The 72089-nt window shown below is 39.1% G+C and overlaps 1 protein-coding gene and 1 gene segment (V, D, J or C); both read left to right on the top strand.

The window, feature by feature from the left end:
• The first annotated feature begins 20847 nt into the window (after positions 1–20847).
• Positions 20848–38276, top strand: LOC134473363 (uncharacterized). Its single transcript, XM_063237509.1, has 4 exons — positions 20848–21001; positions 21211–21527; positions 25466–25529; positions 37939–38276. The coding sequence occupies exons 1-4, from the start codon at positions 20872–20874 to the stop codon at positions 38274–38276; spliced, it is 849 nt and encodes a 282-aa protein (XP_063093579.1). The 5' UTR covers positions 20848–20871.
• Positions 38277–62561: 24285 nt separating this feature from the next.
• Positions 62562–63389, top strand: LOC100733809 (T cell receptor alpha variable 12-2-like). The segment is given in 2 exon segments: positions 62562–62838; positions 63039–63389. Coding segments are annotated over 2 exon segments (375 nt in total).
• The last annotated feature ends 8700 nt before the right edge of the window (positions 63390–72089 follow it).

The following is a 72089-nucleotide window of genomic DNA, read 5'->3' as shown; positions in this document are numbered from 1 at the left end:
AAGTAGATATCTAATTTGTTCCCATTTGTGATGGTTTTTACTTGTGTTGGATTGGTAAGTGGCAGTCAACTTGTAACACCAGCTGAACTGAATCAGCATGGTGCTGAGCATGGATGGCTACCTGGGGATTGTTGCCAAGATAAAAAGGAGACCTGGAGAGGAAGAGTTCAGTGTTGGTTCTCCAGTTGCTGTGGATTCTTCTCTAGGAGTTTGTCCATCTTTTTCCTTATATGAACCCTGCTGTTCTGATCATCAGAGGAGCTCAGGACCTCATTGTCACTGAGGACAGTTGTGGTACTTTTCAGGGAAGCTCTGCTTCTTACTATGAGTGTTGCTTCATGACTCTGGTGCAGAACCCTCAGCCTACTGGCACAGACTTTCTAGCTTCCACCACTGAACTTTGGGACTTCCGTAGCATAGATCTGTGAAACAGACTTGCATGAGACATTCTCTTGGGCTCTGGGTCTCCAGCTGGACTCGTGGGGGACACTGTCATAATCTCTAAGTCTTCAGATTGACATATGCAGGACATTGCTGTGGGATCCAGACTCCCAGCTGAATTCCTTGGGCTTAGTGGGTGGACGGATTTCCTACACTTCTAGTATTTAACTATTTGGGTGACTATTATAAAATAATATTGTAAATTATGTGTGCCATGTTGTCTTGTTCTCTGTTGGGAGCCCTGGAAACTGAAAATTGACCTAGGGCATGACCCAACTGTGATCCTACCAGAAAACAAGGAGCACCCAGGTGAGCCACATTTGGAAGTTGCTACAGCCCAGAAAAACATCTGGCCCTAGACAATCCAAGCTTTGGTTTCTAGGCAGAGGGCCTGATATTATCATCATCTTTCCCAGTTTGTAAATAAATGTGCTGCATTGATTAAGCAGTTCCTTTCCTCCTATTGGGAGGCTAAGGGCTCCTTCTGACCCCATCTTTGTCTTCTGTATTTTTCTCATCTTCTAGCGAACCTTCACCCTAAAAACCTCGGGAGCTGCACTCGGTCATGGCAGTTCTCCTTGCAATCCCTGACTAATCAACTTGCCACTAGAAGTACAAAAAGTATTTGTGAGAAACAAAGCATACAAGTATACAAATAAGGAAGAGTGGAAAGAACACATCCTGGGAACAAGAAAGGGAAGCTTCTGAAAATCATTTACTTTACCTTCTAAAATAAGAATTGAGACCTTTCTGTCATCAATGAACTGAAATACATGATAGCTGTAAAACGTAAAGTGAAAATCTGAGAATAAATCAGAGACTTAAATAAAAGCTAGTATAGGAAATCAATAAATAGAGATCATTGATAATGCATTGTGATGAAGACTAATATTGAAGTAGACTAAAACCTAAATTGGACACGTCTGAACTAAGAATAAATGATGGACTGTTTAGTGAACAGAATTCAATACACTGTTATAGGTTAAACATGTATATTGGCCTCCAGCTGCCATCATAAGCAAGTAGCAGTTTAGTTAGAGAAGGTGTATGGGTATAAGGATAAGATACAAATCTGTTAGAAGAAAATACAATTTCCTTTACTTTTTATTAGATAATTATTGCTTAAACAGGATACAAAATATCTTAAATGTCAATACTGAAATATATTAAAATTTGACACAAAAACTGAGTTTGTAGATTTACAAAGCTAGTTGGTAAGCCGAAGTTATTTGCAGCCTATACCACTGATAAAGGGCCTGTTTTGATTTTTAAGCAGACCTCCATAAAGGCAGTGAGAAAACAAGTGAACAATTAGGAAGGTAAATGGCTTGAGAAGATATACACCAGGCTGAATACCCCACTTCTGTAAAACAGAGACACAGTTAATCTATATTCCTAAAAGTCAGAACAATGTTGTACATGGTACAGGACACCTAGAAGAGCTCAGAGAGGGGCTCGGAAGTGCTAGCAGTGTCCTACTTCCTGATCTGCATGCTGACTACCAGGCTATGCTCACTTCGTGATCACTTACCAAGCCACACACTTACCTATTTATACTTGTATATGTACATTATACTACAATAAACGCTTTAAAATGATGCAGTGGTTTCATATTAATTAAAAAGTAATCTGTGAGCTAAAAGTAAATTTTCAGGTGCTTTTCCAGTGGTTTTTCCTTCTTATTCTGGAGCTATTCAAGAAAGAATGCATCTCTTAAAAAAATAACCCCAAGTTCAGACTATGGTTAAGTGTTGGTTCTCAATTAAAGCACCATTGATGAGAAATATGATAACCTCTATTTTCCAGTATTTGATACACGAAAAAGGATTTTTATACTTGTTGTATGGTACAACACTTGTTAATGACGGGCATTTTAGATTATTACGAAAGCTGAAAATGTACTGAACAGAAAGTGATAATAGGAGCTCATGATACTTACACTTTATTGTTCAGGACAGGATACATGATAATTGAAATTTGCAGAAATGTGAAGAACATGCATATTTTTATTAAAGACATTACACACTAAAAGAAATATTCTCTTAGTAAAAAAGAAAAAAAATCACCACTTGTAGAAAAACAATGTCTGTTATAATTCTAAATGATAAAGGGCTCGCTAGTATTGAGGCAAATTATATCAATATGAGTAGTAAAAAAGCACTTGGAAATTACTGACATAACCTCACCATCAAGGATATGTTTCTAGGTTGGCATAGCAGTGCGTGGGAATAATACTGAGCTTTCACATTTTTCAAGCTGGAAAAACGTTAAGACAGAAAGAGAAGGATGTGGATTAGTGACATTTAAAAGAACAACTTTGGAGTGACTGACATTGGAGCTCATATTAGAAAAGAAGATGAGAGAGTGGCTGTTCAGGAAAGAGTGGAGGCATCAGCACTAAATTATGAACAGACAGTAAAGAAAGAGAGAAGATCCTGCGCAGCCTGAGTGAACATCCCAAAGCCTCCGCTGCAGGCAGTGCTGTCTCAGGCAGTGAGTGCAGCAGTGTCTCAGAGCCAGAGCGGGTTTTCTCAGCGTGCTCTCTGTCAGGATTTCAGTGTGATGTGCGCATTTCTCCTTCAGTGCTCCTATCTGCAAACAGAAAAGTTTGAAGACCTTTTCAGTGTTTCCTGGAGGAGAGCTCTGCCTTTCTGGAAAGCCTGAAACTTGGCATTTATACAGTCTGCATGGAAAACAGTAGCTTTCCAGCAAACAAGCCTCTCCACACCAGGACCTTGGGAAGCACTTGTCCTACAGGACTGACTTTCCTGAGAATAATCATCCACCAGGGGACCTGATATTTCTTATGATTTCAATACTGACCAGGCTTTCAGATTTCCATTTCACCAAAAGCAAAATATTGGCACATATTTCAGGGGTACGTGGTTCTTTCCTAGCATGGAAGACGATCTACGTTTGATCTCCAGCATAGAAAAAAAAGCCACATTTTAGAGTCTTTGTGAGAATTGTTTCCATGTGATTTTCTTCCCATTGTGTTCCTTGTTCCACCACAGCTAAAACACCCCAGACTGACAGGCAGCATATTTATACACATTGCCAGTAAACCCAGGCATTATCTGTGCAGTTCTGATATTTTGGCCTGATTCCCCTGCTCTGTTGTTATCATCTTCCCAGTGAACACACTTCATACACTGAAGGGTTTAACAAAATTTAGGAATTTCCACTGTAAACTCAAAACCATGCTGCTTAAATGTTGGCCTGGACATTTAGAAAAAAGTCAGAACTCAGCAATTTTGAAAAGTATTAATTTGAACATGCTAGCTATTAACTCCCATTTCTACAATCCAGAAAGATCTTATAATAATTCTCCAATCAGATGCTGCTCCACCTAAATCTTCTACCCAGTCTAAATCCACCCACATTTATGTTCTCACACAGCTCCTTACAGTACATTTTTTGAGTATATCTTATAACTTATATGTCAACACATCTAATCCATTGAAGAAGCCAGTAGTCCTGACCTTTTAAATTCACCCATGATCTATCTGCTGCTACATCCAAGATCCACCATTTTCAGTTATGTTGTTTTCCAAAGGTTTCTTCTATGGTCTTACCAATAACTTCAATCCACAGATTTTACTTAAACTCTTTTGTCATTGACTACATTCCCATTGCAATTCTGCACCATAGGGATGATTGTATTAATTCCCAATCATTCATAAATATCATCTTTATGGCTGCATACTTTGTCTGATGCAGAGGGTTCAAAATAAAGACAGAGGGATGTAGGCTGGTGTTGCTGAGATTTGTTACTGTCAGCATTAACTTGATTTATAGTGGTGCCTGGCAAGCACTTGTTCTCTGTTTAATTGTTTCTCACTGCCCTTCCTTTCAGGGCTATTTCAAAATTTATCACACAGCTCAAAATCATAACCCAGCATGATCTCCATTCAGTTTTTTGGTAAATACTTAATCTTTCTTTATCAGAAATAATAAATTCCACTAGAAAATAATAGGTGAGTCAAACTTTTTCCTTCATATTCAAAGAATTACTGAAACACAAACAGATCCTTTCCTCCTTTATTTCAATAAAACTAGAAATATCTGTTAATCCTGCCAAAACTTGATCTTACGATCTATGATCATAGGTCAATTCTATTTATCGATTCTGAACTCTGATTCATGTTTTTTTCCAAATCATGTAAATATTTCCTAAGTGTTAACAACCTTGTGTAGTTGACATCATATATTTTTCTTTCCTTTTACATAATCTAAATATCCCAAAATATATTGCAAATTTTTATTGTGTCTCATCTTTTTGCATCATTCCAGTGCAGTTTATCTTCTGCTGAAAAGATCAATCTTGATCTTTGTGTTGTTAAAAGATCAACAGATATTGAAAAGCCATCTTTCTCTTCTACTTTCTTTAGCTTTTGCTCTGTGATCATACATTTCTTCTTCAAACTCCTTTTCTCAGAACCTCATCCACTCCAGAATGGCTGCTTCATGCTCTGACTGTGCTCTGGGTCCCTTTAGTAGCTCCTCTGTTGGGAGCCGCAGCCCCGAGCCCGGTCGCCTCACTTGGCGGACGTGAGGCCTGTAGTAAAGAGTAAAGCCTGAGGTAGATTACCCCTCCCATCGAGCACGTTAGTTTCCTGCTTACCGCGTAAGCAACCCGCTCAACAATATAGTCTGCCTGGCAACTGATGATGTTAGCCAATCAGCTTGCCTTGCTCACTTTAACATGATTGGACACTGTATCCGTATATATACTGGTGCCACCCCTGGGGGGAAGAAGAAGCCCGGAAGTAGAAGCCCAGAAGGAGCCGCGGAGAGTGGACCGGTAGAGGCTTCGGAGCGAAGCCCGGAAGGAGCCGCGGGGAGCGGACCAGAGGAGGCTTCGGCTGGGAGCGATCCCAGGGCAGGCTGTACGGAGAAGGAAAATAAAAGAAAAGGTTGTCCACTGCCAGACTTTGTCGTGTGTCCTTCCTGCCGGCCGGGAGCGGACATCGACATTTGGAGGCCCGCACGGGGACTGATCACCCCCGAGACGTGGAAGTGGACAACGCTCCAGTACAGAGCTGCGAGACAGGTGAGTTGGGGATAAGCCTGGGCTCTGGGTGGCGCGCACCTACAGGGCTTTTAGACTCCCCTCAGGCTCACGCGTAAGTGGCGGATTCCTTGGGCCTCACGCGGTGAGTAACATATTAAAAGATGGGAAACATGCTAGGTAGCAACACTAAGAGCGAGGGTGGTTGTGGAGAAAGCTCTCAAGAGCTTACAAAAGTACGCAGGGTATTTGAGCAGGCCCAGTCAGGGAGCTCCCGAGAGGGGCCCGTCAAGGGGAACAAAGATGCTAAGGAGAAGGACGGGGCTCTAGCCTCGGAGTCGTCTGACTCCGAGGACGAGGGAAAGTTGAATGGCAAGGAGGCCAAAGAGACCAGCTGTCAGGAGCCCAAGTCGCTCGATAAGGAGTCACAGGGTTCTTTTCCAGCGTTGCGCCGCGAATTGCGCTCTGCTCAACCTGGTCTGCGGAGGAGTAGAGAGCTCCTGAGCGCTCCCCGGCGCGAGAGGGAGGCGATCCCTTGCCACGGGGCGGCCGCCTGGGAGCTCCCTCCCCTTTCGCCAGAACAGGAAGTGATGCACGGGCCCCCATTTTCCGCCCAATCACGGCCGCCGTCTTATGCTCCGCCGCCGGCGGGTCGGTATTTTTACAGGCGGCTTTGGCAGGGGGGACGCTTGTCTCATGAGGTACATCCACCTGGGATAGATAGTGGCCCCTACGGGATATTTCCTGTACAAGTAGCTATGGGCCAGGGACGCAATGCATGGGAGCCTTTTGAGATAAAGCAGATTAGAGAACTTAAAAATGCAGTTACAACCTTTGGGCCGACTGCGCCTTACACCATTGCCATGCTGGAGAACCTGTCTTCTGGGCCCCTCACCCCCGCGGACTGGATTCAGCTGGCAAAGGCGTGTCTGTCCTCGGGTAATTACCTGGATTGGCGAGCCTGGTACGCAGAGTTCTCTGCAGAGCAGGCTGAGAGAAACGCCAATCGGGGAAACCGGGGGTGGAACAAAGAAATGCTTATGGGAGAAGGTCGGCACGCTGATGATCAGACTCAGTTCCCCGGCGCTGTCTATGAACAAATCAATGCCATAGGGCTCCGCGCCTGGAAGCAAGTAAGTGGTGCCGGAACAGCCTCCTTGTGTCTTTCAAAAATAATTCAGGGTACCACAGAGCCATTTGTTGACTTTGTGGCCCGAATGCAAGATGCTGCCGATAAGATATTCTCTGATCCGGGAGTGGCTCGACCGCTGGTAAGGCAGCTGATTTTCGAGCAATGTACAAAGGAGTGCAAGGCAGCGATAGCTCCTCATAAGAACAAGGACCTCAACGCCTGGATTAGGATATGCAGAGAGATAGGGGGGCCGCTCTCCAACTCGGGAGTGGCTGCTCTCCTGGCTGCGGCTGTACAGCAGAGGGGACCTCGCGGGTTAGAAGGGGAATGTAAGGCTAAAAGGTGTTTTGCCTGCGGGGAGCCAGGACACATTAAACGTCATTGCCCAAACAATACAGATGCTAGGCCTCGCCCTAGGAATGAAGAACCATATGTTTGTGGGCGATGCAAGAAGGGATCACACAAAGCTGAGGAGTGTAGGTCGGTCTTTGATGCTCAGGACAACCGTATTTGTGGACGAGATGCTAGAGGGCCAAAAAACGGCAAGAGGGGGCCCCCTTCACAGGCGGGCCCCCGCCCCAGAGACAGGACAGCTCAGGATGGCAGCCTTCAACAAGGGCCACCCCTGGGTCAGCAGGTGTGGACCTCAGTGTCGCCTCCAGACTTATACAGAAGGTCACCATTAGGACGGATGGCGTTAGGACCCTAAATGACATGCAAAAGCTATTGGGAGACATTAATTGGATTAGGCCATATTTACATATACCAAATTCAGATCTCAAACCCCTGTTCGACCTTCTAAAGGGAGACCCAGATATAGCCTCCCACAGGAGGCTCACTCCTGAGGCAAGAGCTGCCTTACAGAGAGTGGAAAAAGCCTTAGGTGGGGCTACCTTACACAGAATTGAACCAGGGCGACCCTTTGATGTCTGTTTGCTACAGACTAGTCTACAGCCCACAGCGGTGATTTGGCAGAAAGGACCATTACTGTGGATACACCCTAAGGTCTCACCTGCAAAAGTCATAGAGCATTACCCGGAGGCAGTCGCTTCATTGGCCCTTGAAGCGCATGATAGAGCTGTCCAACATTTTGGCTCAGGACCACAAGCCATCCGAGTACCCTATACCGCCAGCCAGATCAAGACCCTGGCTGCCTGCATAGATACCTGGGCCATTCTGAGATGTGTTTTCCGTGGGGATATAAACAATCAATACCCTAAAGACCCTATCTTGTCATTTGTCACTCAGCACCCTATAATTTTTCCAAAGGTTACTGCCTCTGAGCCATTAGTCCCAGCAACTACAATATACACAGATGGCTCCAAGACGGGGATAGGCGCCTATGTGATCCTAGGCAAGCCCCCGGTTACCATACAATTTGAACCTGATCAGCCTCAGGTGGTGGAACTGCAGATCGTTAAAATGATTCTTGAACGGTTCTCAGAAGCCATTAATATTGTCTCCGATTCTAGGTATGTGGTCAATGCTATGCAAGTGCTTGAGACTGCCGGTTTAATTAGATCCACTTCCACAGTGGCTGGGCTGTTCCTGTCTATCCAGACATTGCTTCAGAACAGACACCATAAGGTCTTCACCACCCACATAAGAGCACATACATCCCTGCCAGGGCCCATGGCACAGGGGAATGTGGCTGCTGATACTGCCACTCGCCCGTTATGGATTTTTACCTTACTAACACCAATCGAGCGAGCCCGTGCCTTCCATGATAAGTTTCATGTCAATGCCAGGACACTAGCAAACCATTTCCATGTTTCCAGAGCAGATGCACGAGATATCGTGCGACTATGTAACTCCTGTGCCACATACAAACCTGCCATACCGATGGGAGTAAACCCTCGAGGTTTGATCCCTGGTGATGTTTGGCAGATGGACATCACACATATACAGGAGTTTGGGACTCTTAAATATGTTCATGTTTCCACAGACACCTGTTCTCACGTCATATTTGCAACAGCAGAAACAGGTGAAAAAGTGTCTAATGTGATCAATCATTGCCTGGCGGCTTGGGCCGCATGGGGCAAACCAAAAATATTAAAAACTGATAATGGACCAGCCTATATAGGCAAAGCCTTCAATGAGTTCTGCAAAATGATGGAGGTTCAATTAAAACATGGTATCCCATACAATCCCCAAGGTCAAGGAATCATTGAGAGGGCTCATAGAAGCCTCAAAGAAATTTTACAAAAACAAAAAGGGGGAGTAGGCCAAGGCCTGGCCCCAAAGGCACGATTATCCATGGCACTATTCACACACAATTTTTTAAATTTAAATAATGATAATTGCTCCCCAGCCGTGGAGCACTGCAACCCTTCCCCCAACCATAAAGGGTGGGTGAAGTGGAAAGATGTCCTGACAGGACAATGGATGGGCCCGGATCCAGTGGTCAGCTGGAACCGAGGCGCGGTTTGTGTTTTCCCACAGGAATCGGGACGAGAACCACTGTGGGTACCGGAGAGACTGACACGGGCGACAAAGCCCTCGACTGAAGATCAGACCTGCCCTACCGGAGATCCATCACAGACCAACCAACAAGATGAATAGAAATAGCGGTAGCCCAAAATGGACAAGAAGATCCTCAGGCATATGCATGGCTCGCTCGCCTAGCCTACGACCGAGTCTAGGGACGGTGAGCTTCCCACACTCCTCCTCTAAAAAATTATGACATAGCTGGGTAGGAGAGTCAATGACGGGTAAGAGCGTACTCCCCCGGTGCGACTCAACCTAAGCCAGGCCCTACCCCATCCTGCACGTAAGCTGCTGGACTGTTAGATGCTGCCCAGGTCTAAATTTCTCTCTGAGGGGACTTCTTTACGGAGAGGAAATGAGTGCAAGCTTGTGTGCATCCAGGTTCCGTCCAGTTTGTGCCTGGCCCTAGAAAAAGGACGAGGGCCTCAGGGCCTTGGCAGACCATGGGACGGCCGACCAGGGTCTAAGCCAAGGACCTACGGTGGGCCTACGCATAGGGCATAAGCCTCTGCACCCAGTCCAGAAAGGGCTACGATGCGCACATTCATAAAAAATAAAAAAGGGGGAGATGTTGGGAGCCGCAGCCCCGAGCCCGGTCGCCTCACTTGGCGGACGTGAGGCCTGTAGTAAAGAGTAAAGCCTGAGGTAGATTACCCCTCCCATCGAGCACGTTAGTTTCCTGCTTACCGCGTAAGCAACCCGCTCAACAATATAGTCTGCCTGGCAACTGATGATGTTAGCCAATCAGCTTGCCTTGCTCACTTTAACATGATTGGACACTGTATCCGTATATATACTGGTGCCACCCCTGGGGGGAAGAAGAAGCCCGGAAGTAGAAGCCCAGAAGGAGCCGCGGAGAGTGGACCGGTAGAGGCTTCGGAGCGAAGCCCGGAAGGAGCCGCGGGGAGCGGACCAGAGGAGGCTTCGGCTGGGAGCGATCCCAGGGCAGGCTGTACGGAGAAGGAAAATAAAAGAAAAGGTTGTCCACTGCCAGACTTTGTCGTGTGTCCTTCCTGCCGGCCGGGAGCGGACATCGACACTCCTCCACTTACTATTCCTTCAGTGTTTGGTCTTGTAAAGAGTGTCTTCAGTCCCTACTCTCTTTTGAATTTTCTCTGAGCATCTTTCTTGGACAGCTTTCACCTTCTGTTTTATAAGAGCCCTACGTCCTGAAACTTGTGTGTCCTTCGCACATTAACTCTATAAATATTTGGGTTTCCAGGCATTAAATAAGGAAAATGAGTATTTTAAAAGGCCACAGTGAAAAATTTTCAGTGGTCAGCCTTGGCTAATACCGTGGACTCTCTATTCATCTTAGTGGGACCAAGTCTAGTTTTCTCACGTGATACTGGACAAATTACAATATTTCTTCCATTCTTCAGTTTTCTTACTTTTTAAGTGAGCATGGTAATATTATTTACTTCATATGACTTTATGATGTTATTTTGTTCATGTGATTAAAATACCCTCTCAAAAACAGACCCTTGAAAATATTTTCACCAGACTGAACTAAGAAAATCTAGCACAAAAACCTTGAGGCTCACTTTGTTTCTGTACTCTACCAACAGGGGGCAGTGTTTGCCTGCACGGAAATGTCGGTTTCTTTTTAGGGGCTTCTTTTTGCCTTCTGGCACACCAAGTGCACAGTCTGAGCAGGACAGACAGCAGAGTACTGGTGACAGAGTTCGTGCTGTCATGGTTCAGACAGCATCTCTTAGCGTTAGTCTCTAGGTTGTGCCTGAACAAGGACCTGTGAGATGTGAGATTCCCATTAGAGAGACTCCATTCCTTCTGAGGGACCTCTGCCAGACTAGCACTCTTGGCCTCCTGCTGACCAGTCATGCTCTCAGTGACCCTCCTGCTGCTTGGAATACCTTTCACGTTGAGTAAGTATGCTGTGTTCCCTGTTTCTGCCTCCCCAGAGGAATGAAACCAGAGAGGGACACTGTGTCATTATGGTGGGTCTGTCCTGGTCTCACTGATGCAGACTTGATATTGCAGGAGGAAGCAGAGCCCAGTCAGTGGCCCAGCCTGATCGCCATGTCACTGTCGCTGAAGGACACGCTCTGATGCTGAAGTGCAACTATACCTATGGTGCAACACCTTCTCTCTTCTGGTACATCCAGCGACCTGGCCAAGGCCTCCAGCTCCTCCTCAAATATTTAGGAGGATCATCTGTAGTTACAGACAACAGAGGTTTCAAGGCTGAGTTTAAGAAGAGTGAAACCTCCTTTCACCTGCAGAAATCCTCAGCCCAGGGGAGCGACGTAGCCATGTACTTCTGTGCTCTGAGTGACACAGTGCCTGAAACTGCAGGGGGAGCCGAACACAAACTTCTAGAAACTTTCTGTGGACTTTCTGTGAGGTGAAGACAAGACCTGACCTGTTTTTAGCAAGCTCTCTGTTGTGATGAAAGTGAGCAGGTGGAGGAGCAGCCTCTGCAGCCTTCTGTGCCTGTCGCCCAGGGCTCTATTCTTAGTACAGCAGCCTGGAAGTACCCGTGCGGTCTCTCACTCATAAAACTCCTGCACTGGCTTCCTGTCGCCCTCAGAATAAAACCAAAGCCTGTGCACTGTCCAGGGAGCCACGATCTCCTTCCACTGCACTTTTAAAAAGTTGACAGAAGTAAACATTCATCCACAATGAGTTCTTAAGAAGGGAAAATACTTTTAATAATTATGATAAATTAAGAAATTTTCAAATACAGGGAAATTGAGAAAATTCATTGTGAGCAGACTTGTTCTAAAATTAATCAAAAGAAAATTTGTTTAAGCTGAAGGGAAAAATACAGGAGGAAATACTACCATCTCAAGAGCAAAAGAAGAAGGCCTGGGGTGAAGCTCAGCAGTATAAGTGCTTCCCTGGCAAGCGAAAGGTCCTGGGTTTGATACCTGGTCCCCCCCCCCCCAAAGTATAAGAATAATGGAAGAACAACATAAATAATAAATATAAAATATGAGAGATTACTAATTTTTAAAGAAGCATTATTGAGGTAGAATTGTTGTACAAAAACTATTCATATTTGATAGATTCCACTTCATGATCTTGGAGTTTATATTCACCCTTGTATCCACCAGCACAAATAACAAAATGCACAATATGTACCACCTCTCTGCCTTCCCTGTTTCTTTCCTTCTGTTTCATTTGGATTTATTTTTGGTGCTACTGTTGTAAGACCCTCAACTGCTCTCTTTTTAAACAGCTTCTTAAGTGCTGTACTTGACTTATTTAAAATGCACTCAAGTATTGAAATCAGTGGGGAACAACTGAATGGTTTTCCTCCTGGGCAGTGCCAGGGATGTTTACCAAGAGAGTGAGCAAATTACTTTCTTGTGCAGCCCCTAAGTCCCAGCATGCCTGGTCTTGGGTAACCGCTGGTTCTCCATAAATAATATAAAGAGCAAAATAAAAGATAGATGATAGGACATGGGCAAACAGACTTTGTGGATATGGAAAGGGGGTCTAAATATGGAATACATGAAGAAGCAAAGTGGAGCAAGATGTTATGTGTGTACAAAAACACTCCACAACCGATCCACTTATTACCTGTCACAAATGGAAACAATTCAACATTGAAAATATATGAATACTCCTATTTAATATAGTACTAGAAGTACTAGCCAGAGCAATTAGACAAGAGAGAGAAATAAAAGAAGTAAAGATAGGAAAAGAAGAGGTTAAATTATCACTGTTTGCAGATGACATGATACTCTACATAGAAGACCCCCTAAACTCCATTGAAATACTCTTAGATATAATAAATAAATTCAGTAATGTAGCTGGATACAAAATCAATATTCAGAAATCAATAGCATTCCTATACACTAACAACAAAATCACAGAGAGGGAAATAAGAGAAACCATACTCTTCACACTAGTAAGAAAAAAATTAAATATTTAGGAATTACTCTTATGAAAGAAGTGAGAGACCTATACAGGGAAAATTATAATACACTGAAAAAAGAAATTGAAGATGATTACAGAAAATGGAAAGACATCCCTTGCTCATGGATAGGAAGAACAAACAATGTGAAAAAAGGCCATTCTCCCAAAGCTGTTATACAGATTCAATGCAATCCCGATAAATATAGCACCAACATATCTTATAAATCTAGTGAAATCACTCTTAAAATTCATCCGGAACCAAAAGAAACCTAGAATAGCAAAGGCAATTCTAAGCAGCAAAGGCAAGGCAGGAGGCATTACAATCCCTGACTTGAAGTTATACTACAAAGCAACAGTAGTAAAATCAACATAGTACTGGAATCAAAACAGAGCCGAAGATCAATGGAATAGATTAGAAGATACAACATCAACTACAAACACACTCAACCACCTTATCTTTGATAAAGGAGCCAAGCAGTTTCACTGGAAGAACGATAGTCTCTTTAATACATGGTGCTGGAAAAACTGGCTCTTCATTTGCTGAAAACTAAAGCTAGACCCATGCCTATCACCATGTACTAAATTAAAATCTAAATGGGTCAAAGATCTGAATATTAAAACAGAAACACTAAATCTATTGGAAGACAAATTGGATAGAAACCTTGAAGACATAGGGGTAGGTAGAGAATTCATGAACAGAACTCAAACTGCACGAGAAGTACTTCCCAGAATCAATAACTGGGACCACCTCTTACTAAAAAGTTTCTGCATAAAAGAAATCTCCAGCATAGGGAAAAGAAAACCCACAAACTGGAAAAGATCTTAGTGAACTCCCCCTCAGACAAGGGACTTTTGTCTAAAACATATAAAGAATAAAAAAAAAAACTCAGACCTCCAAAATTCAAAGATCCAATCCAAAAATGGGCATCTGAGATAAATACGCAATTCTCAGATGAAGAAATACAAATGGCAAATAAATACATGAAAAAATGTTCATCATCATTGGTCATTAGAGAAGTACAAATTAAAACCACACTGAGATTCCATTTCACTCCTGAAAGAATGGCCAGGATCAAGAAAACCAACAACAACAAATCCTGGAGAGGCTGTGGGAAAAAGGAACTCTCCTACACTGTTGGTGGGAGTGTAGACTGGTACAACCTTTGTGGAGGTCAGTCTGGAGATTTCTCAAAAAGCTGGGATTGGAAGTCCCATTTGTTCCAGCTATTCCACTTCTAGGCATATTCCCAGAAGAACTGAACGCATCATACCACAGTGATATAATGTGCACCTATGTTAATAGCAGCACAATTTGTAATCGCCAGATCTTGGAAACAACCCAAGTGTCCATCAACTGAAGAATGGATAAAAATAAAAAAAGTTGTGGTATTTCTATACAATGGAGTGTTACTCAGCTATAAAGAAAGATCACATTATGATATTTATCAATAAATGGTCACAGCTTGTGACTATACTCATAAGTGAAATAAATCAATCTCGTATGTGTGAATACCGAATAGTTTCCCTAATGTAAATAATGATTCAAATATATAAAAGTATGTGGTAATCATGATTCCCCATTATGTGGCCTTAAAGCCTTATAAAGTTTCACTTATTAATTGGAAAGGCTTTATTCTGGGCTGCTTGATATTATTGCCTGTGATGAAATGAACAGCTATTTTGAAGAAAATAAGTCATCATAATAGCGAGTGCTGATTTACTATCATCTTGTTTTGAAGCCCCACGAAACTATGGCTCTTCTGTCTCCATTGGTTTTATCATGGTGTATCTTGCTGGATTTTATTATATGTGATAATATAAACAAAAATTGTTATGGGCAAATAGGTAATATAGAAACCATTGTTTATTTTCTGTTAGGTGGTTCTAAAAACCCTACAATTCTTTCATCCACTTGAATGGTTTTACACTGACTTGATATGTTTGAAGCTATAGTATATGAAGTTATATTCAAATATGTCAAGGAAAAAGTCACTCTGCTAACTACTATTAAACCGGACTATTTGGTGGTGAAGCACTAGGTTGTTGAAACTGTCATGCTTTGACCTGTACTGCTATGATGTTATGTCCTCTTTTATCTCAACCTCTTCCTTATTCATTAAAAAATTATTTAGTTATTTTTATAATTTTTTAAATAAGGGGAAAAAATAAAAAAATAGCAGAATATATTATAGTAACTTATTTGATTTCCTATTAACTTGATTTGAAGTCCTGTAATACTCCCACTATCTTGTTTTGACTGATTAGACTGTGTTCCATTCTGTATGATAGTATCAATTTTGTAGGTATAGGCAACTACTTTGAAGGCAATAAGATTCCTATGATGGCCATTCTGGTTTGACTATTATCTTCTTTGGAAGTCCTGTAGTGTTTACAAGTTTTAGGTTTTATTGGTCTTGTTCTCTATTGTTTTGTTCAACTTTATGATACCTAATGAGATAGACAATTCTTTTTAAGGAAGCAAGAAGCATTATGGTAACCATTGTCGATAACCTTGTACTCTGTTTTTACATCATGTGCTATGTCTATTCTTGGTTTTGACTGATAGCTTTGTTTTGTCATATTTGAATTTATTCTCTTCCAAAAAAAGTAATAAGAACTAAGGAGTAATAAAACCCAAAATGTGTAAATTTTGTTCTAAAAAAGAGAGGAGAAAAAAAAGTGCTCTAAAGTATACAACTGCAAGTGTGTTTAGGGGTGTTAAAAAGATGCCCATATTAATGTTTTTGGTTGGATCATTGAACACAACTGTTTGCAGTCTAACTGTTTGAATGTCCACTTTGTATGCTTTGATACTGTGACTTGAGCAACTGTCTCTAGGATGATAATTGTAATGTAATAACTGGTCTATTAACTGGCGATTTCTTACTGTTTTTTTTTTTTTGTAGTCCTGTATTAATTGTACCCTTACACTGCTTTGTTTTTTTTTCTCTTTTTCCTTTTAAATAAAATTTTAAAAAAAGAAAATATGCAATCATACCGTTAATAAAAATGAAGTCACAGGAAATTGCTCACAGGAAGCTGTCATCTCTCTGCACAGCCTCAAGGTGGCAATGCTGACTTAGATCAGAGTGAGGGCTCACACAGCCCAAGACAAGCTATTCAAAAAGTAAAAGAAAATCATTTCCCTCTCCTCTGCTTCAGCTTACTTGTATATCAGATGTCAATTCATGTATGTATCTACCCATCAGTCTAAACAATGGCTGTCAGAATCACAGCCCGTCAGCTTCACACCTTGAAGCTGCTGGAAAATCTCTTGCTGTCACTGCCTTACAGAGGGAGCATTTTCTGCTCTCGAGAAAGGGTCCACATCTGCCCTACATTTTGATGCTATTTGTGGTTTAGACATTTACTTGAGGTCTTGGAACACAATAACCACAGATAAGGGGGACATGCTAAACACAGAAAAACCTTAAGCAATTAAAACACTTTCTACCTGACATGGCCACCGAATGGAACTGGACAGACTGAGGGACCTGCACCACTTTCTCCTCCTGGATTATGATGATGGTTTTCACTCCCCAGGGGCCTGCAGCTGGTGCACACATCCTCAGCTGAGATCAGCCCCTCACTAGCCATAGGCACATCACAGGGCCACCGCGGCAGTGTCTTCACAGGTTCATGTTTTATCTGCCCTGGCAGAGTCTCAAGTACACACAGTTTGACTTCATAGATTTGGTCTTCATTTTGCATTCTTAAATTATGCTTCCTCTGACACAGAAGCCTGACTTAGAACTAGCAAGGTAAGTTCATAGGAGGACTAGGTCAAAATAAATATTAAACTCCAGTGTTCTGGTTCCCGGAGAATAAAAACCAAAAAGAATAAAAAGAAAATAAAGTCACAAAAAGTAAAGATATTCTTGGTGAGGATGCATCTTAGCTGTGCGTCTCAAGATTATTTGGTTCTGTCTTAGCATAAGGTGTTCCTGCAGGCAAGTGCAAACACTTTGCTTACAATCAATAATAGCAGGGCAAAAGAAAAAAGAAAAAAAAATCAGTGAATGCTCATATGTAATAAGTAGATGTCAGGGAAAACATGAAGCTATGGTTTCCATTCATCTAAGTCCCTCCAAGTTCTTGAAGCTTGGAGTGTGGCTTAGGACTCGCTCTACCCTGGAGTGTCCCCAGCAGGTCTGAGAGCACTGTGTGCCTGCTGGAGGATGTCTTCAGGTCAAGCTGTTTTATGGGGTTGCTCAAGTTTTTTATTTCCTTAAAATCATTCTGCCCAGTGTATCTACTATTGAAAGTACTGACGTCTCCCAACTGTTATTATTGAATTTCTGTTTCTCCCTGTAATTCTTTCAGCTTTTTCTACATGTAGTTTGGAGTTTGTTGTTAGGTGTCTGTACATGTTAGCTGTTGTAGTTTTCCTAATTGACTTACTTTTTATCATGGGAAGTGATCCCCTCTTTATCTTTAGTAACTTTGTTGAAGTATGTAGGAACATTAAAACACCTCCGATTCCCATAGGGCTGCTGTTAACATGCTACAACTTTTCCTAAGGTAAACTTACTTATGCCTGCTACAATTTGTATCTGGAATGTTCTCCCAAAGGCCCGTAACTGAGGCTATTTGACACTGCAGTGAGGTGGGACCCAGTGTGTGTGCCTGCCCTGGATGAGTGAGGGACACTGGTTCTTCTTGACTGTGTCCTGGTTGCCAGGAAGTAAGTGGCTTTCTGTGCTGTGCACGTCCACCATGGTCCATGGCCTCACCAAGACCTAAAGGCAAAGAGGCTGTTTACTGTGCATTGAAACCTTCCCAACGGGCGGCTTTAGTCATTTTGTAGGTGACAGAAGCAGACTAACACAAAAATTCTGACAGTAAGATGACCCACATATCACAGCATTCAGGATGTGAAAAAATTAGATTAGATTAAGTTTTATAACCCATATTGTTTCACATTCTAATTTAAAATTCATTAAGCAAGGATATGTTTAAAGAATTAGTTGCTCATAAATGTGAAATATGAAAAAATACAAAAATTTCTTTTCTCTAAACTCTTTTCTTGTCACTCCCAAATCTTAGGAGAATGGAAGGGATGTGAGTATTAAGGAAATTAAAACCACTTGGCATTGTCAGGAAACAGAGCTGGGTGATCAACATGATTTCCTGGAAACACTTTTATATTCTCATTGATTATCTTTATTTTACTTCTCATTAGTGAGCTTGTGACACATAATAAACAGGATGGAAACAGCACGGACACCTCACTTCTGGGTGGTTCTTACTTCCTCTTCCTTTCTCCTTGCTCCATCTCTGCCCATCCTCAGACAGTCTTGATCTTTGCTGAAAATTAATTGGACAAGTGTATGTGAACCTGTTTCTGTGTTACAGCTCATGTATAGACCTTTGGGTGTCTCTTTTACCATTAGTAAACTCTGTAGATTACTGTTCTGTATACTATATCTTGGTAGGATCTCTTCCCAGTGTCCCCTTTGATAACTGTCTTGGTTACTCAAGTAGATTTGCACTTCTGTGTAAATTATGCATTCAGCTCAACAATTTATATATGAATATAATGGAATGTTGAGTAATGTATTACAAAATTTTTAAATGATGAACTTAAAACTATACTGAGTCTTCCAATTCATGAATATATCTCCTGATTTATTAAGCTTTCTTTATGCTCATTGGTCAGAAGTTTTGAATATTTTTCAGAACAAAAAAGCCAGGAACTGGAAAAAAAACTATTTGAACCACATATGTTATTCAAAGAATTTTACATATAATATGTGAAGAGTTCTTGAAAAACAAATAAATTTTAAAATGAACAGGTGAGATTTACTACTTCCCTAAGTGACTTTTAGGATACTTAGCAGAAGCTCGAGATCATTGATGTCACCCTTTTGAGGTTTTCAATTGTCTCATGAGGGGTGGATTGTCCTCTCCCACCCACTAACACTAAGACTAAAACCACTAGAACTAAACTAGGACTGCCAAGACTAAGACTATAGATTACTGACCAAGGTTAATGGTGTCACCCACTTGCCCACACACCAGTGGATTAGTGTCACTTAAGTGACTATACTTGCAATCATATTTTTAAACACAATTTTGATCCCTGTTGTACCTGCCTCGTGGTTTTACTCTATAAACTTCATTTGAGAAGTGGTCTCATTGGCAATCCAGTTAAGACCTATCCTATTGATATAGGGAAAGAAACTCCAGCCTGCTAGACATCCACTACAAGTTCATATTCTCTATAAATAATAAATTATAGGAGCAATGGAAATTAAGAGCAGAATATATTCATTGAGAGAAACAAAGCTTCTATCCAAGACAGTGACGGAAGGAGTCCTAAGTGTGTTTCTCAAGATCCCACCTTTTCTAGGGATTTTTAGACACATTTTTAGACCACAGAGTGAAGTGGGTTCAAGCTGGGGGAAAATGGGAAATCACAAGGTGGGCATGAGTTGGGACAGAGCTATGGAGAACCAATAATATTATGAGTATAATTGTGGAAAAAATTGATTAAGTCAGAATCAAATGGGGAAGAAAGTCACATAGCAAGCAAGTATGAATATATAACAGGGACTTTTCCCATAAGGGGTTGGACAGTGGCTCCTTATGGCTTCTTCAAAGTGATCAGACAGACTCCCCAACTCAGCGCTCATGGTACATTCAATATTCCACCCCCCAAACCACATCTCTAAGGCAGCTGCTTCCCTGCTGCTGATGGATTCTGCGCCTGGACTGTGACGGGCACAGCAGCCAACTCAACAGGAGAAAAACCCAGTTACCAGCCTGCTCCCAGGGTGCTTTGTGCACCCACACTCTCCATCTGCTGAGGTGCAAATAATTGCAAACCAGAATATTGGCATCCTGTCACCACTCAGGTGAAGTGGAATGGAGGAGAAACTCAAAATAATTATAAGCACTTCTTTATAACATTCATTGATCTGTTATTACAACCTGTATCAAGAACTGGAACTATCTTAGATAATTCATACGCACTTTTCTTGGTTTCTAGTTGCCTTTTAGTCACTTTAATTTAATTTATCTATTAAAATAATGAAGGAAAAGGAAAAACAGCTAGGTCTCACATGATCACATAGTAGGATGCAAAAACTCAGTCACCATTATCAATAGTGTTCACATGTTCTGTGTACTTTCCAGAACAGATAATAGCATGTATCACAGAAAGACCTGGCATTCTCTTCATGAGATTAGTAGTAAGATAAGAATTTGGATCAATATTGGACTCAATAGTATAGAAAATGTGGTAGAATAAATCTAACATACATGATCTAAGAAGTATAATTAGTTTTGTGCAAGAAATCGGTATGATTATACTTATAGTATTAAAAGATAGTAAGTAAAACTCATTATCCAGGTTTGAAAGAATAGAATTTATTATGCTTATAATTTAAAAACATACAAACCCAAAAGAGTTTCACCTCCAAGGACTGTGGGATGGAATTTTACCACATGATTTAGATACAGTTTTATTATCTGTAAAATTGGAATAGATACTAAAGCTCCATAAGGAAAGAGGAGATAGAATAATTGTGTTGCACATGACTTCCTTTTACAGAAAAGAAAAGACCTATGTGGAGAAGAATAAACATTTGTCAGTTTAATGACAAGTCAGATGATTAATAGGAAAGTCTGGGGCTCCTGATCATTTCACTATAAATGTGTCCCTCAAACTAATCTATGGAGTAGCATCTCCATGCGTTAGCCAGCTCAATCTGCAGTTCCTTTCAGCTCCAGCTCTCAAACTAACTGCTTTTCTCAGCGTCATTTCTAAGAACTTCCTAACTGAGCTCCAGTGGAAACAAGGGTAGACAGAAGATCAGTTGTTTCTCATGTGTGTGCAGACCCTGTGGTGTATGAACCTGAGAACCCCATTTCCTGTTTGGGGGAGTCACCTAGGAGCTCAAGAATTACTTAAATGTGCAGTGACATGCACCGAGGGGCCCTGAAGCCCGAGTGTGAGGCCGAAGAAACACACTGTGCAGAGGGACAAAGACACATGTCACTCTCCATCCTGCTGTGGGTGTCCGTGGCCTTCATCTGCACTGGTATGGATGGTGCAAATATATTCAAGATTGTTAGGGATGAAGGGCATAAACACAGATGAGTGCTTCACACAGTCCAGGGAAGGAAAGGGGGATGGGAGAAAGCAAGGAACCATGACTTCACTTTTGTTTGTGGGTCCTAAATTAGTCTAATTTTCACAATATTTTATTTATTATATCATGGAATCAGCTGTCTCTGATTGTTCCCACAGGATCCAGTGTGGCCCAGAAAGTGACTCAAGTCCAGCCACCCATATCCAGACCAGAAGGGGAAATGGTTACCCTGTACTGCTCCTATGAGACAACCTGGAACTTTTATTATCTTGATTGGTACAAGCAACTTCCCAGTGGAGAGATGGTTTTTATTATTAGTCAGTATTCTTCAGATTCCAATGCAAAGAATGGTCGCTATTCTGTCAGCTTCCAGAGAGCAGCTAAGTCCATCATCCTCACCATTTCAGCCTTACAAATGGAAGATTCGGCTATGTATTTCTGTGCTATCACGGAACCCACAGTGTTTGAAATGAGAGTAAAAGCTGAACAAAAACTCGGGAGCTCCCTAAGAGACAGGCACTGCTGCAGGAGCCCAGCTGAGACTGGCTCCGCAGACCCCAGACAGGAAGGGAGCATGGCAGTTTCTTCACTGTGGTCTGGATCAGAGGATTAAATTCTAAGTAAAACCTGCTACCGTCTCATTTGGAAACAGGTGTCTGGGGCAATTTTTCTGCAGTACTTTCTGTCTTGGATTTCTGAATCAAAAGTAGATCATCAGAACATATCTAAAGATGTTTCATGTTCAATGCTTGCCCCATAATAAATGGAAGTGTCAGTTTTACTTTAAAATATGCACAGTCCAAATATAGGTTTAATGAACTGAAACAGCAACAACATAATTTCCTTAGTATTTTTAAGCTCCCTGTTTGGTACACAGGAGCAGAGTCACCATGAATGATGCTGAATGAGAATAATTATAAGGATGAGACATCACTCACTAACTTTCCCTGGAAAGGAGCCTCAATGAAGCTATTATTTGTATAACAATATTGAGCCTGAGTTGACTGACGGCCAACTAAATTCACACTGAGGAAGAAAATTTGGATGAGCACAAGCACGTGAGTGAAATGTGACTTGTGAGAACGTACTGGGACCTGTGACATCAAGTGGAACCTACAAACTAAAACGAGTCTCTACCCTACTCCTTCAGTGTCAGTGGGTGGCCATCAAGAGAAGCAGTGCCATTTGCAGTGATGCCATATACATACATGGGTCCAGATAGAGGTGCTGGAGGAGGACCTGTGATGGAAAGCCAAGATGTGCCAACGATAAGATAAGCCAGAAAATCATTACCAGCTCAGGAGCACTGACCTAAGTCCTGAGCACACAAGGACTGGCTGCAGCCTCTCACCCACCTTGCACGTGCAGCACCATTTCCTTCATAACCAACCTTAGAGCAGCAAAGCACAGTGAAGCAAACTCTAAGAAATCTGTTTCTAGAGAGTTAAGTGGAGGCAGTGCAAAGCTACCCTAAGTACCCCCTGTCATCTTGGGGTAAGCACCTCTTACAAAAATACTTAAAAGTTCAGACAAACACAGCAGAACAATTACAGTAATAGGATGCAACTATTCCTCTGTCCGCCGTAAACAAACTAACCACTCCTAGTTAGCGTATGAAGTTTGCTTACCCATCTGTGGTGACATTTGTGCCTTTCTACTTGATATTCTATAGCTTACTGTTGATATTCTGTAGCTTAATGGCTGAGACACAGTGAAACATGAGATGAGCCTGCACCAGACATCTTATGCCTCTATCTGCAGTTGAATGAGCAGAGAGTAAATCATAGTTATTATGGGATGTACCTAAATATGTTCACATCAATGTAATATTTCATAACTTTTGCAATCTAGGTCTCTCCAAGTGGACATACAGTTGCAGCTGGCTTTTACAGCCCTCCCTCCCCAGTGCTCTGCTCACTGTGCTCACAGGTGCCCTTGACTTTCCATAAAATAAGCTGCTCAACAAGGGGCAGTGCTGCATGAATGCCATAAAGTCAGCTAAGAAACTCTGTGAATCTGTGACTGGTTTCAGCAGGAATCACAGACAAGTGAGTGAAAGCAAATCACACTTGAGAACAGCAATAAAATCTTTGCAACACCCAGAGGAAGCTCATACAGTGGGTTCTGAGAAACAACATTAAGGATAAGGCCTCAGTTCTCCTTAGGAGTAACACAGTTCAAATAATAAAAAGTGTTTTGAAAGTTCTTAAATTTAAATAAACTTTCAAGGTGTTTCTCTATGAACATAACATATATTTAAAATTTTCCTTGGTGAAAATCATTTTTAAGCCATGTCCATTGGACATACCTGTGATCTCTGCTGCTGGGGAGTGTGAGGCTGAGGAACTGCATTCGAGGCCAGTCAGGGAGAACTTAGCCAGACTCTGCCTCAAAAAAGAAAGAAAACAAAACAAAAAACAAAAAACAAAAAAAAAAAAAAAAAGAAAGAAAAGTCATGGTTAAGTTTGTGGAAGGTCCAGTGAGATAATGAAAAACTGTATTTTCAATGTGTGTTTCCTTTCTTAATTACTATTATTTTAAGAGATGAAGTCACTGTGATATCCAGGCTTCCTTCACATTCTCCTGCTCAAGGCACTGTCCTTCCTCAGTCCCCTTACCAGACTGGCCTATGGGCATGCACTGGAACACCAAGCTCCGCCATGTGTATTTCTGAAAAAGGGCTTACACAGAATATACACAGATATTATAAAATTAGTAGAAAAATAACCATCAGTCAACATTTTGAGAAATACATCCTTCAGATTTAAAATACTTAATAGCAAATGTCTTTAAAGGCACCTAATATTACACAGAACACTGAAGAAAATGAAAACTTTACCAAGAAACTGAAATCTGATGTTTGCTTAGGTTACTGTATGTGAGGCTTAGTATTATACAGTTCAGACACATCTAATTTAAACACGGAGAGCTAGGTTTTGTTGTTTGCATTTACAACGTTCAGAAACGAGATAATGCTTTTCCTAGTGTGGAGGAGCACCTCTGACTTAGCGTTAGCTCGTGTCCAGAACCTGGAGGTTCTAGCGTGCAGAGTTCTGCTTATAAAGAAACAAGGACCTCATAGCAGGGTTGCTGATGTCTCTGTATTTTTTGGTGATATTACTGGGTCTCCCCGAGGCTGGGAAAATAGTTGTCAAACTTAGGTACAAACTGACCAAGGCTCAGTGCATTTAAAAGCCACCCACTAACCAATCAGGAATGCTGAGCGTATTGCAAATCTTTCCTACCACACTGTGTTGGTGAGTGGCAGGAGCTGGAGGGAAGCTAGTCCTGAGACACTGTGGGCACATTCCCCCATCAGGACCTTTTTTTTTTTTTTTGTACAGTTTTTTTTGTTCTTTTTTCTTCTACCGGGGATCGGTACCGGCGAGGGAACACAGGACCGCCTGCTTGCAGGGCAGGTGCTTATGCTGCTGAGCTAAATCCCCAGCCAATCTAGACCTTTGTCCCTTGTCTCGGCCCTGCCTGAGATTCTTTACCCCAGGTGTCTGTATGGCTCGTCTCTGCGCTTTCTGTTTATCCTCATTCAGTCGTCACCTCCCTTTGAAATCTTTGCCTAGCTGTATCTATTTCTCTTCTCAGAGAATCAAGCTCTAGCCCTGTGTGTCCAGAACTGAAGCAGTTCTGGCTAAAACTCTGCCACCTGGTGTCCAGATAAAGTATTTTGAGGCAGTCAAACTAGTCTCCTTGTTACCCTCTAGTGTTCACACGTTAAAGGGAAACCTTTCTCAAAAGGAGCAGCCTTTGTTCAACCAGCCTGTGTAACTGTGAGAGCAGTAATTATATGGGACAGGACCCAAGAAGACGAGCTGGTTGCTGAATTATTATAACGCTAGATGTGAAAGTGATAAATAAAATATATGGGATGACTTGGGGTGGAGAGCAGCAGGATACTCTGACTCCCAAGCTCCCACTGCAATACCAAAGTGCATTAATATTTTACTAACAGTAAGAACCATAATAGGCTATGAAATCTACTTGGTGAATTGTAAAATACACCCCAGAAAGATACTGTGAGCTTCATTTTGTGGGTAAACTCTGGGTATTAGAGGGCAAGAGGGGACACGGGTTTTTAGGGGAGAGAGGAAAAGAAAATCAGTACCACTTTCTTGGTTTGAGTATAAACTGTGCCAGGTCGTGAGGATAATGTGAGTTATCACTTGGATAGTCCTTTGCACCTGCATAGTTTGGGATGTATTCCCAGTCACCCCAAAAGGGGATGATGTCAGGCAGAATGAGCTCATACCCTTCAGTTGGAGGGTGGGGTGGGGAGAGGTGGGGGGAGGGAGGGAGGGACAGAGAGAGAGGTTACACAAGCAGATTAGAAGACTTCATTTTATTTAAAATATTAGGATGAAAATTCTGAATGAAGTGTCATCCTGTTTTCTCTACTAGGTCTCAGGACCAGGCTTCCCACAATTGCTGGAGACACTGAATGTGCCCTCTTTGTGTCTCTCTGGTGAGCAAGTTTTAGTTGCATCTGATCTGGAGTGGGGTACAGCGGCCTGGAGGAAACCTGCTGAGGTCACTGCTCACTGTCCTGTGTACAGCTCCACACTTCCTCCCATTTCTGATTAGAGGGAGCTGGCACCCCTTATCTCCAGGGCTTTCATGTGTAAACACTGATTTTCTAGAACTCTAACAGCTGAAAAGGTAAAGCTAAAAGTTGATATGTTTCAGATTGGGGACTGGGAAAAAGTATGAAAAGATTTTTGATAGGTTTAAAAAGTCAAGGTGCCAGTACATCAGGCTTTGCCAAGGAAAATGTCACTGGAAAGGATCCTAAAAGGTTCACAGTGCAGATATGTGGAACTCAAATCCATCCTAGCTATAGAATCAATATGCAGGTTTATTGACTGCCATCACAGAAAAACAATTTTCCGGAAATATCAAAAAGTGGCATAAACAGATATTTAGGCAGAATTTTGAAATTACATTCTCACATAAATAAAGCATGAGCATTCAAGAGAGAGGGATATTATTTTTGGGACTGGGAACATTTATGTTTCTCTTGAGGTGGAAATGTATGGAAAAGATGGCCAACACCTTAAGAGCTCAATGACTCATTTTACAGTTGAAAGATTTTTTTTAGATAGGTATTTTAAACATTGTTTATATTATCTCAATCTGTTTGTTTATCTTAACATCAGAATTCTAGTCTTTATTTTCTCAGCCTAACTCTTTTAATGGATTTACTGTATTCCTAAGGCGTATTGGGGATCATGGGTCTGGAAGGAATGAGGCATGAATTAACCAAGGAAATGCCAATCTAGGTAACTTTGGGTAATTCTGACCATGTCTTGGAAATGGAAGTCTTCTTAGAAGTACAATTTTTAAAAATTATGATTTTCCTTGTCTCTTTTCCACCTATCTTTATGTCTTCTATCTTATCTCATATCTGATAAATTTACTGCCTTTGACAGGTACTTAGCTCTTCCCCAAGGGTTGTTCTAATCCCTTGAAGGCGTGTTCTGGAGAGAAACCTATTTGATCCACTTGGCTGGGCTTCATGTTAAGTCACCTCTTTAGGGTCACACGACTCTTCTGTCTCCTTCCACTGCCGGTCCTCTCGAGGTGTTTCTGCTCAGGCTGCCCTGCTAGCCTGACACTAGCAGACAGTCACTCTAAGGTAACACAATGCCTGGTCCAGAATCTTCAAAAGTTGCTGTTCCAGAAAAAACATTTAAGTGCAAGAATTTCTTACATGTGCATGTGAACAGTCATTTGCAAAATTTAATTGTAAAGTCCCTTTTTGGGATAGTTACAAAACTTTAAATATAGCTGGAGAATTAGATAAAATAAGTTTATAAGTGAAAGGCAGATTTCCATTGAGAAAGACAGAATATCAATTATTGAAAAGTTCATTTTCAAGGCTCAGTCAGTTGATAGCTCATGAATAAATGAAACTAAGCCTTTGAATGTTCACTGTGATGTATCTGGAGAACACTGAATGCTAATGCTTCAAAATTGCTTTCAATTCTAGAGCTCAGCGCAAATCCACGTATGTCCAGCCACCAGACACTGCTGTCTGTCCTGACTTACATTTCAAGTCTTGTAGACTGAACAAATTAAGAGGATGAACTTCTGTTATAGCAGAACTGCATAAATGACTATTTGTTGAAAATGTAAACTGACATAGGAAAAACAACTTTAAGCAGCTGTGTGTACATTCACACACTAGAGGGAAGAGAAATGCTTTTCTCCAGTACAGTGTAGCTGAAAATTTAATTTCCAGTCCTTCCTGTGCAACTGTGGAGGATGCACCACAATCAAGCTGTCATCTCACTGGCCATAGGTCCATCAGCTTCCCTTGCCAGAGCACCTTCTTCTCCTCAGGCTTGGGAGTCTCTGAGGACAGCACAGCAAGTGTGGACACCTCCTCTGTCAGTCACTCCATACCGGGTCATCAGTGGGGATGTGCTCTGGATGCAGGGCACCAGAGCATCCACAGCAGCTTTGCTGGGAAGAATAATCAGGTGCCCTAGACCATGTCCTCCCACCTCACTCAGCAAGAGGAACTCAGCTCTGGGTGGTGGGATGCATGACTCCAAGAACTCTGGATTTTTGACTCTGGATGCTTTTCGGGTTCAATCAGGTGTCTATCAGGGCTGTGAGAGTCTGTTAGTTGCTTTCTTTGAAGAGCTTAGCAAGGCTTTTCAAAATAGGACATGGGAATACGGTTAATGGCACTGAAAACATTTCATTTTTCTCTTGTGAGTGTGCTGAAAGCGATTGTTTTAGGTTTTCCTCAGTTAGCTTTAGGTTTGAAAACTTTAGGTGTCCTACAGATGATTTCTTTTTCTACCCATGCATAGATGTCCTGCACATTAATTAGTATATAAGATATTAAAAATTCTTGAAATATTAAGACACCAAATCCTCTGATTTCCCTGTAATCAGTCATAGAGGAGAATACACGATTAGAGCAAATGGTAATTTTCTTATGTGAGTGAATTATCTATGTTTGCTTTGACAGGAGGAGTCAAAGCAGTTGATATTCAGAACAAAGACAGCTCTAATCAGTATGTCTTTGGTATTCTTTCCCTCAGATTTTATCCCATCCTCTGCTGGAAACTCACAAGGACAGAGGGTATTGATCTACCCTTTCCCTCAGGGTACTAAGGATTAGGGACCAGGCCAGAGGCCTGAATCTGGGGTCTCTGGATGAATTTGCCTTTATACTACCTGCTTACGTTCTGGCTTACTTTCCCTTTAAAAGCCCCATGCCCTGCTAGGCAGGGCTCTGACTGTTGTAGACAAATCCTGGTCAGGAGCCCTCAAGGTAACAAACTGTCTCCCACATCTTCTGGTGCTGTTTTTCCTTTTGGTCTGCTTTCTGCAACAGTGCAATTGAAGGAACTTCTTTAAATAGAAGATACTTGATTTATCTCACATTGAAAACTTTGTTTCTAAATATATTTTGAGGTGAACATGAGCAAAGGAATACTGTCCAATTACAGCTGAAAAGAAATATAGGAAAATGACAAGATGAAAGACCAAAATGCAATCTCTAACCTCCAGCCCATACCAAGAAAATCTAGGAAACATTTACATAGTAGAAAATGTAAGCCATATACCTGAAATACCTGAAATGATAGCAACTGAAATAAAAAGCAACTCCAAGAAGTTATAAAGGGACTAAAATTAGAAATAATGTCCCAAGGCAAAATAAGAAGTGATAAAAGTAATGAAAGAAATGCTGACTACATCTACAGAAGACAAAGTTAAAAATTAGAGGAGCAATGCAAAAAGATAGAATCCCTGGATGAACAACATAAGAAACAATCAGAATACATGGAGCAGATTCAAAGAGATATCAAAAATTCCATTGAAAGTTGCCAAAACCACCTCAACGAAAGTGAAGATAGAATTTCAGACCTCGAAGACAAGATTGTAGTGAGTGAACAGGAAAGGAAAGATCTTTTAAAAATAACAAGGAATCAAGAAATAACAATTCAACAGATGAAGGATGATGCAAAGAAAAACAACATGAGATTGATAGGGTTAAATGTAAAAGAAGGGGACAACACAAATGGTATCAAGAGGCTATTTACAGAAGTTATAGCTGAAAATTTCCCATTCGTGAGAATGGAAACTAACATACAGATTAGTGAAGTGTATAGAACTCCAAATAGCCATAACCAAAATAAAACTATATCCAGACATAAAATAATCACCATCCCAGAAATCCAACATAAGAACAGAATACTAAAAGCTGTTAGAGAGAGAGAAAAAAATTCACCTATAAAGGGAAACCTGTCAGATCCAGCAGATTTCTCAACACTAAGATTGAAGTCAAGAAAATAATGGAGTAAAGTATTTCAGATCCGAAAGGAAAATGATTTCAAAAAGAATGGTATACCCTGCAAAACTGTCTTTCAAAATGGAAGGAGATATAAGATACTTCCATGACAAAGGACAGCTGAAGAACTTCATGATCAGCAAGCCAACTCTGCAAAGAATACTGAAAGACAGTTCAGATACACTTAGGAAAAAACCAATAAGCAAAGCAGACAATTAAACATAACAGAAAGATAAAGATGCAACGGCAGAAAGACAACATATCAAAAATAAACCAACATATCACAGTTATAACCATTAATGTAAATGGTCTCAATGCACCAATTAAAAGAAACAAACTGGCAAAATGGATCAAGAAACAACATCCAACCATATGCTGTCTACAAGAAACATATCTAACCCAAAAGGATACTCACAGACTGAGAGTCAAAGGATGGAAAACAACACTTCACACAACAGGAACCCCCCCCCCACCCACCAAAAATAGCAGGAGTAGCCATTCTATTTGCAGACACTGTGAACTTTAAACCAATAATGATCGGAAGAGATAAAGAAGGTCACTATATACTCTTTAGGTGAAAACTCCAAGAGGAAGAGAGAACTATCTTAAATATATATGCACCAAATTCCAGAGCACCCAGTTATAAAAAACAAGTATTAACAGATATGAAAAATCAAATTATCAGTAACACAATTGTAACAGGAGACCTTAACACACCACTGGCACCAAAGGACAGATCAATCAGACAGAAAATCAGAAAAGAATTACAGAACCGAATCACACCTGTGAACAAATAGACATACACAGAATGTTCCACCCAACAACATCAGAATACACATTCTTCTCAGCAGTACACGAGTCATTCTCTAAAATATGCCATATATTAGCCCACAGAAAATATTTAAATAAATGCAAAAGAGTTGAAATTATCCCTCGCATGTTATCGGATCATAGCGTTTTGAAATTAGAAATTAATGATAAAAGATACTGCAAACATTCCACAAACACATAGAAACTGAATAACGCAGTCTTGAGTAATCAGTGGGTCACAGGGAAAATTAAAGAAGTTAAACAATACTGACAAGCAAATGAAAATACAAATACAACTTACCGGAATCTGTAGGATTCAATGAAAGCTGTCCTCAGAAGAAATTTTATTGCACTGAGTTCCCACATCAGGAATACAGAACGAATACAAATAAATATCCTCATGTTATACATCAAACATCTAGAAAAAGAAGAGCAAGTCAAGCCCAATTCCTAAAGAAGAGAGGGAATTATAAAAATCAGATCAGAAATTAATGCAATAGAGACTAAGAAAACAATCCAAAGAATTAATGAATCAAAGAGCTGGTTCTTTGAAAGAATAAATAAAATTGATAAGCCCCTAGCCAACCTTATTTTAAACAGGGAAGAAAAAGCTCAAAATCATGCAATACGAATGAAAAAGGTGTGAAATCACTACAGACTCTATACAAATACTGAAGATCATCAACACCTATTTCAAAAACCTCTATTCTCATAGGTTTGATAACATAGATAAATAGACAGATTCCTAGAAACATATGAAACACCAAAGCTAGGTCAAGAAGATGTAAAAGTGATGAATAACCCAATCTCTATTAATGAAATTGAAAACATAATTAATTCCTTACTTACAAAGAAGAGCCCAGGCCCAAATAGATTCATGCAGAATTCTACAAGAAATACAAAGAAGACCTAATGCCGGCACTCCTCAAACTCTTCAATGAAATTGAAAGGGAAGCAATCCTTCCTAATTCCTGAAAGCAAATATTACTCTAGTACCAAAACCTGAGAAAGACTCAACTGAAATAAAGAACTATAGGCCAGTCTTCCTATTTACAGATACAAAAATCCTCAATAAAAAATTGGCAAATAGGATGCAGCAAATTATCAAGAAGATTATAAACCATGAGAAAGTGGGATTCATCCCAGGCATGCAGGGATGGTTCAACATGTATGTGAATCAATAAATGCAATCCATCATATCAATAAAACCAAAAGTAAGAATCACATGATCATTTCTATAGATGCAGAAAAGCTCTTGATAAGGTCCAACATTCATTTATGATAAGAATGTTACAGAAAATTGGCATAGATGGTCTTTACCTCAATGTAATAAAGGCCATCTATAACAAACCAACAGCCAGTATCATACTAAATGGCGAAAAACTGAAGACCTTTACTTTAAAATCAGCAACAAGAAATCCCCGCTACTTATTTAATATAGTATTGGAAATACTAGGCAGAGCAACTAGACAAGAGAGAAATATAAAAGGGATAAAGACAGGAAAATAGTTTAATTATCAATATTTGCAGATGGCACGATACTCTACATAGAAGACACCTAAAACTCCATTGAAAGACTCTTAGATATAATAAATAAATTCAGCAATGTAGCTGGATACAAAATCAATACTCAAAAATCAATAGCATCACTATACACTAACAACAGAATCGGTGACAGAGAAATAAGAGAAGTCACACCCTTCACATGAACAACCAAAACAATGAAATATTTAGGAATTATTCTCATGAAAGAAGTGAAAGACCTACAGAGGGAAAATTATAATACACTGAAAAAAATAAATTAAAAAGATCTCAGAAAGTGGAAAGACATCACTTGCTCATGGATAGGAAGAAAAAATATTGTGCAAATGAACATTTTCACAATTGTTCCAAAACTCTTATACAGATTCAATGCAATCCCAATAAAAATACTATGAAAATACCTCATAAACTTAGAGAAATCACTTCTAACATTCATCTGGAGCGAGAAGAGACCTAGAATAGCAAAGACAGTTCTAAGCATCAAAGGCAAGGCAGGAGGCATCAAAATCCCTGACTTGAAGTTGTACTACAAAGCAACTGTAGTAAAATCAACATGGTACTGGAATCAAAATAGAGCTGAAGATCAATGGAACAGATTAGAAGATACAACCACAACTACAAACACAATCAACCATCTTATCTTTGATAAAGAGGCCAAACATGTTCACTGGAAGAAGAACAGTCTCTTTAGTAAATGGTGTTGGAAAAACTGGCTCTCCATATGCCAAAAACTAAAACTAGACCCATGCCTATCACGATGTACTAAATTGAAATCTAAATGGATCAAAGATCTGAATATTAAAGCAGAAACACTAAATCTATTGGAAAACAAGTAGGGTAAAAATCTTGAAGACATAGGGGTAGGTAGAGAATTCATGAACAGGAATCAAACTGCACAGAATATACTTCCCAGAATCAATAACTGAGATCCCCTCTCATTAAAAAGTTTCTGCATGTCAAAAGAAATCTCTAGCATAGTGGGAAGAAAACCCATAAACTGGGAAAAAATCTCAGTGAACTGTCCCTCAGACAAAGTACTTCTGTCTAAAACATATAAAGAATTAAAAAAATAAGAACCCCAAAATTCAAAATCCAATCTAAAAATAGGCATCTGAGATGAATACTCACTTCTCAGATGAAGAAATACAAATGGCAAATAAATACATGAAAAAATGTTCATCATCATTAGTCACTAGAGAAATGCAAATTAAAATCACACTGAGATTCCATCTCACTCCTGAAAGAATGACCAGGATCAAGAAAACCACCACCAATAAATGCTGGAGAGGCTGTGTCAAAAAAGGAACTCTCCTGCACTGTTGTTGTAGACTGGTGCAATCATTGTAGAGGTCAGTCTGGAGATTCCTCAAAATGCTGGGATTGGAAATCCCATTTTTTCCAGCTATTCCACTTCTAGGCATAGTCCCAGAAGAACTGAAAGCATCATACCACAGTTATAGATGTGTATCCATGTTTATAGCAACACAACTTGAAATAGCCAGATCTTGTAAACAACCTAAGTGTCCATCAACTGAGGAATAGATAAAAAAGGTGTGGTATTTTTATACAATGGAATACTACTGAGCTATAAAGATTGATCACATTGAGATATTTATAAATAAATGAGGGTGTAGCTTGAGACCATACTCATAAGTGAAAAAAATCAAATTCACATCAATGAATATCGAATAGTTTCCTTAGCGTAAGAAATGATAACAATACAAAAAAGTATGTGATAAACACGATTCCCCATTATATGGCTTTGAAGACTTATAATGTTTTCATTCATTAATTGAAATGGTTTTATTCTGATTTGTTTGATTGTATCGTCTGTGATGGTTTGAACAGCTATTCCGAAGAAAACAAGACATCATAATAGCTAGTGCTGATTTAATATCATCTTGATTTGAAGTCCCATCAATCTTTTGTTCTTCTGTCTACAATGGTCTTATCATGTTGTATCTTATTGGATTTTATTATATGTGATAGTACAAACAAACTTTCATAGACAAGAAGACAATATAAAAACCATTTTTTATTTTCTGTTAGTTGGTTCTAAATACCCTGTAATACTTTCATTTTCTTGAATGGTTTTACACTGTCTTGATATATTCAATGCTATAATATATGAAGTTACACTCAAATAAGTTCAAATAAAGAGACACTATGGTAACGACTGGTATGGCAGATTATATTGTGGTATCTATGTTGCTTAAATTGTTCTGTTCTGACCTGTGATGTTTTGTTATGTCCTCTTTTATCTCAATCTCCTTTTTTATTTATTTATTTTTATTTTTAATTAAAGGACAAATAAATTAAAAAATAGCAGGATATATTATAGTAACCATTTTGATTTCCTATTAAATTGAATTGAAGCCCTGTATTGCTCCCACCATCTTGTTTTGACTGATTTTACTCTATTCAGTTTTGTTTGATAGAATCAAGTTTGAGGGTATAGGCAACTACTTTGAAGACAATAAGATTCACTATGATTCCCATTCTGGTTTAACTATTATCTTCTTTTGAAGTCCAGTAATGTCTTCAAAGTTTAGGTTTTATTGGTTTTATTCTGCACTGTTTTGTTCAATTTTATTATATCAGATGATATAGGTGATTCTTCTTAAGGCAAGAGGCATTACAGTTAACCATTGTTGATCACCTTGTACTCTGTTTTTACATCATGTACTATGTCTATCCTTTTGATTTGACTGACTCTGTTTTGTTTTGTCCCATTTGGTTTTATTGTCTTAAAAATTAGTAAGAACTATGGGAGTAATAAAACCCAAATGTGTAATTGTTATTGTAAAAAAGAGAGGAAAATAAATTGCTCTAAAGGATATAAGTTTATGCATATTTAAGTATATAATATAGATACTGAGTTTTTGTGGGATCACTGAACAGAACTGTTTGCAGTCTCACTGTTTGAATATCCACTTTGTATGCTTTAATTTTGTAACTTGAACAACTATTTCTAAGATGACAATATGTAATCTATTAACTAGTGATTCTTACTGTTTATTATTTTGAAATTCTGTATTACTTTTTACATTTTTTTCTTTTTTCTTTTTCTATTTTTTTTCCTCTTTAAATAAAAATAAAAAAGCCTCAGCTCTTGCTGGTTATGTAACTATAAACCCTACACAGGGCATCATTTATACCCTGTATTTAGTAAGTTGATTAAACAATTCAGCTACTTTTATAGAAAGTTAAGACAACAATCATTGCATTATGTCAGGAGAGTTAGACTTCTTTCAAAATTTTATAAAAGTTAGAATATTTGTGTAAATAAATATTTCAGCTTTGCAAACATATTAGTAGTTTATTTAGCCAGCATTGTAGGTCAAACTTTATAAAGAGACTTTAAAAGGATGCTTAATAAACACATCTCTCTGAGATTTAGTTTTCCTAAACAATCAAAGCCTAAAAACCTATCACCTATCACCTATGGCAAATGTCAACCCAAACCCATCAACTATCACCTATGGAAAATGTCACTATTTATCATGTGTTCATGCAGTGAAAATGGGAAGTGGAAAGAAGAAACTGGGAGCAAGGACTTGGGGCCAGATGGCCAGCACTGGAATCTGATCTTGAATGGCTCTATCTGTGTGAACTTAGTTCACCAACTTCTCTGATTCCAGTTGTAGTGGGTATTAAATTAATTAATGCATGTGAAATTCTGCCCGCTTGCAATAGTCAATATGTTTTAGCTGGTAAAAGCAAGCTGTATAGAAACTTATAAAATACTACAAAATTGAGAAATCTCTTTTGTTCAGAAAGAAAGATTCATCCTTATGTTGGTTATCTGTTTAGTAAGTAAAAAAGACAACGAATACATATTCAGAATGATAATGAAGGTCATATGTAAAATGTCCTACACCAGGAGCTCTGGTTCAGGCAATACAAAATATTGGTTTTACACTGGATATGCTATCTTGAGAAGCTTGAAATTTGAGGAACAAGACAAAATACTATGAATTTAACCAATATTTATAATTCAACAAGCATAGAACAAATAGATTTCATTACTGTTACCTCATTTGTTGTGCACAGTAATGGGCTTATTGTAACTTTTCCTATATGCACATAAAATATGATTTGATTGTCTATCTGCCAATCAATCTCTTCCATTTCCCAATCACTACTGCTCTTCCTCTTTCCTGATAGTGCACTTCCCACTCTCACGTCTTTCAAAAAATAGATTCCATTTTAATCTGACATATTTTGCCAGATCATGAATTTCATCCATTTTCCTGAAAAGGATGATTTTGATTTTATCATTGAATAACTTTCCATTATGCATATACACAAACACACACACACATGTACACACACACACACACACACACACACACACACTGTTTATTCATTGGCAGGAATCCAGACTCATTCTTTATCATGGCCATTGTGAACTGTGCCAAGGTAAACACTGATATGAAGGTGTCTTTATAAAATGGTGACATTGACTTCTTTGGCTATGTACCAAAGAATATATATTAAGAAGCGTGTACCTGGGTAATATGTTAGGTCCATTTTGATTTTTTAACAAATCTTCAGGCTGATTTACATAATGCATGCTAATTTACATTTCCATAAACAGTATATAAGGATTCTTTTCCCCCTGATCCTTGCCAGCATATTAAGTTTTGTTTTTTATAATGGGCCTTGGGGTGAGGTCAAGTCTCTGTACTTTAAAGTTTCTTTTTATTTTATGAATGTGTGTTTGCAGTACTTAAAGTGTCCATTCATCTTGGGGTGTAGGTACCTGTATAAAACACAAACTGTTTCTTCTTATTAATCCCCTTCCTCGCCCATTGTCATTCTGTTAGTAATTATTTCTAACTCACACTTATGACAGTCAGTGTTTTACACTTATTGAGGATGTTAGGCTCCAGTACCTGGCACAGTTTAATCCTTCTTACTTCCCCTTCCCATCCCCTCTCCCCTCCTTTCCACCCCCTTGACCCCTTTCCTTTGGAAGAGATCTGTCCTGGTTCCTTTCATCCATCCTGACCTGCCCTTTATTTGTACCTTGCCTAACTCAGTGAGCGATGACACATGGTCTTGAAAGCTTGTGGGTCTGATTTGACATGTGTTTCCCTGATGACTAAAAATGTTGAACATTTTTCTCATATTTATCAAACCATTTATATCTTTTAATTTGAGAATTGTGCATTCAGCTCACTTGCCTGTTTTGATTGATTTACTTGTTCTATTGATGATTTGCTTTTAGTTCCTTAAATACTCTGGATATTAATCAACTCTAAAATGAGTTACTGGCAAAGACTTTCTCTTATTCTCTTTACTTCACTGTTTTCTTTCAGTGCCTAAACTTTTAAATTTGAAGTAATCGTTCTTTTCAATTCCTAGTGATATTCCTGGCACTACTAGAGTCCTTCACAGAAGATATTTGGCTATGCCAAAGTTTTAAACATTTCTTCTGTTTTCATATAATGGTGTCACAGTTTGGGGTTTATATAGATATTTTAAACCTATTTGAATGATTTTTTGTTGTTGTTTTACTAAGTGTGAGAGAGGCTTCTAACTGCAGTCTTCTATTTGTGCATGACATGTTTCCCAGCACTGCTGGTTGAAGAAGCTGCCTTTCCTCTTACATTTGTTTTTGATTTCTTTATTAACAATCAGAATGGCTGAAGTTGCATGGGTTTGTTCCTAGCTCTTCTGTTCGGGTGGTGTGTGTGTGTGTGTGTGTGTGTGTGTGTGTGTGTGTGTGTCTCTGTGTGTGTATTTTTATACCAGTACATAGCTTTGTCCTTCAGTACACTGCTTCTGGTCATGACATGGTCCTTTCTTTGTTACTTCTGTGGAGAGGAAACCAATAGTGTGATCTGGTGGATCTAGTTGCTGGTTGGCTGGGGAGATTCTCAGTTCCAGGGATACAAGCTATTGGGTTTTCTCATGTTTGAGGGCTCTCAGACAGTGATCTATGTTCTCAGTGAATGTGATGAATGAAAAATGGAGAGACTCTTGAGAGTTTCATTCATGACTTCCTCTTGGATCCTATGCTATGAGTTTGGTGCACTTGGGAAATGTCAATGAAAAAAACATACTCAAAAAATCCTTCCTATAAGACTGAAAGTTTTAAGGGCTATTCGAGCATCTGTGATAGTTGGTGGGGACAGTGAAAAGACTATATCTTAAAAACTAGTCAGCATCACTGAATGACTACGTGTGTGTTTCTCCCTTTAAACAGGGGTGAGCAGCCTGCATGTGCGGGAGCAGAGTTCTTCCTTCCTGAGTGTCCAGGAGGGAACACTCGCCATTCTGAACTGCACTACTGGGGAGAGAACCCGCCTCAACTTCCACTGGTTCCGACAGAACCCTGGGAAGGAGCTTGTGTCTTTGACCTCCATTCAATCTGGTCAGGAAGAGCAGATGGACAGACACTTTAAAGATCAGATTGGGAAGAGCAAGTTATACAGTGTTCTGAACCTCCCTAGCCCCCAGCTTGGTGACTCAGCCACATACTTCTGTGCCTTGCGGCACTGTGCTCCTCCAGCACCTGTGGCCCACACCACAACCTGCAGCTGAGCTGCTTGACACAGGTCCAGCCTGTGTGACCAAGAGAGGGGCTTTCATTACTCTAGGGGGAGGGCTCTGCTTTACACTCTCTGTCTCCCAGTAGGGAAGGCTGATGCCCCGTCTCGTGTGTGAGGAATCTGAATTTACATGGAGTTAAATTTTGCTCTTCATTGTTTCATTCTTCAGTGCCCATTATACTGCTCCTGGGCCTGGTTGCCCACAGAGCCCTCCACTGTGTGGACTTTTCTCCTCAGAGGTACAAACCCTTTGTGACTCAGACTCTGAGCCCAGGGAACAAGTTTCACCATAAGGCCCCTTAGCAGGAGTAATTTGTGAATTTGTTGATGATCTTCATAATATTTCTGGATTTGTGTGCTACCTGTGTCATTGGTAGCACTGTTTACTTACTTTAATATTAAGCTGACTTTTAAAAATCTGCATTAAAATTACTCTTGTTTTAATGTCAGACATGCTGGTTGTATTTTTTCCCAACAAAATTTGAAGCAACATTTTTGTATAACATTTAAGAATATCAACTCTGTATTGCTTGATTTTCCCTCTTGTATCAATGATGCTTTAGGAAACACTCAGTGTGGGACATTCATTTAATTTATGAAATAATCAGGATGCAGAAAAATGGTGTGATGATGTAATGTATAACCTAAGAACAAGAACCCAGGAATAGAAGCTGGGTATTCTGACCTGACAGTTGCTAATTCCATAAAACATGCAAACACATCCAGAGTCTGAAGGAAAGATCCTGTTATGTGTTGTAAATTAAAATATCTTTTAATTATATTTTTATTTTGGATAAGATACAAAATATAAGTACTGAGGTATAAATAGAACATTCCATAATCTATGGCCTAAAAATGACAACTAATGTGATTTTAAAAGTTAGGGGCACAAATATACAATGTTATTTTTAATGAAAAGGGATTATTATACATCCAGTAGTTCTTGAGTGCTGGTCTTTCTGAGTAATATATTTAGATTTTCCATGCCAGCACTCTTTCAAGACAGCAAATGACAAGAAAGTTTATTTTAAAGTCTGACCTACACTTTATGCTAGTGAGCTGTTCCATTTCTTTTTTTTAACTTTATTTAAGGAGAAAAAAGAAAAAAATTATTTAAGGAGAAAAAAGAAAAAAAACAGAAAAAGGGTACAAGAAATACAGAATTTCAGAACAAATACAGTAGGAAATCACTAGTTAATTACATATTGTCATCTTAGAAATATTTGTTGAAGTTACAAAAAAATTATCAATTTTTGATATTATTTCTGATTATTCAATATTCCGTATAACTCATTGTACTGTTGTTTTATTGTAAATAAAGTTGCTTGAATTAGGGAAAACACATGTCACAGAATGCCAAATTTCAATGAAGATACTATTCCCAAAACTTTAATTTCAACAGTCCCAATAATTTATTAACTCTTCATGTTATTATTTATAAGTAATTTCCATTTTATGTGAAAGCTTTTACAGTGTTTCATTTTTGTTCTGTTAATGTGTGAGGTTATACATTTTGTTCTTAAAAAATACATAAAACAGGGTGAGAAAATACCAGAGCCCTTGACATACAATTGGTATCACTTTCCATAGGTAAATATATGTTTTAAACTTCAGAAAGTGTTGTCCTGGTCCCTTTTCACTGGCTCTGCCTCTCTCAAGGCACCAGTCTTCAGGCTTTCTCCATCTGAAGAACTCTGGTCTTCCCAGGCACAGGGTTCCCCGAGTCTGGAAAGGAGCACAGCCTGATGGGTTTGCAGAGCGGCTGGTCCCAGTGTAAATCCAAAGCTCTCTCTCCTTGCCTGAAGCGCATCAGTGGCATTCTACTGCTCATGGGATAAAAGGTGAATGACAGGCAGCACACATGGGTCCACACAGTGTGAATCTGATCTTCAGTCACCACTCCTAACTTCATTGTCACTCTCCGTGTTGTGACCGCACTGGTGTCCTTCAGGTTGTTGAATTCTGTTTCCAAGTTTCATTTTACTCTTTCATTCATCTGAAATGTTCTTCCCCCAAATCCTGGCCAGCCTCACTCACTGTCACTCTTCAGGTTGCAGCTCTAATATCAGTCACTTTACAGAAATCCTCTGACTTCTGCTGATCTTTCTACCCGCAATGACTGTTCACAGCACTCCCTAAACCTCCACAGCACACTGGCTACTTCTTTTGCAGTAGGTACGTTGCTGACTTATATGTCAAAGCATGGAGTGCTTATTCCTTCAGTCAGAATACAAGATTTACAGCATCAAGGGTAGTTGATTCATGACATTATCATTAGTGTCCAGGCTAATATCTCGTCTGTAGCAATCAGTACCTGGCAAATATCTGGCAAATGACTTAATGGGTAGATGAAGGACCAAGTGTTGCTTGGCTCTTTCCTTTCTCTTCATTTTTTCTTTCTCTCATTCCCACAGCAAGTCCACTTAAGTTTATAATTTTTGTTTCACTATCAGGACAGCTCAGTTCTCCCCAGCCTACTCCCCAGATTCTGATTCCTGCTTTCTTTTGTTCAGGGGGCTCTGGGAAATAGATCAACTCAGGATCTCAGCCTTTCCTCATCCAACCAAATTCACCTTTATCAGATTGATTGACTCAGCTGTAAGGTGAATAAATGCAGGACTTAACAAAAAGCAGAAACAGACCCAACTAGAAGTCATGAGAAACACAAATCGATGTCTCATGTTAAATAATTACACACATGTGTCAAAGCTTTAATTTAAATTATTATGAGTTGAAAAGTTCCTTAGGAAACAAATCCAAGTAATTTTTGTGGACAATTTATTGGAGATTATATTTTAAAAGGCTATTGTTAAAGATTACTAATGTGGTCAACAGACTAGTTAATAATTACTCCAATTTTACTATCTGTTCAATGGCCCTGAGGAAAAAATTCTGTGAAAGGTGGTAACTCAATTTCATGAAAATCCTTATTTTTGTGCAATCTTATTTTCCTGAAATGTACTTGTTTCAGCATTTCATAAAACCTTGAACCAAAAGGCTATGTGCCTGTCAACCTGCTGTAAAACTTTCTAACAAAGGGCTTTCCAGATCACAGAACTAACCCTACCTAACTATGATCTCATTGGACAGTGACTGGGGTTATGTTGTAAGGCCACACTCCTGCCAACAGAGTGAGATACAGTGGCTTCTGAGCTTCAGAGATAAAACCTGAGCAGATGCCTGCTCGGTGTGCTTGCTCTGTTAGTGAGGCACCCTTCAGCAGAAATAAAGTTTGTCTTGTTGAGACACTTTCAAAAGTTCGTAGTTTCCTTTGTCTTGTTTGCAGCACCAAACAATTTGTGCCCAGCAGCTGGTAGACTCCTAAAAGATTTATATTTACGGGCATATCAAACACTAATCTTGCTGAAGAAATATTTATTTCATTAAATCACTTCAGAAAATAACTCAGCTATAAAGAAAGATTGCGGGCTTTTACAAGTAAATGAAGGGTACTTGAGAGCATATTTATAAGGGAAATAAACTCACGTGTGTAAATACCATTTATCTCCATACTATAAGAAATATGAGTAAATATGATCCAAAAAAAGTAATATTATCCAAAATCTACAATAAATATTGTGTAAGGGTAAGAAAATGCTCAAAGGAGACAAATAACTGGGATGGGAAAGGAGGAAAATGGAAGTGAAAAGGAAAAGAACCTAAATTTGTGTTTATATGCATCAGTTAGCTAAAGTGGCTACACTACTAATTTGTTTAGTTCTTGAAAAGAACAGTTACTACTCATGATTAGATCAGTTTTGTGTGTCTATATCTGATAATCAAAGCAAACCTTTTGAAGGTAGCAATATGCAGTGTTACAACCATTTATCATTAAATTCCTATCATCTTATTTTGAAAGCATATACTGTCACTATTTTGAATTTGTTGTTATTTTGAAAGCATATACTGTCACTATTTTGAATTTGTTGTTGTCTTTTATTTTTTGATTTTCTTTTCTCTATTTTTTCTCTTAAATAAATAAATAAACAAGAAAATAGCTTTTATACTTCATTACAAGTGATATTTAATTTCTATGCAGGACTACATATTATATCCTTAAAAATTTTAATTTCAGATCAGTTAAGGGAAACTTAAATTCCTCAAAATTAAATGAAGTGTTCATGTAGTAGGGAGTGTTTTGCAAGTTCTTATATTTTCTTCTTCACAAGTTAACATGTGTATTGTTCTATAGGTGGTGTAAGTAAATACACAGCTTTTGAGTCAGAGACAAAGGCCATTACTGGTGATGATACAGTAAACAGCCTGAGCACCTGTCTGGCTGCTTCAGGGTCTCTTCCAAATCTGGGTGCACAGTGGTGCAGATGGAGGTCTCCTGGTGGTACTGCGTATCACAGTGGAGGAGCTCTGAGTGTGGGGAATCACTGCTTTAATAATAAGCATCCAACAAGTTTGCTCTTTGTCTCAGAAGGGATGCACTGTACCATCCTTCAGGGTTACTTGATGCAAGCATAGCTCTCTGATACAAGGTCCATGAAAAAAATACACTAGCAAGGTAGTAAACTTCAATATAGTAACTGGTATACTCCAGCCCAATGTTACCCAAAATTTACAGTAACCATGAAAATGCTTATCAAGAGAAATGTACCTAAAACTTAGTAGGAGAACTTGGTGGTGCTTTAATTTTCCTTTGCTCCATCTTTGTATCTTCTCTGGCTGCAGGACAACCTTTAAGTGGCAATAAACATTCCCAATGTGGTTTTCTGATGGTGAATATTGTTAGGAAAACATAGTGCTTGAATACTTTGACTGTCAGGTGGTTTTTCAAAGGACTCATGCAAAAGACTTGTATCAATTCCACATAATCCAGAATGCAGCCAAGACTGATGCCTGGTTTGGCAAAGGACATTGTTAAAAAATGAACAATAACAACAGTAGATATATACCAGTACATTTCATCATAAAATGACATACAATGAGAGAGAGAGAGAGAGAGAGAGAGAGAGAGAGAGAGAGAGAGAGAGAGAGAGAATCCTCAAACCTTAGATCAATTTGTCATGGGATTGGATTCCCCTAAGGAATGTGTCCCAGTCTTTCTCTAATAAGTTTGCAGATCTGCTATTACTAAGAGACATGAGAAAAATTTATTAGAGATTTTAGGAGATATTCAAAAGCCAACTGGTGAGTGTTCAGAATAAATGAGATAGACACATTGTGAGCCAGAGTTGGGTACATTAAAGATACTGTCTTCCAGATGGGTCATCCAGGATGTGTGTTATTAGTGCCTTTTGTTGACAATGCAAAGTAACATAAGTATGAAGCCATTTTTTGTATTTTTGTTACTTTGTAACCTTTTTCATACACAATTTTAAAACATTGTAAATGTGGACAAAATTGATAAAATGTGTATGTGATATTTTTCCTTAGGTATAAAGATCTTCATACTTGTTTTTTTAGGAACTACAATAAAATGTTTTAGATGGACCCCACATTAGAACTATTCATGGTAGTATTCATCTTTAGATCATTTACCTTTGAATGGGAACTAGATTTTCAGCAATCTGTGGCTCACACTATATTTCACACTGCTGTGGTAAATGAAGATTGGTTAATAGAGATGAAGGAGAGAACTGTGGTTTCTTCATTAGTCACTGGATAACATTGACCTTCACGGACCTAAATGAGCTCATGTGTCCTTCAAACATCAATAGGCACAAGAGCTTTGCGGGGTAGCTTTGATGATAGAGGAGTGCTATCATTTCCACCATGGTGTGGTTTGTGTGTCTCCCACCACACTAGATCTATGCATCCATTTGTTTAACTTTTGGAGGCCAACCTTACAGCGAGTTTATTCTTCCCAAGACTGTGAAGAGGCCCACAGCCTTGTTTTCATGGTCTGTGTTTCTTGTCCAAACACATTTCAAGGTTGCAGTGGCTGCAGTCTACTGCTGCTAATGTTCGCCCTTTAGTTTTCACATTTACTGAGAAATCTTATCAAGTTTTGTCAAGTAAATCTTATTCCTAGTGCAAAGGATGTGACTATAAGAATTTTCCTTGTTTTATTTGCTATGCAGTTGTTTGTGGGAATGTGGAAGGATCTGACCATGCCATGAAGAATGGATGCTAACTCCATTGTTCTAGGGTAGAAAAACCTGTCTCACTGACTGCCAGCTTCTAGCTTGCACACAGACAAAAGGAAGCTATGGAGGGAGAAGGAGCATGAGTTGGCTGAGCTTGTTTCTGTGTTGGTCCACTTAATTGCTGGTGTAGATATTCCTCTGATAGAAATGGTCTGCTGGTCAGGCAGCGAGCAGAATGAAAACTGCAGAGAAAGAGAAAAAGGCCATAATCACAGAGCTCAAATCTAGACCTCCAGGCTTTATTCAAGTGAAGAGAAAGAAGTTTGCAAAATTAAAGAGGATTGTCACATTTTACTAAGAACATAGCAGATGGAGGTGACTCTACTGCACCCTTGGGAAAGCCTGGTTTCAACAGGGATGTGGAGTCAGTGCCAAAAAGAAGGAAGTATTTCCAGCTGCTCTGGTTTCTGGATTTCATAGAAAAGATTGTCTTGGTTAGAAGCTGGAGCTATGTGTTCAGATTCCAAGCATTCTGTTTTGAGGAAGTCTTTTGAATAAAAGAATTGATTTAGATTTTTAAAGCCATCAAAGCAATTGCTTTAGATTTTTAAAGAAAGGAACATGGTCTGGTGGTATCCAGTGTGACTTTTAGAAGAGCTACGTAATTTGAATTGCTCATGAATCTCATCCACATTTCTACATCAGAAATGTGTGCTTCCTGTGACATGGCATCAAAGTGCTTGCCCCTAGAACATTGCAGAGAGCACCCTAGCTGGATGGGCTGCTTTCTGTGACTTCTACAAGCTACAGCCTGTATAGGAAAGACCCTAGGAGACTCTCAAGCTGCGCAGTGAAAGTGCCTTCTGTGAATCTGCAGAAGACATGCTTGCATTGGGAGGAACCCATGAAGAAGAAGAAATGAATTAGATCTGCTGTCATTCAAGAATACATACTTGGAAGAGGAGAAAAAGTGGCAACTTGCTAGGGGACTGGATGGAGAGCCTCTTCGGAGAAATCACATATGATGCTAGAATAATACAACATGGAGAGGGCCAGATGATTGGATAGCAATTCTTACTAACCAAGGTGGTAACCTAAGGGAAAAATAAAACTAGGAGGAAGGAAAAGCACAGGTGGAGAGATGAAACCCGACATGCTCACTGAGACCCTTTCTGCGCTGTACTTTGTGCACCCAAAGTCTTGCTGAGACCGCAGCTGTAGGTAATGGGAGTCAGTAAATCCTGGGCCATAAACGGGAGGATGTGGCTCAGTGAGCAGTGGATCCAAAGAGAAGAGCTATATTGGCTCTCGGTGAGTGCTGGAAATTGGGACCTGAGGCCCTGCGAAGCAGCCAGAGCCACCTGGGCATGCCAGAGGAGACTGCGAGAGGAGCTTACACCTGGGCTCCAAAGAAAGGCACCACACAGTTTTCTGACTGATCTGCTCTGTGCTGGGAACACAATGAGGACATGTGGCACTGTGTGGAGTGGACCCAAGAGGAAGAACTGCATTGATTCATGGGAAGTGCTAGGGATTGGGTCTCAAGACTGTTGGTGCTGGCTGGAGGACATCTTGGAATTAGGTAGAGTCTGGCACCAGGGCAGGGTCAGTCAGCCGCCCCTGACACAGAGAGGACTGGTGGAGGATATCTTGGAGTTGGACAGAGCCTGGCACTGTGGTGATGTCAGGTACTCCAGGGCAGAGAGAACCGGTGGGGTCTGCTGGGGCTGAGCTATGCCTCTGGTTGGGACCCAATAAGCAAGTACAAAATTGTCACGACTCTGTGACATCCACAAGGTACAGCCTACTTGTGGATTGACTGGCTCAGAGGCCTGAGGCTAGCCTGCACTGTCCCTGCATCCTTGCATGTACCTCAGATAACAGCAAATTGGGGAGGGCAGCAAAACCACAGTCAGCACGCTTCAGAAAGACCCTAAGCAACACAGAGTTGGCCAGAGACCCCCATGACACACCAGTTTGAAAGAAACCAGAACATGACAAGATATAGAAATAAAAAAGAATCTCCAGCTGCTGAAACTCGGGAAAATAAGCCCAGGAGAAGTAAATACAGAAGAGAACCAGTGCAGGAACCATCCAATACCAGACACAGCAACAGCAGACATAAAGAAATACCTTCATGACCTCATAGATGAATTTAAAACTGTACTTCTGATCCAAGTGAGGCAAGATATAAAAAGATTATTTAAAGAAAAGATAAGCCCCTCCCAAGAAAACACAGATGGAAGAATGGAAGAACTCAGAAAAGAAAGAGAACGTTTGATGAATAATTTAGACATAACCTAGAATACATGAAACAGATCCAAAGTGATTACCAAGAAACTAAAAACTCCACTGAAAACTGGCAAAATGCCTTAACAGAAACTAAAATTAGCCTTTTGAAACTTGAAGAGAGATTTATGATATATGATAGCTAAAGAAAAGATGTCTGAAAAATAGCGAGGAACCAGAAAGAAACAATTCAAAGGCTAGAAGATGACAAAAGGATACATAACTTAAGAATAAAGCAGGTGAACAAAGAAGCAGGAGTAACCAAAAATGAACTACAAAGACTATTCACAGATATAATAAAGGAAAATTTCCCAAGCATAGCAAAAAGAAATGATATCCAGATAAGTGAGGCATACAGAACTCCAGCCACCTACAACCAAAAAGATCTGCACCCATACATATAATAATCAAGATTCCAGAAATCCACCAAAATAACAGAATACTAAAAGCAGCCAGGGAAAAAAAGCAGATTACATACAATGGAAAAATTATCAAAATAACAACAGACATCAACACAAACTCTCAAATTGAGAAGAGCCTGGGTGGAAATAGTCCAAGTCCTGAAAGAAGTAATCTGCGGCCAAGACTGATGTACCCAGAAAAACTCTTTCTTAAAATTAATGGAGAAATAAGATGTTTACAAGACAAGGAGGAACTATGGGAGCTTATGGCCACCAACCCAACCCTACAAAAAATACTGAAGGACATTCCAGAGAGAGAGAGAGGAAAAAATACCAAGATTCCAGCAACAGTGGCAGAGAGGCCTCAATGAATGGGACAGACAGTGGGATGAAGGAGTAAAGTAGACAAATTATAGCAGTAAAATAGAATAGCAGACATGAGGCAGAGATGGTAAGCTATAATCTTTAATACAGATAGCCTTGATACACTAAAAAAAAAAAAACTGTCAGAGTAGATTAGGAGGCAGGCTCCATTGAGCTGCTCTGAATAGGAAATATACTCGACCCAAAAGAGGGTTAATAAACTGAAAGTTAAAGATGAGAAAGCAAAGCTGTATGTGACAGGAAACCAGAGAGAAATAAGAATAACTTATCCAGCAGCCACAGATAGATTGGAAAGCTATGACACTTTGGGGCAGTGTAGAACTACACAGCTGGAAAGAAGGAAAACTCTATGACTTTAGTAAGTAACAGAGTACATCTCAAGATCAAGCTCAGGGGTAAAAAGGTTCAGCAACATTCAGATAGATAACCAGATGGCCCCCTAATCTAAAAACTAAAGGAGGTAATAGAACCCAAAATATACAAAGTATCTTCAGAAGGGGAAAGCTGAAAAATAGCCTAAAAAAGGAAGGCAGAGGTCATTGTTAATAGTGTATCAGGGTTATTTAAAAGTCACAGCAGTCTTATTGCTCTGTTTAGTTTGATTTGAGTTTGTTCCAGTCTGTCCACTCATATCAGATTTGAGGGTTTAGACATCTAACAGAAAAGTAGCAGGTTATACCATGGTAACTATCCTTAATTTCCTATTAACTTAAACTGAAACCCTGTATTACTTACATTTTCTTAATATGACTGATCTTATTTGAAGCTGGTTTGTTAGAACGCATTGTGCCTTGGCTGATTTTATTCAAATTTGATATGCTTGATAGTATCAAGTCTAAAAGTAGAGGCAGCTACTCTGAAGATGACAAGATGTAAAAGATATCCATACCGGTTTTGATTATTAAACGTTTCAAGTCCTACAATGTCTTCAAAGGTGTGTTTTTATAAAAATAGGTATATAATATTATGCTTAAGAAGAGAAGCCTGATGATGTGGACAAGACTATTGAAAATAACAAGAGAAAGCATAAGTAACTACGGTAGATCACCTAATACTGTGGTCTTATGTATCTTTTTCGCTGCATGTTTTTCTAGGGATTTGTTTTGTTGTCTTATGATCTGTTTTTACCTATAATACAGAGAGGATAGATATACATATACAATCTTACTCTCTTTAAGATAAAAAAAAGTGTGAAGGACTGATAACCATATTACTAAGTTTTTGTTGGATCATTGGAAAGAACTGTTGGCAGTGTCACTATTTGAATGTCGTTTTGCATGCTTTAATTTTGTAACCTGAACAACTATTTCTAAGATGACAATATGTAACTTATCAACTAGTGATTTCTTACTGTTTATTTTTCTGTAATTCTGTATTAATTCTACCCTTTTTTATCTGTTTTTTTTTGTTTTTGTTTCTTTCTCTTTAAATAAAAAAAAAGTGTGAATGACTTATCAGTGCAGGAAACTGTCTTAAATAACTAGTCTTGCACAGAAAAGTGTTGCTACTTGATGTAAAACATGCACATATACACACATCCCACAAATACTCACTAACTGACATGGAGCAAATGTTTCTTAAATTTTTAACTTAAGTAAAGCACAAGATTTTCCCTTTCAGTAGGCCACATGACAAGTGGCTCTGCTCTGAATATTCCTTTTATCCCAACAGTGAGTCCACAAGATGGCAGTGTCTTCTCAGTGACCCTGAGGATAGTTCTTAAGTGGTTTGTGTGTGTGTGTGTGTGTGTGTGTGTAAGGGGCAGGGGAGGAAGAGAGACACAGGGAGGGACTTGTTGCTGTAGCAGGGCTAGTGACAAGAACCTCATTTTTTTCTTATTGTGAGAACAGACTCTCAGCTTTCCTGAACTGGAAGTGACTTACAAAGTCTCATTTGTTTTATGGCTTAAAATCTGAATCCTCGGTGAATGGGGGGGAGGGGGTGGTGGAATTTTTCGGTGATTTGCTAGTGACCCTGTGGCTTCAGATTATCTGTGAGTTCTTACCTTTCTAGGAAACATAATGGACCATATGTGAAATCGCATCTCTTCCAAGAATGTGGGTGGTTTTACCGTCTATAAAAGGGAGACTGGGTAAGCACTGAAAAGATACATTTTATTCTAGAGAGGAAGAATCCACTCCTCAATCCATCTTCTGTTCCTGTTGTCTTTTTCAACAGGGGTGAGCACCCAGTAAAAGGAGGTGGAGCAGAGTCCTGTGACCTTAAGTGTTCCAGAGGGAGACACAATCTCTTTCAACTGCACTTACAGGAACGGTGGTTCTCAGACCTTCAGGTGGTGCAGAAGGAAGATTCAAAGCACAGCTCAACAGAGCCAGCAAACATGTTTACCTGCATATCCGGGCCTCCCAGTCCCTTGACTCAGCCACCTACTTCTGCACAGTGAGCACATAGTGCTCCCCAGGCACCTGCAGCCTGCACTCAAACCACAGAGGCTGAGGAGGACCTGAGACAGAGTGGAGATTGCAGGGCAGGAAATTTCTGTTCTAACTCCAGATACAGTGGGAATAATGGAAGATAGTGGGGAGATTTTCACAGACTAAAGAAATATATTTAACAATTTTGAAAGTAACTAACCTTGAATGGAAAGTTTATATCCATGAAACTGTCACCATAAATCATTCCATATACATAACACTTGCCTATAGATGTTTTAAGTCATAGTTTTTTTTTTTTTTTTTTTTTTTTTTTTTAGCTGTAGAGCTCCTATGTCATTTCTGCTCTCAGCTGCAACTCCTCTTCTGCATTGGCTAAGGACATCTCGGGTTGGGGAATGGAAGGGTGGACTAGACTCAGAATGTGAGGACTGGTAGAAACAAAACGCTCAGCTGGTTGCAGATATTCCTGATCAGAGAGGGTCTGTACTGCTGTTCTTGAGTACGAGCTGGGAGGCTCTCAGACTTCCTGACCTCATTCTTGATTCTGCTGCTCTGTGGTGTGGCAAATGTGAGAGGCATAACCAATATCCATTGGGTGTCTCACAGCTTGAACCAGTATGAAAGCACAGGGTAGCCCCAGACTTCTTAAGAGAGGCCTTTGAGAAAGTGTCTAGAAGAGTTCCAGCCACCAAAGTGTTTGTTCTGGTGATTCATGTTTTGAATGGTGCTCGTAAAGAATGCATGGTGCTTACTGCCTTTTGCTAAATGGTGAGGACAGTTAGAGACGTTAAACAATTGTGTACCTGTCTCCCTCCCTTGACTCCTATGCGCTGTGGAGTTTCCTTGTACTTACACTACACTCACGAAAAGCACTTGTGGTTTGACAGAAAGATCTCATAATAGGTGTTAAATTGAATTGTAGATGAAAAATTAAAAGCTATACACATTGCAAACCTGACATTGTAGTGTTAGTTATGACACTGTTTACATATTTCAGAAATACTTGGAAATGAGAAATTAAGGTTTCTATTCAGCTCTGCACATTGTCACTATGTGATTCCATATAATTAGGATCTTCTTCAAGTTATAAACCTGAAGATTTGACAATGAGCAAATATTTCCAAGAATGGAAAAAAAAAACCTGGAGAACAATAAGAGTAGAAAATTGTGATAGAATCAGGGTACTGAATACTGAAATTTTGGCTCTACTCTTCTGGAATGGAATTCCTGCTTTAACATAAACACATGTCAGGAGATATTACATATGTCTTTAAAATAATTTAAAATCATTCCCATATTCTTAGCAGACCAGAACTTGAAGCATGAGGAATCTTAGGTAGACCAGCTTGCACAACATAGTGAGGTTCCATCTCTGGAAACATAACAAAACAAAGCAAAGCAAAACAAAACAAAACAGCCTTGAATTGAACAAAACAGTAGGTAGAAGATTTATGGTTGAAAATATTTTTTGGCTGCTATTTCTTTTACATCAAAGACAGATTTTCACTTCTGTTTGTTTGGCTGTAGATACATATAGTTTCTTTCAGATTTTGCTTGGCATTTTTTTTTCATTGTTTAAAGTTTCTCAGACAGAATATTTGTCCTTTTATTATGTCATTATTTTTCTTGAGGCTACATTTTTCAGATCATGATTTTTTTATCTTCTAATAAGGAAATTTAACATAAGATCTATGCTTTTAGAAAAATTTTAGGTAAAAATTTCAGAATAGTTATGTATAAGCACAGTATTACACAGAAGATCTCTAGAGCTTATTCATTTGCTTATGTGAAACTTTCTGCTTTTCGACCAGTGTCTTCCCATTGGCGACTTTGCCTAGCATGTACTCACTACTTTTCTAATTCTGAGGTTTTACAAGTTTAGCTGTTTAGAATCATGCAGTGTTTCCCCTCCTATGAGTGGTTTATGTCAGTGATCACAACATTCCCAAGGTTCGTGCATGTTGTTGCACATGACACACGGCACAAGCACCAGCTCCTTTTCACTGTGAACGGAATGCATTTCTTTATCCATTCACCTGTGACTCGTATGTACTTTGTTACCACATCCTGACTATTGCAAACAGTGTGCAAGAAACAAAAGCATGTAAATATCTTTTTACCATCCCCATTTCAACTGTTTCAGGTAAATACAAAAGGTTTCTCATTCCTCCCCTTATGAACACACTGCTTGCCTTTCGTTTTTTCATAATAGTGATCCTGCCCTTCCTGTGGGCAGCCAGCACAGAGGAAAGAACCAGCAGATCAGCCTCTGCCTTCTGGATGCTGCCACTGGAAAGCTCCTTGCAGACAGCCAGTGGCAGGGACACACAGCCAGGTAAGCCCTGTGCACCTGTAGGCCACCACGGGAGGCCCTTGGTTACTTCAGACAGCCATTATCCACCAGGAGAATTAGGGAAACACATCCTTATGTACCTGCCACCGTTGGGGTCTCCTGGTGTAAACGTGCAGGCTGAGAGAAGCAGCCCCACTTCTATGCACCCCTAATCATCAGAGAAGCCCCAGTGTAGCTGCACAGGTCTGGAGAAGCCCACCCCATGCCCTGCTCCTCCCTGTAAATCTGGGGTCAGAGGACCCCAGGGACCTAACCCATTCCCCTACACCATGGAGGGGCAGCCAATGTGGGAAGTTCCTGGGTCCCCACAACCAGCTTGTGGGAAGGAACCATGGAAAATATCAAGACAAAGGAGCAAATGACAGTCCCAGATCTCCAACCCCCAAAGAAAAAGTCTGGGATATAAAGTCATGAAAAAAAAAACTGGACTTGAAATACCTGTAAACTCTGAGAGGACAGCAACTGAAGTAAAGAAAAAACTTTGTGAGATTGCAAAAGCAATCAAATCAGATACAGTGTCTCAGGTAAAAGAAGAAATCACAAACATAATGAAGAATTGCTCAGCATGTCTAAAAAATACAGATAAAAAGCAGGAGCATTAGGAAAATGATGGAAACCTTGCATGAATATAGAAAGGAATTACAATACATGAAACAGATTCAATGAGAGATGCTGGAAATAAAAAATCAATAAAAATCTGGCTGAACTATTTGAACGAGACTGAAGTTAGACTTTCAGACCTGGAAGATAGGATTGTGAAAGAGATCTTTTAAAAATAAAGAATCAGGAAATAACAATTCAGTGGCTGCAAGATGATACAAAGAAGCATAGTTTAGGAGTGACAGGTGTTGGTGAAGAAGCAGGGGTCAACACAAATGAAATTAAAAGGCTATTTACAGAAGTAATAGCAGAAAACATTCCAAACATGGGGATTGGTTCTGGCATACAGATACATGAGGCATATAGGGCTCCAATTGGCCACAAGTAAGATAAATCTATGTGCAGATATATAATAATAAAGACTCCAGAAATTCAGCACAGGGATAGAATATTAAAAGCTGTCAGAGAAATGAAACAGAGCATCTACAAAGGAAAACCAAGCAGAATCATGGCAGACTTACCAACACAAACCATCCAGTAAAGAAGAGTTTTAAGCAAAGTGTTTTAAACACTAAAAGAAAACTATATTCCAGCCCAGATTGATGTACATAGCAGAACTATCTTTCAAAACTGATGGATGTGATTTGATTGATGGTAATCACAGTTGGTTTCCTATTATATTTTTTTGAAGTCTTATAAGGCTTTCATTAATTTGTTTCACTGGTTTTATTTTGTTTGATTTTATTATGTGTGTTGGTATGAATAGTTATTTTGAGAAAACGAGACATCATAGTAACTGATTTCCTATCATTTTGTTTTGAAGTCCTATCATGCTTTGTTCTTTTGTTATGATTGGTTCTATTGTGTTGTGTTTTCTGTGCTTTTACTAGGTGTATGATAGTATGGACACATTTTTTTGAAGAAAGTGAGATATTATAGTAGCCATTGTTTATTTCCTATTATCTCGTTTTGAAGTCCTGTAATGCTTTCATTCTTTTGATTGACTTTATTCTATTCTGTTTTGTTTGATATTATGTGTGTCAGGGCTGGCCAACTATTTTGAAGAAATCAAGAGATGTCATGTTAGCCACAGTAGATTTCCTGTTGTTTCATTTTGAATTCCTGTGTTGCTTGCATTATCTTGTAGTGGTATGCTTTGTTCAGTTTTGTTTCTTTTGCTTTAGTATCTTTAAAATAAAACAGCATATTAATCATCATTACATGTTTAAGGTGATATTTTACTCTCATGTCTGGTTTCCCTGATGATTAGCAATGTTGAGCACTTTTTCCCATTTTTTGTAGTCTTCTTTGGAGAAATGTCTATTCGGATTCATTGCCTATTTTAAAAATCAAGGTATTTTAGCTGGGAATAGTGGCCCATGCCTGTAACCCCAGCACACTGGGAAAACTGAAACCCAAGGATTGCAAACTTGTGTCCAGCTTAAGCAACTCATAACTTATTGAGATCAGTCTCAAATTAAAAATAAAAAAGGAATCTCTGTGAGAAGGCCTGAGTTTCAATTTCGAGTACCATAAAGAAAAAAGACCAAAACCAAAAATGAAAACAAAAACAAATCAAATAAAAATAAAACAAAGCAAGAAACAGGCTTTTCAGTTTTTGCTATTGAGTTGTGGAAGTATTTCCATATTTCAGAGATTTCATTGACTCTAAATTATTTTTTGAATAAGGGACATTTTGTCAACTGCAGTTCTAGTACATAAGCAGAAGATGTCTTTCCATGTATTTGTATTTTCAATTTTTTATCAGTGTTTTATGATGTTCAGAATCTAATTCTTTCATCTCTTAATTCAAAAGTGCTATGTTTTAGGGTTTTCAAAAGCATTGGAAATACTATTGTTTTCCTAATTTGCATTTTGAGTAATTCTTTGTTACTACACAGAAATAAAATTCAGTTCTCTATATTGATTTGAATTGTGCAGATTAACTGATTAATTCTAAGAATTTTTAAGTGTTTAATGTGATTTGTTTTATAAATGAGATTATGTCGTCCACAGTGAGACAAAAGTTTATGTTTATATTTGTATGTATTTTTATTCTCTTGCCTCTTTTACCTGAGATCTTTCCACGCCACATGTTTGTAGTATAAAATTATTATGTTTCTCTTGGGGAGTTGGTGCATGGAACACATCTTAATTATTTCTTTCATCCTGTGACACTCCTTTTATCTCTTAGTCCCTTTCTGTTTTTCAAGGGAGTTTTCCCCATATATCCTGTTTCCCATATTTTTACTTCTTATTTATACTTCATGATTTTCATATAAGATAAATGTGTGATATTTAAGCTTATTTGTTTGGTTTACCTCACTTAACATTATGGTTTCAATATATAACCATTTTTCTGCTTTATGGATAGGTTTCTTCTTCCTTATGGTACAGTAGTGCTCATTGACTCTCTTTGTTAAGTTGATCGTTCATATTTTGCATTGTTTTGCTTAACTTCTAGTTGTTTATCTGTATATTCAAAATTACTGTTCAATATATTTTCAGGTCTATCATCTCTTTAGCTATCTTTGAGATGCCCTCGCTTTCTTTATTATTTTTTATCATTTTGTACAATTTGAGCATTTTATTTTTGGATTTCTTCCCCTACTAATGTCTGTTGTATTTGCTTTGGGCTAGTTGAGTTTAGGGAGGCATTTTGTCATTTTATTTTCTCCCGTGTGTGTGAGTGAATATGTGTGTGTGTGTGTGTGTGTGTGTGTGTGTGTGTGCGTGCTTGCATGTGTGAGAGTGTGTATGTGCATGTGAGCACACCACTCAGGTGTGAGAATTAGCTAGGATTGAAATACTGTGAGGAGTATGGAAATCTCTCTAACTAGCTTCTTCTTTTCCAGTGATGTGATCTCAGCTTTGTTTGCTTCTTGCTATCATCTCCCTCTGTGACCTGCTCAGTTTAAGAGGATTTGACCCGGCTTTTGCTTTTCATGGCTGATTCAGTCTCCTTGTCTGTCTGGCAGAATTTAGCATACATTCATGTAACTCCTTCTGTTTAGTTGCTTTATCTGTTGTGTTTATGCATGGAGCATGATATCTTGCTTCTGATGTAATTTAATATGAATTCTAAAGTGACTGCACAAAATCATTATTTATCAAGGCTCATATATAATATTATACCACATTAGAGAGCCATGATTAAATTAATTCCTGGAATTTCATTTCACAGATTTTTGCACTGGAAAAGACAGGAAAGAAAATTTCTAGGGTTTCTTTGGGGGAAAGATTCTTTTAGTGGCTGGTAGCTATTATAAATTTATTAGGAAAGAAAAATGAATAAGACCAACTTAGAGGACAAAAAATATTTTATTTCTCTAAATACCTGGCCTCAAACTGGTCTTTTCCTAGTTATTTTCCAGAGAACATAGATTAGGTATGTAATTTGAGTAAAGAGTTAGATCCAATTTCTGGTTTATAAGAAAACACTCAATTACTTGCAATGGCAGAATTGTGAATCTCAGCCCAGGGAAACTAAAACTATCAGAGATGAGAGTCCCTGTGAATCTGATGGACAGAACAATGGAGAAGCTCTCAAAGTTTCATTCATGACTTTCTATTGGCTGATGTGCTGTGTAAGATAGAGATTAAAATGGAAAGAGCAGATCATTGGAATCTAAAAGTTACAGAAATTAGATTGGGGTTACTGTGCTCACTGTGCTTAATAATAGAGCACATCTTCAAAGAGTAGTCAGCAAATAGCCAGCAGTAGGGTTCCAGGTTTGTAGTTTAAGAACTCCGGGAGGAGGAAGCAGGAAGCTCACAAACTGGAGCTCACTCGGGTTTACTAGATGGTATCCTGTATGAGTAACAACAACAACAACAACAACAACAACAACAACAACAACAAAGTGCCAGGAGTATAACTCAGTGCATTTCCTTGGTTCCAGACACTTCCCTTACTGTTAGGACAAAATACCTGACACCTAGACTCAAAGGAAAGATTTATTTTGGTATATAGTTTAATGAGGTACAGAGTGAGGTAATGATTGTATTCTGCTGGCTCCAACACAGAACAATTTGGCCAAGAGATGTAGCAGAGGGGATGTTGTTCATGGCCCAGAGATAGGAAAGGGTGAGAGAGACACAGAGAGACAGAGAGATAGAGAGAGACACACACAGAGAGAGAGAGAGAGAGAGAGAGAGAGAGAGAGAGAGAGAGAGAGAGAAGGAGGGAGAGAGAGGCAAGGAAGGCAGAAAGATCCTTCCAGACAATCCCCCCAAGGACCTTCTCTTCTGGTCAGATTCCTCCTAGAAGCAAATCTCATAAACCCTGTAATCCAGCCAGCTCCCAAGAGCCTCCTGTGTTGGTTCCTAAGGCTCCGAAACACATTCGGATGTCAATCATATCACCTTGACGATGACTTTCCCCAAAGAAGCTGCAAAGCAGGATCCAAAGCAAAAGAATGAATTTTGTGTGGAATTAAATTAAATGTATCATTGTTAGGCATGGAGTTTTATATATATTAGAAATCTAAGCATCAGATAACAATGGGACATGCATAATATCACGGCTTATATATAACAGCTAATATCTTTTAAATCTTTGGGAGTACCTGGATCATATTTGTCTATGGTCATATTTCTCTATGAAAAGGAATCATTATATATCTAATATTTATTAACATGGTCTTGTCTCCTAGGTTACAGTTAGATACTTTCAAATCAAGTTGCCTGCTAAGGGGATAATTGTAAATGTGGCTCATCTCTTTATGCAGATTGAGAAATTGATCACTTCTTAATTTGTTTTCTAATTGTTAAAGCAGTGTGACTGTGCATTCCAGGCCATCCTTGAATTCTGTAAATATACTCAGCTAACATAGAACTTGCTATGATTTTCATGCCTCAGCTTCTGTAGTGCTGGCATGATAGAAATGTGCCACCTTGCCTGGTAGACGAGGTTTTTAAAGAACAGCATTAAGTTACAGTTTCACTGGGAAGATAGTTGGCTGAATAAGCCCAGACATGTGACACTGAAAGCCTATCTGCATCAAGAAGCTTTCCATGAAAATGTGACATCAGCTGTGGCACATGGATGATACTGATTTACCATGAATTCGTCAATTATGGACATTATGATTAAAGTACTCACTATTTTACATGAAATTTTGATAGCATTTAAAACTTTTATATTAAGAATTACAAAATAAAACAGAAAGAGGAAACATGAGTCCATCACACAGAAGTTTTAGTCTCTGTACAGTAAGATGATTGTAAAACTTTAAAACGCATGTTGTGGTCCAGCTGAGATTCTTGCTGACCCCTTTCTTCTGATGGGATGCACTGCCCGCATTTTTGCTCCTATGGGAGATGAACTGCATCTCTGAACCTGTGGAAAAGCTCACACTGCAAAGGTCTGTTCAACTCAGATCTGTGTGCTTAAAGGTTTCCAAAAGAGCCTGGCACTTAATAGTGGGAGAAGCACCAACCTGATGGGTTTCCTAAGTGTTTCTTAGAGTTTTAGTCAAAGTGACAATAGGTTGAAATGCTTCAATGGTTTCCCGCTGTTTCTAGAATAAAATGCAAACTCAGAACTGTAATTTACAAAGCACCGCACACTCTGAACCTGACTTGGCCCAGGACTTTCTGCTTTTAACTCTTCTTCCTGACTGCAGAGCGGCTATATCAGTCCTCAGTTTTCTAAACCTGGCGCCTTCTTCGCCACACTTAGTCTGACTCTTTCCTCCATCTGAAATTCTCGTCAGCCAAATCTTGACCAGCCTGACTCATTTTCATCCTTTGAGTCTCAGCTCAAATGTCCATATTTCTGATCTTCCTACCTAAAATCTACCCCCAGCCTCCCTGACACTGCCACAGCACGCTGGTTACATCCCTCGGTGTGTGAGTCAGAACCCGCAGCTATGCTGTTGATTTATGTGTTAACATGTGGAGAGTTTTCCCTCCAATCACATTAGAAGATTTATGGAGCCAGGATTTCTATGTATTTAGCTCAGATGTTTACCCTTGGTGTCTGGACTCGAGAGTGGCCCACTACATTTCAGAAATACCTACTGCAGCGATGGATGTATGTTGGCTGGTGCTTTTCTCCCACTCACTGTTTTCCTCTCATTCTCATCTCAGCACCACTGACCCAGTGCATGGTGTCTGCCTCATGAAGGAACTGAGCTCAGTTCTCCTCAGCTCTTCACCCCACACTCAACTGCAGTACTCCTGGGCCCAGGGATCGCTGTCAGATAGTAAGAAGCTCTCAGGGTCTCAGCCTTCTCTCCCCTAACTGAAATCATCCTATCAAAAGAACTGAGTCAGCTCTAACGGAAATATCAGAGAGAAGAAAAAAGATAAAACTGAAAGATGAGGGGAAATAAAAATAACTTCTCCCACCAAATTATTATGAGAACCTGCCCAAATTTTATTGCAAAATGCCACGAGCAAAAACTTCCTTGGAAAATAAATTAAATAATTATATTTGGTACACATTTTATGGGAGATTAGGTTTTTAAAGGCTGTAGTATAAGATCACGGCATGACCTAATAATTGGGTGCTATCAGTAAATACACAGCAATGTGAGCCAGAGTCAGAGAATCCTATTGCTTAGGACAGAAAAAGTGGCATAAACACCAGGGCCTCTGCTTCAGTGCCTTAAATGAGACATAGTGTTTGCAGGAGGATGCTGAGCTGCATCACACGGAGGACTCTGAGCTTGTGGAATTCGTTGCTTTAGTAGCTGGCAATGAACATGCGCATTCCTTGTCTCACAGGAGACATTATCTCACCTGAAAAGGTTGCTTGCTGTAAGCATGGTTCTGGGAAAAAGTGGAATTGGTGTGTCACGGCCTTACTCTGCTGGCACACTCAATAAGACAGCAGCAAGAGAGCCATCCTGGACTACCTTTCAGTAACATCCACTTAAGTCTCACATTATGTTAGTTGCTACAAATTTGTCATATAACTATATCTTTTCATTAGCCATTCTACTATAAACATGGGTACCCATACATTGCTGTGGTGGGATGTTATTAATTCTTCTGGCAAGATAGATGCCCAGCAGGGGAACAACTGGGTCAATCAGGGCCTCCAGTCCTAGTTTTTTAAGGAATCTCCACATTGACTTCCACAGTGTTTGCACCAGTCTATTCTCCTGCCAACAATGGAGAAGGTTCCTTTTCCCTTCTGCCTTGCCAGCGTTTGTTACTGTTGATTTCTTGGTGATACCATTCTTTCTAGGGTGAAATAAAATCTCATTGTTGTTTTAGTTTGCATCTCTCAAATGACCAATGATGTTGAACCTTTTTTCACATATTTATTTACTGTTTGTATCATTTTGTCTGAAAAATGTATATTCATCTCACATGGCAATTTTTGGATTGAATCTTTAAATTTGAGAAAACCGATTTTTTGAGTTCTTTATATGTTCTGGATATAAAGAACAGCTGGCAAATATTTTGTCCCACATTGCAGGTTGTCTCTTTATTTTGTTGGTCTTTTCTCTTGCTATGCAAAAGCTTTTTAATAAATGAGATCCTGGTTGTTCATAGTTTGTGATTGCTCCTGTGGAATTGGGCTTTTCTTGTAAAGTCTCCCTACACTGTCTTCAACAGTTTTACCTCTTCTATATTCCAGTATATTTATTATTTCTGTTTTAATATTCAGATCGTTTATCCATTCCAAATTTTGCTTAGCACATAGTGAACAATATGAATCCAGTATTAATCTTTGACACATTCAGAGCTGATTTTAATAGCCCTATTTACTAAAGAAACTATCTTCCATCCAGTGAATGTGTTCGGCTTTTTTTTCAAACATAAAGTGGCTTAGTGTGTTTGCAGTTGTTTCTGTATCTTCTAATCTGTTCCATTGATCATTGAGCTTGTTTTTTTTTTTTTTTTTAGTTTGTTTGTTTGTTTTGTTTTGTTTTGGGGGGTTGCTAGGTTTTTTTTTTTTTTATTATCAGTAGCTTTATAGTATATTTTCAGGTCAGGGTATGTGATGTCACCTGTGTTCTTTGTTTCCCTGGATTGCCTTTGCTGTTCTAAGTCTCTTTCTGTTTGAGATGAATTTTATGAATATTTTCTCTAATTCTGTGAGATATGCTGTTGGAATTTTGTTTGGGCTTACATGGATTCTGTATATGAGTATTGGATGTATGACAATTTTCACTATGTTGTTTCTTCCTACCCAAAAGCATGGGATATCTCTCTATTTTCTAATATCTGCTTCAATCTCCTTTTCATATTACTGTAATTTTTAGTGTAGAGTTCTCTTAAATCTTTCATTAAATTGATTTATTGGTATTTCATTTTTTGAATGCTATTGTGAAAAGTATTGATTCCCTGACTTTGCTTTCAATGAGTTTATTATTCATGTACAGAAAGGCTATTGATTTTTGAGTGTTGACTTTGTAACCAGCTGTATTACTTAATTTGCTTGTTAAATCTAGAAGTCTTTTGGTGGAGTTTTTGGAGTCTTCTAAGTAGAGTATCATATCATCTGCAAACAATGATAGTTTAACTTCTTCCTTTCCTACTTATTCCCTTTATTTCTTTTTCTTATCTAATTGTGCTGGATAATATCTCCAGGCCTATGTTGAATAAGAGCATAGACAATGGACATCCTTGTCTTTTTCCTGATTTTAGGATGAAAGCTTTCCATTTCTGGGCATTTAGTATGATGCAGGCTCATCAGCCATTTTGATTTATCTAGCAAATGATGAGACAAATACACTGAGTTTATCTGAAGCAGAATTAATTAAAGCTGCTTCTGCAGAATTCTAAGCAGAAGCATAAAAGCATCACGCAGTAATAACCAAAATCCTATCTCCTGTAATCTGCGTCAAAGGTATGCGAGAAATCTCAGAGTGAAGACAATTAGTATACGCAGTTTTATGCATTGTAGCCCACATAGGAGTTGGAACTCACATGCTATTCTTTGGTTTATCAAAGAGAGACCACAGATCCACTATTATTCCCAAAAGAGAGATATTCCGTGTTCTATTTCCCCAGACCTGAAGGGAATTTTAATTCTGTTTTGGAGTTAGTGTGAAACTACTTACTTTGGCATTGCACCACTTTGTTAAGATATACTATAGACAAGGAGACAATATAGAAACCATTGTTCATTTTCTGTTAGTTGGTTCTAAATACCCTGTAATACTTTCATTCTCTTGAATGGTTTTACACTGTCATGTTGTGTTTGGTGCTATAATATAGGAAGTTATACTCAAATATTTCAAGGAAAAAGACACTATGGTAGCTACAGTCATGTCAGGTTATCTTGTGGTGAAACACTATGTTGCTTAAACTGTTCTGCTCTGACCTGTGTTATTATGTTGTTATGTCCTATTTTATCTCAATCTACCTCTTTTATAATTTTTAATTAAAAAGATACACTATCAGTTTTGAGTATTGGAAACTTTTTTTTTTTTTGTATTGAGGAAAGAAAGATTCTAAGAGAGAAAGAGGGGTCATGAGTGAGTGGCCCAATTTGCAAGCTTTACATGCATTCATAGACTAGCCCAGCACTACTCAGGCATAATGGGAAATGTATGTGTATCCAAAAATGGAGATTGACTTGGAACAAATACTTCTTAATTGTTCTTAAGTAAAGTGTTTGTGTTTGTATTTAACAGTTCCCATTGGGGGCATTTTCCATATTTTATCTGCAACTCTTCTGAATCCACAAGATGGCAGCATCTTGTCAGGTACCCTGAGGATGGTTTCACCTGTTTCTCTAATACTGTGTGTGTGTGTGTGTGTGTGTGTGTGTGTGTGTGTGCATGAGACAGAGAGAAAAAGAAGAAAGAGGGAGAGAGAGAGAATGAGATAGAGGTGATGAGACACATACAGAGAGAAGAGAGAGAGAGAGAGAGAGAGAGAGAGAGAGAGAGAGAGAGAGAGAGAGAGAGGAAAGAGATCAGAGGAGGGGTCTAGTGTAGCTGGATGACTAAGGAAACATCTTCTAATTTTGAGAACAGACACTTATATTCTTTGTTTCCTACAGCAAAAGAATCAAAAGTATTAGAAGAAACTTTTTAGAGTTTAACACCTGAATCCTCAGTGAAGAAGAGCAGAACAATGGGATCCTTCAATGTTTTCCTAGTGATCCTATGGCTTCAGTTCATCTGTGAGTAGGGTCATTTCTTTGGGAACTTTCAAGTACAGTATGTAAAACTGTCATATGTACCAGGACTGTGGGATGATTATGAATGTGATCAATCTGCTGAAAAACGGAGACTGGAAAAACACTGAAGAGATACATTTTATCCTAGAGAGTATGCCTCTGCTCCTCAGTCAATCTGCTTTGCCTGTTGTCTTTTTGCATAGGGGTGAGCAGCCAGCAGAAGGACGTGGAGCAGAGTCCTGAGACCCTCAGTGTTCCAGAGGGAGACACCGCAGATCTCAACTGCACTTACAGGGACAGCAATTCTAACAACTTCAGGTGGTACCGACAGTACCCTGGGAAAGGCCCTGAGCTGCTGATATCCATATTCTCCAATGGTGACCAAGAAGAAGGAAGATTTAAAGCACAGCTCAACAGAGCCAACCGACGTGTTTCTCTGCACATCGGGGCCTCCCTGTTCCCTGACTCAGCCACCTACTTCTGTGCAGTGAGGCCACAGTGCTCCCCAGACACCTGCAGCCTGCACTGAAACCCATACAAGCCTGAGGCAGAGACTACAGGGCAAGAGAAGTCCTCTTCCTGCTCCAGAAGCACTGGGGGTTATGAGCAATAGTGTGGGGTTACCTCTGGTGCTAAGGAAACTATTTTAATAATTCTGTGAATACTCACCTTTAAAGGGAAAATGTAGGCAAATATTAGTCTGGTGCAGATAGTTTTTAGTTTTCTATTGTTATTCTAAAATTTTTTATTGACGTGTGGACAAACAGCTACACATATTTAATGTGTATCTTTAGAAGACTGAAGCTAAATAGACAGCCATGAAATTGTCATCATGTAGATAGAACCATTTCCCTACAAGTTTCACTCTTCTTTCTTGTTTAAAACTGATATACGATTGTTACACAGAAAGGTACACACAGGGCATGCATCTTGATATGGACTCTAGCTTTACATCACAACTTCATTCAAAGGATTACTGGGTGATTTTTTTTATATATGAAGGAAAATGTTTTAATATGACATATTTCCTTATAGGTAATACACTTTTCTCTTTTCTACTCAGTTGCTATACCAGTTTTATACACTGCCTTTGGAATGAATTCACAAAGTAGAAATCTAAAGAGAAGAAAAAAGTCAAAAAACAATTTTCAAAAATGTTAAGTCATAAATTCTTTTATTACAGATCTCCCACTTCATCTCCACTCTCAGCTCCACCCTCAGCCGTGGGTTAGGTAAGGACACCTCGGGTGGGCAGAAGGAAGGGTCCTAGAATTAGATGCTGAGAACTGGTGAAAACTGGAATGCTCAGGACTCTTTTCAGAGATTTAAAATTAGAGAGGCTCCAGGGTCCTGCTCTTGAGTCCTGGTTGAGCGGGTCCCAGAGTTTCTGGCCTGAGTCTTGATTCCTGGCCCTGGTGTGTCACTGGAGAACATCAGCCAGGGCCACACGGAGATCCACAGTGCGGGAGAGCATGAGGGCACAGACTGCAGACCTCTTAGAATCTCTGAGAAAGTGTCTGGAGTAGCTCTAGATATCAGGGGATTCTGTTCTGTTGACTGGAGACCTGCTTAGAGGAGCTAAGGTAGACTATATGGTACTGAGAGCCTTCTAGAAAATGTTCATGAGGACAGCTGGAGATGCTGAGGCTATCTGTTTGTCACTTAGCCTCGCCCCTCTGATTTTTGGGCAATATGTATTTGCCCTCCCGCTTCCATGAGCTCAGGAAATAATGTTTGTTGCCTGATGCAAACAAGATCTTATAAAAGATATTAAACTGAGTTGTAGGAGACAAAAATAAAGCTGCAGTGACTGTGAAGCTGGTGTGGAGGTATGTTAGTCTGATGCTGTCTGTGTAACAGTCCATTTGTCTAAAGATCATGGAACTGGAAAATTAAGATTTAGTGGTTCAGCCCAATCAGGGCTAACTTCAATTGTTCAGTATAGAAATTTGAAGATTCTTAAATATTTATTTCTAAGTTTTGGAAAAGACTTGAAGTTTGATATACTGCAGTGAAGACTTGAAGGGAAATGAGGAAGAAGAGATGTTTATGCTCGAGCCAAGATATTTATCTTTCAGTTCCACTTTTCTTAAGTGCATTTTAATCATAATGGTATTATGGAAGAAACCAAGGTGGTGATACGGGTTTCAACAAGTGTCATATTATTCATGCCATTTATTGATTATTTATTTATTTATCTTTCAAGTCAAGGTCTCACACTATAGTGTGGCCTATAACTCACTCTGTCACCCAGATTGGATCCTCCTGCCTGAGCCTCCCCAGTGCTGAGATTACAGGTGTGCTCCACCATACCTGGCAAGCCATTTGATCTTGGGTGGTACTATTATACATATATTTAAGGATTGGTTTCACACATAAATGAAGCAATACATTGACATAGGTTTAGTTCCTTAAACAAGCTCTAAAACTGAAATCCTTTTGCCCATGATATATCAAGGAAAACAGGTTGAGGCAGGACATGGCTAAGTACAAAGTTTACCAGTTTAGGCTGCCTTTGCAGCTCTCTGCAATGCATCTGCAGGAGGAGGCAATGCTGTTCAGAGGGGCAGAGCAGGTAAGCTCCTGGGGTGCAGGCTCAGCTCCCAGGTCAGGGTGAAAGTCTGAGGGTTTCAGGTGGGGAGAGTAAGTTTGGCAGAGAGCGGGACATGAGGAGGGAGCAGAGAAAGCGCGAGCATAAGGGACTTCCTGCCATTTGCCATTTCTCTGCAAGTCTTGAAGAATTTGGAAATCAAACTTGCCAAATCAGGTCATTGGCTGTCATTATGCCAAGCTGTGGAACCAAATATCCTCATTTAAACTGAGGGATGAAAGATTTTTTAAGACACAGCCCAAATGGGTATCTGCTGGAATCTGAGAAATTTTGGAGCCCAGAGTGACTGACAAGAGAATGGCCAGGAATCCATAGTCTTGTGTAGGGGCATCCCTCAAACAGGACTGGGGACCTGGAGATTTTCTAGTGTATGTGGCCTGGCCACATGAAAGAAGGTTTTTCTGATGGATGGGGGAAATGTTCCTGCTCCAGTTTCTGTGGGAGTTTACCACAGAACCCAACCCTGTGGGACCCCACTCTCCCACAGGTTTGGGATGGATTAGTGCTTCCCAAATGCCTGGGGAAGGGAGGGGGAATCTTACCAGTCTGGCTGGATCATGAAGTGTCAAATATTGAGTGGAGGGCTAACAGGAAACAACAAAGGACTTGCTGGAGTCATGAGGAACAGAAGGACAAAGGAAGAGAAAGAGAGAGAGAGGGAGAGAGACAGAGAGAGAGAAAGAGAGAGAGAGAGAGAGAGAGAGAGAGAGAGAGAGAGGACAAAGGAGGTAACAGAAGGAAGAGGTAGAGGACACTGGAGCAGTCCCCTTGACCATTTTTCCTTTAGGAGCCACCAAAATGTTAGGGAAACAGGAGAAAAGAAACAAAGGTCTGAACGCTGCAGGAGTGCTTTATTTCGGAACATACCTGAGAGGGACTCCTCTGTCACTAGAGACCAGACCAGTGGCTCTTCACTGGAGTAAGTGCAGTGAGGGGAGGAGTGGCTGCCGGCCAAGGCTGAGGCTTCGGTAAGGGTTCACCAAGGACAGGGACTGGGAAGCACAGTGAGTAGCACTGCTGTCTATCAGGGGCAGGCCTAAGTAATAATAGGGGCCCTAGGGGCTCTGCTCAGCCTCCGGTGGAGCTGTCAGAGTCCTTCAGGCTGATCCTGGGCTAACAGAGCACCAGTGTGGAGCAGAATTTCCCTTCTCTGCTCCTTGCTTCATGGAAAACAACTTGTGTTGCTTTATGAATGTCTTAGACTTTGCCAGTGGTATATAACTGTCAGCTTCTGGACCAAATTCCTGCATTAGGGGATTCCTGATCAAGATGACGGTATAAGAGCAGCTGGGTGATCTGTCCATTAGAAAATTTTGATGACACACATACTGGACCCTGGAGTAAATTATAGTAAGAGCTAACCAAACTAAGTTAATATTAATTGTGTCAAAACTATTTAGCATAAATCTTTTACAGCTGAAGCTTGTTTTTAGGTTCAGCTGATTTTAGTTATGGCCGCTGCTCTCCAATGCACAGCACCGTTCCTCAGATCCTTGGAAGAAAATACACTTGACTGCACATGTGGTTTATGGTATCTCAGTGTTGACTTTGTATCCAGCCAAATTTTTTAATAAATTATTAAATCTGGACATCTTGAGTCTGGGAACCAGTGCCATGCATGGGCCCCAACTGGACTGAAACAGGCAGATCCAGCCTCTCCCCATGAGTCAGCACCATTTGTGGACCAGGAGATTGACAGAGCAAAGCCACACCAGCAAGCAAGCCCAGTCTGGGAACCAGTGCCACACATTAGCAACCACTGGACTGGGACAAATGGTAGACAGGATGGCAAACAAGATGTACCAACTCCTCCCCTGCCCAGCACCATAACCAATCAACTTATCCAGAGAAACACAGGTTGTGATAATAGCAATGGATGTAAAACACAATTGGATGTCTGTGGTACTTTGGTGTTCCACTAACACTGAGGGTCTATAGCCAGTGGTCTGGTCATAGGTTCAGAGGATATTGTTATACAGTGTGACATCTAGTGGGGGATCTCCTTCTGAGTTTTGCAGCCATTGTTTATTCCCAATGGTCTTGTTTTGGGATTCCTACATCATTTTCATTGTTTTGTTGGCTTGGGTTTTATTCTCCTTTGTTTTGTTTGATTATGTCAAATTGGATGGCAGGAGCAGCTATTTCAAAGATAGCAAGATACATTATGGTAGTAATTTTGGATTTCCTATAGGCTTGTTTTGTAATCCTTTATTGCATTTATTGTTTTCTTTTTATTGATTCTATTCTGTTCTGTTCTGTTTGATTTTTACAATGTCTGAAGTTATCTTCAGCTATTTTGAAAACATCAAAAGACATTATGGTTTACATTGTTGATTTTCTAATGTTTTGAAGTCCTGTAACTCTTACACTGGTTTGTTTTGATTGGTTTTATTCTGTTTTATCATCTTTAAAATAAAAAAAAATGTGGGACATCTTTTGGCAGAACCTTTGGGTCTTTCTTAGTGTCACGTCATCTGCAAATAATGAGAATTATTAACTCTTGCTGTCCTATATTTGTCCCTTTTGTTTATTTCTCTTGTCTAATTGCTCTAGCTAATGTTTCTAGAACTATATTGAATAGGGTTGATGATAATGTACACCTTTTTCTTGTTCCTAATTTTAGAGTGGAAGCTTCCATTTTTTGTTTGTTTAGTATGCTGTTGACTATTGATTTGTCATACATGCTTTTTAAGAGACGGAGACAAAGATCATCTATTCCAATCTTCTGAAAGGGTTTTATAATGAATGAGTTTTGGATTTTGTCAGAAGCTTTGTCTTCATCTATTGCTATGATCATGTGATTTTTTGTCTTACTCCCAGCAATGCACCTCTTCAAATTAAGCCTCACTTCTAACAGTGCACATAGCTGTGAACTTGTCAATGGGCTAATACTCAGATGAGTGCACCACTCCCATAATCCCGCCACTTTCCAAAGCCCAACGTCTCAACCCAAATCTTCTGGAGGACAAAATTTCCTATAATTTCCACATCCTAAGATTGCACTGAAGAAAATAGAAGTTGAGAAATTACACATGACAAGTCTTCCACTGTTCTGTTTTTATATTTCAACAATTCCTCTCCGTAATAATATTCTAGAGCACAAGTGAGATTTGCAAGTTCAGACCTTACTTTGTAATTTCCCTACTGTATATTCTTTGGTAATTATTCATCTATATCTAAATTGCCTTATTAATAAATGTAAATGAAAATAAATCTCTGTTGTCAAGTTGCTGAGAATTAAATGAGATAAAATATATAAAACTACATGGTGTCACAACCTATGTACTCCATAAATGTCCCAAAAAATATCATTAACATCCCTAAGTAATTGTGGTCCTTACATAAAGTTTTCACTGATTGTGCAAGAATTCATTTTCTGTCTCTCTGACAGCCAGAAAAGTAGACACCGGGATTGGCCCATCTATTCACCATTGTTTTCTGCTTTCTAATTAACAGAACTATCAATTTTCATTTAAATCATATACATCTTGATTTTCCAGATTATAAAAACCCAATACCTTATTTCATACTCTGATAGCTAGGAATTATCATATATAACAGTTCTAAACAATGAGAAATGATCAAAAATGAGTTAGAGATTTCCTAAAATTCTTTTGCTTTCCTGGTACAATTACCACAGCATCCTCTTCCACCCCATCCTCTTCCTCTTTTCTTCCTGAAACAAGCAAGTGATGCTTTAACGGAAAGCACAGACATACTTCCCTCTCCAATTCTATGCCAAGTAAAATCTCCCCTCAGAAGTATTTTAGGGTAAAAAAAAATTAATAAATCATTGTTTGGAATGATTTTTGCTTCTATAATTAACTCTAATCCTGGTTGTGGTAGGACTAATTGAAAATGGCTGTGGTTCTTTGTTTTCATGTACAGAGACAGAAAAGGATATATGATGAAATTTTACTTTTTCAAAAGAAAGACCTCCTTTCCTACGGAAGTGACACATTTCTGAAAGTACTAATGTTCCTATAATTTTTTCCCAGTGAACCAAAACTTTAGGATTCCATAATAGAAAGATGAAAGTTATTTTTATATGAAAATTATACAAAGTGTCATCTTGTCTAAGAAGAATAGCAATTTCTTATATCCAATAAGAGTCACACCTACTTAGCTGGGACTTTATGGGTGCTATATGGGTGTATAGACTTACTGTTCTTAGCTTGATGCTGTGGAGAAGAAATTTTAAAAATGATTCACTTCTTTGTATATGCATACACATTTATTCATGTTGATTTCAGATAAAATAAAACAAAATTTTATCTTACATGTTTTTATTAATCTATATTAATTATGTGGAATACTATAGCATTTTCATACATATGTAATATATCTTTATCATTTCCACATATCCTTATTCTCTCCTACCTTCCTGTCTTTCTCTCACTAATCTCCTTCTTTTGTATAGCAGACCCCTTTTCTACTTTTTTTTTTTTTATCGGTACCAGGGGTTGAACTCACAACTGCCTGCTTGCAAGGCAGGTGCCTATGCCGCTGAGCTAAATCCCAAGCTCCTCTTTCTACTTTTAAGTAATTTTTTTCAGGATTCCTTATAAGAGGAAAAAATATGTGATTATTTGATTTTGTGCATCTGACTTATTTTACTTAAATAAATAAGTCACTGGGGTGACTCTTTCTTTGGATCCTCTGTAGTTATATTATTTTCTGTATTCTTTGATAATACCTTTACTTACAGATTGAGACAAAAACTCAAAGTAGTTTTGGTTGTGTTTCCCTAATGACTAAACATACTCAATATTTTTTGAATAATTATAGGCCATCTGGACTTCTTATGAGAAATGTTTGTTTAATTGATTTGTTCATCTACTGACAGGCTTACTTGTTCTTCTGGCATTATTTGAGTTCTTCATACAGAAGAGGGTCTGACAGTGACTTTCTCCATTTCAAGCTTTCACTTTGCCATGGACGTTGCTTCCTTTACTGTGCAGAGTGTTTAATCTGATGTGATTCCTTTCTTTAATTCTTGCTGTTGTTTCTTAAGGTTTTGGAGTCCTATGCAGGCAGTTGTTTCCTGTGTCTGTACCGTTGCTGTTTTCTCTATGTTTTCCTCAAACCAGAGTCAAATTTTCATATCTTACATTTATGCCTTTGACTCTTTTTGAGTTGATGTTTTGATAAGGATAAGAAATGGGAATATATTTTCAGCCTTGTACATGTGGATATCCAATTTTCTAGATACCATTTGTTACAGCTGCTATATTTTTTCCAATGTACCTTTACCCCATTTGTCAATAATCACATGGCCGTAGATGCATGGGTTTATTTCTGGAATCTCTATTGTATTCCATTGTTTTACATACCTGTTCTTGTCAAGCAACACTGTGTTTTTCTTACTATGGATTCATAATGTATTTTGAAATTGGATATTATAGCATCACCAGTATTATTCATTTTGTTCAGGATTCCTTTGACTAATAAGGGTTTTCAGTGCTTTTGGGTGAATTTTAGGATTGTTTTTTCTAGTTCTGTGAAGAATGCAATTGGTATTTTTATGAGGAGTACATTGAATCTGTAGTTTTGTTTTGTTAAAAAGTTTGTATCAATGCTATTCATGCTTCCAATCTATGAACATGAGAGGTCTTTACATATTCCAGTTCATTCTTTAATTTTTTCCTCAGTGTTTTGTAATTTTCCTCTTAGATATCTTTATCAATGCATGTTAAGCTACTGTGTATTTTAAATTATGAATTTTAAAATTTTGTGAATGGAATTGTTTTTCTGACTTTGGTTTTCGGATTGTTCATCACTGCTGAATGCTCCTCTGTATGTCAATTTTATCTCATACTCCCTTGCTGAATTTGTTTATTGGTCATAACTGACATTTGGTAAACTCATACGATCTTTTTAAGTATGGAGATATGTCATCTACAAACATGGAAAATTTGACTACTTCGTCTTTTTATCCTGTTCTTATAATTTCCTTCTCTAATTTCTGTGGCTAAAATTTCAAGTGCTATACTGATGAATAAGTGCTATACTGATGGACGGACTTTTGTCCATTTCCTGATTTTAGCAGAAATCAGTTCTTTCAGTTTTTCCCCATTTGGTAAGATATTGACTATGGTTTTGTCATACATAGCTGGACTTCTGTTGTGATAAAATCCTTCTATACCTGTTTCATTAATTCAGGTTTTTTTCCCCATACAGGGTTTTTATCTCAATGCAATGTTGAATTTCTTTGAGGACTTTTCTTTGTCTACTGTGATAATCAGGTGATTTTTATTGCTGATTTAATTTATGTACCACATAATTTTTATTAGTTTATGTATGTTGGAATGAATCCAAGTGGAACACAGTTGAACTTTTTAATGTGCTGTGGAATGCTTTATGCAAGGATCTTATTGAGGGCTTTACTTTTTAATTTATTTCATCAAGGATGTTTGTCTGTATTTTTCTTTTTTTGCTGTTGCTGTGTCCCTTTCTAACTTTCATATTAGGATGAAACTAGTTTCATAAAATGAATTTGCAAGAATTTCTCCCCTTTCTATATCATGTAACAGTTTGAGGAATTTCAGTATTAGCTCTTCTTTAAAATTCTGGTAAAATTCAGCAGTGAATGCATCTTGGACCGAGCTCTTTCTTGTTCAGAGATTTCTGCTTTAATTATAGA

The sequence above is a fragment of the Cavia porcellus genome, unplaced genomic scaffold (assembly GCF_034190915.1).
Source record: "Cavia porcellus strain 051 isolate PalLab524CR breed Dunkin Hartley unplaced genomic scaffold, mCavPor4.1 scaffold_26, whole genome shotgun sequence".
Classification (NCBI taxonomy): Eukaryota; Metazoa; Chordata; class Mammalia; order Rodentia; family Caviidae; genus Cavia; species Cavia porcellus.
This window is presented reverse-complemented; position numbering and strand designations above follow the sequence as displayed.

Coding starts and splice junctions, on each gene's coding strand:
- LOC134473363 (XM_063237509.1), top strand. CDS start 20,872: ATGTGCAGTGACATGCACCGAGGGGCCCTGAAGCCCGAGTGTGAGGCC. Junction 21,528..25,465: donor CCACAGTGTTTGAAATGAGA/GTAAAAGCTGAA, acceptor TTTCTCTACTAG/GTCTCAGGACCAGGCTTCCC. Junction 25,530..37,938: donor GCCCTCTTTGTGTCTCTCTG/GTGAGCAAGTTT, acceptor CCCTTTAAACAG/GGGTGAGCAGCCTGCATGTG.